The 68,663-nt window shown below is 42.2% G+C and overlaps 2 protein-coding genes and 1 pseudogene across 5 annotated transcripts; 1 reads left to right on the forward strand and 2 right to left on the reverse strand.

The window, feature by feature from the left end:
* Positions 1 to 232: 232 nt before the first annotated feature.
* On the reverse strand, positions 233 to 14,032 carry ARMT1 (acidic residue methyltransferase 1). The gene is made up of 5 exons (XM_008514812.2): positions 13,728 to 14,032; positions 11,527 to 11,632; positions 10,610 to 10,854; positions 5,329 to 5,494; positions 233 to 2,179 (listed from the first exon to the last, which is right to left on the reverse strand). Exons 1-5 carry the CDS (start codon positions 13,766 to 13,768, stop codon positions 1,412 to 1,414), a joined length of 1,326 nt encoding a protein of 441 aa, XP_008513034.2. The 5' UTR covers positions 13,769 to 14,032; the 3' UTR covers positions 233 to 1,411.
* Positions 13,535 to 59,764, forward strand: RMND1 (required for meiotic nuclear division 1 homolog). 4 transcript variants are annotated; one of them, XM_070603161.1, is made up of 13 exons: positions 13,535 to 13,676; positions 13,921 to 14,073; positions 19,383 to 19,897; positions 28,322 to 28,430; positions 30,954 to 31,029; positions 34,110 to 34,149; positions 35,885 to 35,985; positions 37,931 to 38,037; positions 38,976 to 39,040; positions 41,340 to 41,416; positions 43,905 to 44,025; positions 59,056 to 59,172; positions 59,553 to 59,764. In XM_070603161.1, the coding sequence occupies exons 3-13, from the start codon at positions 19,397 to 19,399 to the stop codon at positions 59,592 to 59,594; spliced, it is 1,356 nt and encodes a 451-aa protein (XP_070459262.1). In that variant the 5' UTR covers positions 13,535 to 13,676; positions 13,921 to 14,073; positions 19,383 to 19,396; the 3' UTR covers positions 59,595 to 59,764. The 4 variants fall into 4 exon arrangements, with proteins under 4 accessions (XP_070459262.1, XP_008513036.2, XP_070459263.1 ...); XM_008514814.2 differs by lacking the exon at positions 13,535 to 13,676 and having other exon boundaries at positions 13,993 to 14,300; XM_070603162.1 differs by lacking the exons at positions 13,535 to 13,676; positions 13,921 to 14,073 and adding an exon at positions 14,162 to 14,300 and having other exon boundaries at positions 27,358 to 28,430.
* Positions 39,701 to 41,267, reverse strand: LOC103547561 (histone H3.3A-like; annotated as a pseudogene).
* Positions 59,765 to 68,663: the final 8,899 nt, after the last annotated feature.

Consider the following 68,663-nt stretch of genomic DNA (forward strand, 5'->3'; position numbering starts at 1 on the left):
GAGTAAATTCAAATTATATATATATTTTATATATAAGCATTATATAAACATTTTACAAAAAAATGTTTAAATACTTAGTGAGGGCGTAGACTATGGCTTCTCTGAAGTGATGTAATTTAACAACTGCTTGAGCAACATCTGTCACACACATTCTGAGTCTCCTCATCACACACATCTCATTGTTAATCCTCCCTTCTTGACTTTCCCCAATTGGAAAATAAAACCAACGAGATTTTCAGTACAATTCATTTTATTATTCTAGTGCAAGAAAACATTTCCAGGTTTATTTCCAATTTCAGTTTCAAAACAAACTGACCTGAAACTTACAGTCTTTCATATCTGGTGCTCACCAATAAACATGTAAGAATATAAAAAATGCATTAACTTGTTGGTAGTACCACAAATTCAATGCATAAGAATCTTTTCTATCTAAAGCATTTTTTTAAACTGCAGAGCAATCTAAAAACCTGTTCATCTAAAACACTTATGGGTTAAAACAATACACTTCAATTGATCATAGATACCACAAATCGATTGTAAAAGATATTACAATTCTTCAAATACCATTTGTTTCATTCTGTTCAGTCTGGTGTTTCCTGACAGCCACTCCACAGGTCGATCAAATGCATGTTAATAAAACAGACTATTGAAATGAAATAAAATTCAAGGACAACAAAATCTAGAATTAACTTAGGAGGTAAGTTTTACTTTTGTGTGTTCAAATATCACAGTTGTAAGACATGCCTCTCTTCACAAAACGTATTTAAGATGTATATTCTCATGGAGCCCTTGTTTCTAGAGCCCCAAATAAAGTTAAATAAAATTACATGCTTCCTACAACATTAAATACCATGCAGCATAGTACTAAAAAAAAAAAAAAAACTGTTGGGGTCAGCCCTGTGGCGTAGCAGTTGAGTTTGGCACGTTCCACTTCAGCAGCCTGGGTTTGTTGGTTCGGATCCCGGGCATGGACCTACACCACTCATCAGCCACGCCGAGGCAGCGACCCACACGTCAAGCGGAGGAAGACTTGCACGGATGTTAGCACAAGGCCAACCAAAACAACCCCAAAATGTTAACTTTAAAAGCAGAATTCATTTATATGTTGCTTTGTCTCCAATTAAAAGTAAGTTCATTAAAACCACTGGAAATTATGCATTTAACTTGAATTAAGTTACTAAAGTTTCAACATAAATGTAAATATCTGTAACTAGCTAATCTATCCCCAAAACAATGTAGTGAGGCAAAATGTTCAGAGAAAAAAGCATTCAGAGCATATGCAAGTGAGCCCTGAGAGGCCAGGCTTCCCAGAGCTAAGGCAGAGCTGCCACAGTTCTAAACCCACACCTGCTTTTCTGGGGATGAAAGTGCTGTCAGATCTTTCTACACAACCCAGAGTTCCAAAACCAGGTCAAAGTGGACCATCGAACTGAAATATTCCATATTTCCCACAGGTCAGCCAGCCGGGCTCAGAGGCTGCGAGCCGCTCCCCTTGCCCAGGCTGCAGACCGACCTGAACCTCAGCCTTCAGTGTTCTTATACTGCAGAGAGGCGCGGGGTGGAAGCCACTCAAGGCCTGATGGAACGGAACGGTAAACTCCCACTTTCTGTCGCCTGTCAACTTCCTATAATTCAAATCACCCTTGAATAAAATTAAATGTGCCTTTTGCAGTTCGGCATATAAGTCAGGTGCGACCTGAGACATTGCACAGAACTCATGAGGAAGAGTCCAAAATATATGATCGTGATAAACCCATCTGCCCGTTTTTATATAGTTTTCCCAGTCGGTCCCACACTTGGACATCCACTTATGATCAGACCGTTTTACTTGTTCAATTAACCAGTTAAAATCACGGACAGTAGTATCAGAAACAAACCATGGAATCATTTTTCCATAAAAATGGATCTCGGTCGCCAGTTTAGAGGACAAGAGGAAGTCGGCTAATACTAAATCTGTCACAAGTTCAAACCCAGAATTATCCAGAACAATATCCACTCTAGTAACAGGTACTTTTTCTCTTGTTTTCTTGCATTTGGTAAGCAATGACCAAAGACGTTCCAAGTCATTCACTAAAATGAAAGGTTTTAGGTCTTCCAAAGAATTTATTATATTGGTCTTCTGAGAACTGGTTTCCCCGCCGGATAGAGACAGATCGCATCTATTTCCCCACAGTGAAATCTGAAACAGAAAGAGTACCAAACAGTTACCCTTCTTTTGAATAACCAACAAAAATTTTATTACGTAGGACATGGGGGGAGGGGCTGCTAAAAATATTCATAAAATCAATTTCTACAAAACTCTTTAACATAAAACGTCCATCAAATTTACACCTTCTCTAATAATGCAAAGACTGTTTTACAACGAAACCTTTAATTGGTCAGTATATAACGACCAATTAAAAAAAAACGAGCCTGAAAAATCTTAATGACCCATATTGTTTAATCTGCAGGAAAGTCTTTGTCTCTTACAGATATGAGACCATGTGACCAGAGCCAGGAGACACATGAAAGTTCCCTTCCAGTGCCCCTCACCCGCTGTTTCCTTTACTAGCTGTATAACCCCAGGACCTGGCAACCTCTCTGGGATTTGCTTCTCTCATTGATAAAATAAAGAAATTGGACAGGGAGATGTCTAAAGACCCTCCAACTCTAATAATGTCTTATCCCACTTTAAACTGAAATACTCAAGCTTATTTTCTAGGAAATGGTACGTAGCCCTATTTTTTCTTTTAAAGCTATAACTAAAACTATACGTTTAGGATGGCAGGCTCTGGAATCAGACAGACCTGGGTTCAAGTCCCAGCATCTCCAATTAATGATCCTCAGTGAATTACAGACAATCTCTAAGGCTCAGGTTCAGCAGCTGAAAAAGGAGCTAACGATAGTACTCACCTTGCACAGTGACTTAGGAGAACTAATTGACATACTCTGTAAGCAATGTACCCGACACCTGGCGTACAGAAGTACTCAATAAATATTAGCCAAAATAGACTCTACCCTTCTGTGTCAAAGTGAGAGGAAAATGCATGTTCCAACTAAGAATATTGTTTTTAAAAGATAAACAGAGAGGTTTTTTTTCACGTTTCAGCCTTAAAGAATAACTCAAGTGCACGAGTCTGACGAACAAACACAGGGGTACATGATGGCACCCCCAGCGAGGTCAGGGGCTGGGCTCGCATCCTGCACCTTTGTCACACCATCATCCAGTTTGTAATTCTGTATTTATTTGTGCCATTACTTGATTGTCGATATTCCCTCAAGATTACAAGTTCTAGGACAGGAAAGGTTGGTCTCTTTTTCTCACCATCACATGCCTGGCATCTAGAACAATGCTGGACTGAGTAGGACTAAAATATTTGTGTGGACAGTGGTGGTGCTCTGTGGCTTTTAAAGAGAGATCAATATTGGGGCTGGCCCCATGGTGTAGTGTTTAAGTTCGTGTGCTCCGCTTCAGCAGCCAGGGTTCCAGGGTTCAGATCCCGGGCATGGACCTACACTGCTTGTCAGCCATGCTGTGGCAGCAACCCACTTATAAAATAGAGGAAGACTGGCACGGATGTTAGCTCAGGGCTAATCTTCCTCAGCAAAAAAAAAAAGGAGAGAGAAAGACAAAAAAGAAAACAGATCAATATTCCTTGCAAACTAAAACACCTCAGGCTTCTCATAGCCAGTTAACCTGCTGGTCATCATGAGCACTAATGGGAGGCAACTTTGGCCTCCTTGACTTGGGAGCAGAGTGGCAGTTGGGGTTAGCTGGCTGAATTAGATGACAGAAAACGGACTGGTATTCTTTCTTCTTCACAACTGATTATACTTACGGGACAAAGAGTATATCGAAGAAGACTATTCCTTGAGAGAATGGGCTAGCTAGGGGTCAAGGGGACAAGTGGATCTTCTCTTTCTTTAATTCTAAGCTAAGCACAAAGGACAGCTCACAGGGGCAAAGATAACTAGGTCTGTGAGCTAACAGTACCCTGACAACTTTTCTTCCAAACTCAAAATAAGCCTTTTCCTCTCGGTCATTCAGCTGACTCTGTGGGCCCTTAAAGTTTCATCAAGACCACGTCACATCCCACAACCTGTCAGCACCTTCTGCAGCCTCTACTTTCAAAGTCTATGCAGATCTGGTGACATTCACCACCTCCTATGCTACCACCTTGCCCCAGTCATCCCTCACCTGAGTCACTTCAGTAACAGATCGCCCTGCTGCTACCCTCGGGCCCCTTCAGTCTGTTCTCAGAAGTAATCCTTGAAATAGTCATTTAACGCTACTCCTCTGATCAAAGAGCTTCCCATTTCATTTTCAGTAAAATTCAAAGTCCTGACCTTGGCTTACACGGCCTCCCATGCCTTTCCAGCCGCCCCCCACCTCTCTCATTTTCCTTCTGAGAGAATCCCCGTGCGGTTTCTCACACACACCTGGCAGGCCCCCCTCAGAGCCGCTGCAGAACTTCCACCCCAGCTGGGCACGCTGGCGACCGCCCCTTCACTGGCTTGGGGTCCCGCCCCCTGCTCAGCAGGCCCCTCCCTGACATTGCCTGCCCCCTCCCCCTGCATTCCCAGGCCCACTTCTTCCCTGCTTTATTTCTCTCCTAGCACTTTCTAACATCTCCTTCTGGAAATGTTGCTAACTGTTTCCGGGAAAAGTGAGGGCTAGGGAAATTGCTGTGTCCTGCACGTTCTCAAATAGTTCTAATTCTAATCACGTATTTTAAATTTTAGGATGTTTTGAATGAGAATTAAAAACTAAATACAAGCTAGATGAAGGAATGTAACAAAACCATATTAAACAGGCCAGTGGCCACCAGAGAGCTCCCAGCTGCTGATCCTAACGGCACGCTCTCAGGCCGGGCTCTGCGCTCAACCTCCCATGAACAGACTAGTCTGGTTCAATTCTCACATCGAATCACGAGGTACACATCACCGTCCTCATTTAACAGATGAGGAGACGGAAGCGCAGAGAAACTAAGTAACTTGACTCAGATGCAACGACAAACAATGGACAGGGCCAGCATTCAAGCCCAAGCTGGGCTGGGCCAATGAAATGACTGCGGCGTATTCTCTCAGGATGAGAAGCTATGAAGCCAGACGCCTCGTGCGCCACTAAAATCACCTCCAGTTGGAGCAGAAGAGGTTTCAAAACCCATTTTCAGAGGTTAAATGGATTTGCATTTCTTGAATAATACTATTACTAAAATGATAAAAAATGATCCATTATAACTAAAATGACAATATATACATGATTTGTTGTTAAATGTGTACCAGTTTATTTTCTACCTGTTTAAATAGAAAAAAAAATATACTCAGGATATTAATTATCACATTTACCTGAAGAAGCTTAAAAAACTCATTTTTCAGCTGATTTTCATCTAGGCCTTCAACAGCGCTCGCCAACGCTTGCAGGTGGGTACATAAAGCAATGACAGATTCCTGCGACTCAAAGAAATTCTGGTCTTTTGATTCTTTAAATACATCAAAGTCATCGATTGGGGGACTAAAGTAGGAGAAAAACATCAGTGAAACATTTATACAACTCTGCACCTTTTTCCTTTAACATTCTCATTTCTTTAACTGCAATTCTTTAAAGGAAAAAGAATAGTACTGTCCAGGCGCAATAATTACTGATGACAGACACTGGATATAATACAGATAATCAAATTCCAAAAAAATAAATCCCCAAACTAATTTTAATTAGTTGTCAAAAGTTCCCTAATCAAATATTTTACTGAAAGTATTAAATAATTATAGTGACTACATCCATAATTATTTACCCAATAGAGTGTCCAGAACAATAGAAAAAGAGAAACAAAATATTAAGATAATTGCTTTAGATCAACAAACATTTTTGTGGGTACTCAATGTGGCAGGGTTCCAAGTAACAAACACACATGGATATAAACAGAATATTTGAATGCAATGCAGTGATCACAAATAGAGTGAAACCTAGAGAATTTTGAGAACCCAATGACTACTTGAGATAAATCACACTTAATCATACTGTAAATTTTATTATAGTAAGTTTTGATCATTTATGCGTAGATTTTGGGGGGGCCCACTTTTCCCTCCAAGTTGCCTTTGATCCCAGATGATGTACGTGCCATGGCCACACCTTCATGCTGTCCAATGAGAGATCAAAGAATATTAATCCTGGCCTAGGAAGACCAACACTGAGGTATAAACACTAACATAAGAGCCTTTACAGGAGCAAACATAAAAGACATTCAGATCATCTGAATCACCCATTTTAGGGTAAAAACAGTATGAATGATGTAATGGGATTGATTAAAAAAACCCAAAAACATACCAGAATGTATACATCCAAATGACTGCCGGCTCCCTCCAGTCAGTCCGTCCCTCGGGAAGTACACTCTTATTCCAAGGATGCTGCCATTGCTCAAAGCACTTTTGGAACCCTCCTCTGGAACCTCCTTCAGAACCTGCGGCACTTTGCTAACTGTCCTCTCAGCGGTGGCAGATCTCATCCTTTGGAGTTAATTGCTTTTTGGAAACAGCCAAAAGTCACTCCCAGCAACTTCAGCAGAGTGAAGTGTGCAAATCAAATGGAATAAAAACATTTTTTAGTCGAAATGAGTGACTGAAAAATAATGAGACTAATTTTCTTTTTGAGGCTTGCAAATACGGCTCTGAAAGAAGTTCCGAAGAATTAAAAGATGTTTTTAGCAATGGCAGCATTGCTGAAATAAACCAGTCTCTTAGGGTGACTGAAAAGGATAAAAATTATTTGGACGCACAGGTTCCAGTGCAAGGGTCAGCAAACAGCAGCAGCCCCATCTGGTCCGCCACCTGTCTTTCACGACCTGTAAGCTAAGGATGGCTTCTACGTTCTCAAATGGTTGCAAATAAATCAAAAGAAGGATACTACGTTATGACACATGAAATTGCCATCTCAGTGTCCATAAAAGAGGCTTCACTGGAATACAGCCACGCCCGTCCACTGACCTCCGGTCCACGGCTGCTTCCACGCTGCAAAGACAGGGCTGAGGAGCTGCAGCAAAGACCACGTGGCCCCACAGCCTCAAATACTCACTCTTCACAGAAAAAGTTTGCTCACTCTCATTCTAGTGTTTTAACAAATCATTCTTTGCTTTAAAGTCGCACTTCAGATTAAGAACGAGCCTTATTTCTTATATTTAAGAGAGTAAACTCACATAACTATATATGATGTCTGATTTTAAAATGTTTGCTGTTTTAGAACCTACTGAAGCTGACTATGTGCACACACTATGCCCCGGTGGTTCACTCTGAGGTGTACACCCAGCAGAAATAGACACACGTCCCCAGAAACATGTGTTTGAATGCTCGTGGCAGCACTCTTCATGATAACCCCAAACTGGAAACTCTTCAAATATCCATCAACAATAGAATAAGTAAACAGATTGCAATATATTCATACAATGCAGTGCTATACAGCAATGAAAACGAATGACTTACAAGTATAAGCAACAATACAGATGACTCTCACCAACATAACGCTGACTGAAAGAAGCCAGGTACAAAACTACATCCCACACAATTTCATTTAAATAAAGTTTAAAAATGCGCAAAACCAACATAGGTCAGGATAATGGTTATCTTTGAGGGGTGGTGATGGTAGCAACTGTACGGGGACCCAAGGGGCCTTCTGGGGTCCTGGTCCTGCTCTTTACCTGGGCAGTGGGGACACGTGTGTTCTGGTAAAGATCGCTGAATACCTAAGACGTGCACTGTTCTGTACATATATCACACACTAATAAAAGCTAAAAAATGTCTGCCATTTTCTCTACACTTTCATTTTTCAATATCTGAAGTATATTTACTTAATATATTTAAATTTCACATATGGCTAAAACCTTGAACCTTAATTTGGAATTGCAGACTATTCAACTATTTAACGGTAATAAAAACCAAAACATGTATCTCAACAAAAAAATTAGAAGCACATTTCAGTATAAGAGGCAAAATCAACGTAAATATGTCTTAAAGCTAATGTGTGCTTTGGGATCCTACAAAAGTTAAGAAAACCCTTCTTTGGTCACTTGGGGCTGTCACTGACCCAGGCTGTCACTGACCCAGGTTCTTTCTTTTTTTCTTCTTTTTTTTGGTTTTGTTTTGTTTTGTTTTGTTTTTGGTGAGGAGCTAACATCTGTGCCAATCTTTCTCCATTTTATATGTGGGTTGCCACCACAGCATGGCTTGACAAGTGGTATAGGTCCACACGGGGGATCCGAATCCACAAACCTGGGCCGCAGAAGCAGAGTGCGCCAGACTTAACCACTATGCCACAGGGCCGGCCTCCTAACCCAGATTCCTATAGGTGGAATTCTTCCTACAAGAACCCTGACAAGTTGGACATTTAAAAACGACCTCAAGGGCCGGCCCCATAGCCGAGTGATTAAGATCACATGCTCTGCTTCAGCGGCCCAGGGTTTCGTGGGTTCAAATCCTGGGCACGGACATGGCACCGCTCATCAAGCCATGCCAAGGCAGCGTCCCACATGCCACAACTAGAAGGACCCACAACTAAAAATATACAACTATGTAGCGGGGGGCTTTGGGGAGAAAAAGGAAAAATAAAATCTTAAAAAAAAAAGGCCTCAGAGCTAGTTCCACTGTAGGACGGTTGCTGGTCACACTGAACGGGAACCTGAGGTCTGGTACAATATAAGACAAATCCCCGCTGCAGAGGTCACCTTAGGAGAGTTCCACACCCAAAGCTGATCAATATTCTTGTTTCTGGAACTTAAAGATAAACTTTGCCTCTACTCAAACCAGTGGATCTCACCCCAGGACGCACAATACATTCTCCCTGAGGCATGGAAAGAAAAAAACTGATGCCCAGGCTTCATCTCAGACAAATTAAATCACCAGTATCTATTTTAACATAACAATTTAGAAATCTGTAAGTTAAAAAAAAAAAACAAAAACCCCTCCTCAACTGGGTTATAAATGTGCAGCCAGGTTTAGGAACTTCTGCCCTGGATTTTTAATTCTCTGAACCTGATCCACCTCTAAAATCAAACTCGGAAACAGAATTCCTTTGGTCTTTCTACCTTCCAAACTCTGTGCAGGGTGCTATCCAGACTTTCAACACCTCAGCAGCTTTGGCTAATAGCACAGATATTTTCCAGAATTATGAAACTGTCACCAAGAATGTCAGACTCACGTTAGTCCTCGACAGATATCCAGACCTACTAGTCAGAAAAGCACAGATTGATGAGAGCTCCAAGCTGATCTACACAGACCAGGCCCAAATATTGCTTCTGCCATTTACTAGCATGTCACCCTGGGCATGTTATTACCCTTTTTTTTTTTTTGAGGAAGATTAGCCCTGAGTTAACTGTTGCCAGTCCTCCTCATTTTGCCGAGACTGGCCCCGAGCTAACACCCGTGCCCATCTTCTGCTACTTTATACGTGGGACGCCTACCACAGCATGGCTTGCCAAGCGGTGCCATGTCCACACCCAGGATCAGAACCGGGGAACCCCGGGCTGCTGAAGCAGAATGTGTGAACTTAACCGCTGTGCCACCAGGCAGGCCCCTGTTATTAACCTCTTTGACCCTTAGTTTCTTCAACTGTAAAATGGAAACCATAATAACACCTACGTTTCACTGGGTTGCAAAGTAACTGAACCATAGCTGGTTTTCAATCTATGGCAGCTCCTGCGATTAGCAGTAGTCTTTTGCTTGGTGCCTTCTGTGTGCCACAGTGTGTTAGATTTTTATCAGTGTTATTTTGCTTCTAGAGCATAAGTCCTAAAACATACTTACTCCGCAAAAACAACAAATTGTGATTTTTAAAAAATAATTTATAAAGATTAAGACAGAAAGAGCTAATGTATACTCAAATTTATGCATGTGTCCCGAAATAATTTTTTCATTTTACTATTAGTGCTGGTTTAGCTGATTGCTTTAAATTATCCTATGCTATGCTTAGGATCAGATGCCACTGGATTCCTCTTATTCGGCAAACCTGTATTTCTGTAACCTGTCAGCTAAAAGAATGATCCACATTGCATTTTCTTCTGCTCTATAAATGAGTTCTATTATCAGAATTTTCCTAGGAAAAATTAAATTAGTAAAAATAAGCCTATAAAAAGTTATTTTGGACATCTATTTCGCTGTTAGAGCCTTTCTAATCTAGCCATTAAAAAAAAGCAGAGCTAAAGAGTAAGATAGTGGATTAAACAATGTGGATTCACTGTTGACTCCTTATCCCAGATCACTTCTGACACATTATCCAATTTTATAAACAAAACAGATGTTTGCTTTGTCCCATCTTGATATTTTTATATAAGTAATTATTTCAAATTAACATTTTTTGCTCAGTAAATATAACGTTTTACTCTAGAAGAAAAGTAACTCTTCCAAAGAATTTTTAATTAGTTCCTACTCCAGATATTCAATCTTATATCTATTCCAGGCAAGTGGATTATAATTACCAAGAACCTATTGTATCAACAACATTTGCATAAATGTCCAACAACGCCATTAATATTTGCTGCACTGAATTCAGGCTTCCACTGGGTTTTATTTTTAAACTTATCATTTTCTAATTTTCAGAAAAGCATAAATTATCTAAGCATTTATCACCTGACGGTTCTGTACGTACCTTTGGATGATGGCTTCATGAAGTCTACGATACATGTAGCATTCTACAAACAACCACGGTGAGTAAAACCACCTTGGTTTCCCATCACTTTCATTTAAAAGACTTTGCTGATAATCGAGGTACTGATTCCATATGTCAGTATCAACAAACTTCTCAACTAAGGGGACAATTGGTTTATCTGTCTGCAGTTCATTCCGTAATTTAGAAAGAAGAGAAATAGCTTTCTTTTCAGCTTCCACACCTCTCTGCAGAAATACGAAAAAAATTATAAATATAAATCTGTACAAACATATACGAATAATCTATATAGAAATAAAATATATATACACACATACATATATATAAAATTCCTCTAGGGTAGTATATTTTTATGGGCCTAAACTTAAGAAGGAAAAAATACTACATTTCAACGCTATATTTTATGTCCTTCGCAAACTATTATAAAAATTTAAATAGCAGTTAAATGATGGCCTAGCAGTTAAAGTTTGGCGCCCTCCACTCTGGCAGCCTGGGTTGGGTTCCCGGTGCAGAACCACACCACTCATCCATCAGTAGCCATGCTGTGGTGGCAGCTCACATAGAAGAACCAGAAGGACTTACAACTAGGATACACAACTATGTACTGGGGCTTCAGGGAGGAAAAAAAGAGAGAGAGAGAGGAAGATAAAAATAAATAAATAAATAAATAAAAATAAAGATAAAAAACACAAATTTGGAATTCTTAAGTTGAAAATCAAAGAATACACACAGATCTATCAACACTATCCTGCCTAATCTGTTTTGTTTTTCTTTTTTAAGTTTCATTTTATAAGCTAGAGTTCTTTATCTTTAGGTGGAATGACCATTACCCCAGATGGAAAATTGTTTATTGTGTTTCTGTTAATGAGTTAATAATAAAGTTAAAACACAATTCTTACCTCTCCATGTTTCTCAAAAAATTCACTTTTATGTCGATGCAATGTATCAATAGCCTTGGTTAAGATCTGCGGTGTTCTGTCTTTAATTGTTATATACGCAAATGATCTAGAAAGAGAGTCAGACACTTTACTTAGTAGCATTAATACTAAAGATTGGCCATCTTTCAGTTTCTGGAACACTTCATTTAAAATTCTTTTTCATACAACCATTACAAGGTAAACAATACAATACAAGGTAAACCAGTATTGTCCAGCTACTATATTAAGACATAGGAAAATCTGAAAATGTCTTTGGAGTGTCCTGAAAGCTAAGCGGTCTTCGTGCCTCTCATGCCAGATTCTCCCCGGGGGTCTGTTTAATCACTCTTACCTTTCCCATTCTATCCCTTGTGTTTTCTGTAATCAGAAACCAGTTTAACAATGCGACAGGACAGAAAAAGAATGAGTCTAAAAATCACACAGGCTCTCCTCCCAGGTCTATTACTCAGTAAGCGGCTTCACCTACTTAGAAAGATGAATGAGGCGAAGGATGTAAAACTGCCTGGGAGACCATACAGTGCCAGAACACAAAATGAAAGATAGAAAGAACGGAAGAGACTTATGAACCTGCTTCTCTCTTTTCTCTATATATTCAGTCTATATTCTGAACCAATTTTAATTTTTTTCAAAAATTTTTCCTGCTGCCCTCCCCACCTCACAATGACCCCTTCCAAGCTGTTCTGCCCCCAAACAAAATTAAGGCGTGTTACCATCTCACTCTCCCAACCAAGAAATCAGAGATTCTCTAGAAGTATCAAAGAATGAAGAAAGCTGGGATGAGGAAAAAGGAGTACACATCCATCAAAAAATTTAAAATAGTCTTGATTTCAGACATATAAAAACCAAGATTTACAAATTATCATTTTATATATAATTAGTTTGTTAAGGAAATACATGATTCAGTTAGAAAAAGCAGATGTTAGTAAGGGATGAATTTCTGTGCACTTGTCAAATAGAGAGCACAGAACTTAACTGATCAGTTCAATGATATCTTCAGATCATCAGAGAGAAGAACAAAGAAAGTTGATAATTTTGAAAATACCTCTGCCCAAATTACCTCTTCTAACTTTAATTTGACTTCACCACACTTCTAAAAACTCAAGTACCTTATATGCATAGTAACTACTATGATCAGAATTGAACTTTAAAAATCATTACTAGTTCCTTGCAGGAAGACACAAATTTCAAGGCAGCAGACACAAAAAAGAAGTGACAGTCCTTTGAGATTTTATTCAACTGGAAAGTATTACTATTTTTCCAGCTACTAAAGTTCCTCAGAGGCTTGCGTCTCCAGGGTAAGGTCCCACCCAGGTCAGGACTAGGGTGAGGCCAGAGGCGCCCACCGCTCAAAAATTAAGGATGCAAACACCCTTTATTATCTGCACGACCCCGAGGGAGCGTCTGCTTAAATTTGGGGCCATTCGTACCTCTCTGGCCTCAATCTACTCCTGATAAAGTCACTGTTTTCTAGATATTCCTGTGTTTTGCAATATTTTGGAGTAAGGACACATCTCAACGATAAATCTGGCCATTCAATTTATACAAATGGATATACAAACTGTTTTACGATCGTCCACAGTTTCACCTAGAATCTGTGACATGACGCCTAAAACGCAAAAAGCCACAGGCATTTTTAACAGTGGCATTATAAATTAACCTGAGCCTAGGAAGAAATACGTTTCTGAATACATCTGAGATTCTTAACTTGTACAGAGAATCTGAGGCCCCCAAAAGTGCGTTTATTAAAGTAACTGAAGATGATTACAGCCATGAGCTGCAATACTCTGAAAGGGGGAAGAGGGGATACAAAGTCTCGAGACAGACAAGCGGGAGTGAAAAAACAGAGCGTCAAACCACTTTAGAGACAAGTTAACGGCTCGATACACATTAACAGGAGCCTAGTAAAACGCCCGACGGATCCCCGCCGAGAGAGGGGGGGTCACCGGAGATTTCCGCCGGGGGTCGCAGTCCGTTCGCTGCGGTCCGGGACCGGCTGCACCGAGGAGGCGCCCGGGGAGCGGCGCCCGACGGCGGGACGGAGCCCTGCGGCCGCCGCGGCGTCCCGGCGGGGAACCCAGAGGCTCCCAGCGGGGCCTGGCTTCCCGCAAACAGTGAGGAGGAGGGAAAGGAGCGGGGGCCTGGGCGAGGAGCGCGACACGAACCCTTCTTCCCGTGCCGACAGCGACGCCGGCCGCCCCGCCATCCCCCGCCGCGCTGCCGGCACCGCCACTGGGGCCGCACCCGCCGCAGGACGAGAGGCGGGGCGAGCGCGGAGGCGGGGCTCAGAGAGGGAGGGACGCGCGTTAAAAAAAAAAACGTGCTTTTGAATGACGAAACTTTATTTGGCACCCGCAGAAGAGACAAGCAACGGTCGGCTCGAGGACGCGGAGATCTTCCGGGGACGAAGGCGGGGACAGCGGCGGGCGACGAGAGGAGCGGAATCAGGAAGCGGCTGGAAGGCGGAAGCAAGCAGCGACCGGGAGGGCCAGCGCCAGGGGCGCGGAAAAGGTCGCGGCGGCGCGGGTCACGTGGTCGGGCGGTCACGTGGCGAGGGCGGCTCGCGCCTCGCCGGGCTCGGAGCTCAGTGCGCCTGCGCAGTGCGGCGCGCTGGGAGGGGCGCCCGGGCTGGGCTGGCTGCGGGGAGCGGGAGGGAGCCCTGCTGATCTGTCAGTGCTGTCGTGGGGGCCGCGGAAACTTGCGTCCCTGGCGCGTCCCTCTTCTTTTCCGGCGGAGAGGTTAGTGCCCTGCCTTTCCCTAGCGGCTTGTACGGTCCCGCCTTTGCTCTCGTTCGCCTTGATCCTCCGGTGTCACAGGTGTCACCGGCACCGCCATGGCCCCCTGCCTCTTGCAGTGATCTTTGGTCGACTTAGCCGGCAGCAGAAAGCACTCAGTCTACAAACACTTCCTGAAGCCCTTTTGGCCAGTGCACAGCGGTAACTGCAAAGATAAAATAAGGTTGAGCCTAAGGAATTGGAAGGCATGCTCCCAAAGATTAGCGCCGCATCCATTGAATCGGAGCCCAGCTGATCTGGTTTGCTTAGTAGATAATGTGCCCGAGAACTGATTAGTGCCTCGTATTTCATTCAGAAAATATGAGCTGTATTATCAACTGTTTCTGGGCGCTGTGGTCACGGAAGACACAGCATGAACAAAAAATCTCTGTCCTCAAGAAGCCTGCATTCTACGGGAAGAGAGCGACAAAAATCTCCTATCCGTTCCTCTCCTATTTTTTCCCCTTAGCATTGTCGCTATTTAATATATATTTTGCTGATTTACCACTTTTACTGTCTGTCACCCTCAGTGTGATCTAAGGTTTAAAAGATAAGGTTTTTTGTCTATTTTCACCTGTAGGACAAGGTCTGTCACATGGTAGGAACTTAGTTCATATTTGTTTTGTGAATTAATAAATTAAAAGTAAAGGTATGCAAGGAATGTTAAATGCAACGGAGAAATATAAAGTGGAGGGAGACAGAATGGGTGCTGGTGGTGCATTTTAAACGAAGCAGTTGGGGAAGACTTCACTGGGTAGGAGATATTTGAGCAAAGGTCTGAAGGAGGGGAGGGAATGAGGCTAACAGATACCTGAAAGAGCATAAGGAACAGTAAGTGCACAGATCCAGAGGCCAGAGTGACAGGAACAAAACGAGCAGGGGAAAGAAGTTTAGGAGATGTTAGAGTGGTGATAAAGGGTGGAGAATGGAGAGCCATGCAAGCCATTTGAAAGGCTTTGCCTTTTATTTCAACTGAACTGTGAAGCCATCATCAAATTTTGTGCAGAGGAAAGACGTGATCCAACTTCAGTTTTCAAAGGATCACTTTGGTTGCCGTGTTGATAAGAATCTGCAGGAGGGCCAAGAACAAAAGGAAGGAGACCAGTTAGGAAGCCATTACAATATAATCTCTGGGAAAGATGGCAGCTTGGACCAGGGTGCTAGCAGGTTGGTGGTAAGAACTGGTCTGAGTAAAGTTAGTGGGATTTGCTGACAGACTGGGCATGGAGAATGAAGAGACAAGGCGGACTCTAGGCTTTTCGCTTTAGCAAAGATAAGGATGTAGTTGCTATTTCATGAATGTGGGATACTGTGGGAAGAATAGGATTTGCAGCAAGATTCCAGAAGCTTGGTTTTGAGCCTGTTACTATTTTTTATGCGTATGAGAGTGATTTAGATAAATATTTGATCTTGATTAATGTATAGATGTTACATAAAACTGTGAGATCACCAAGAGCTGAGAATACAGAAATGGCCCAAATACTGAGGCTTGGCTTTTTCCATTCTTGAGGGGATGGGAAATCAGAAAAGAGATGGAAGGTACAACCAATGAAAACAGCCAGTGTGGTATCCTAGAAGCCAAGTGCTTCAAGGAGAGTAGAATGTACAGCTGTATCAGATGTTGCTGATACGTCAGGTAAAATGACGACTGAGAAGTGACCATTGGACTTAGAAGTGTGGAGGTCATTGGTGGCCTTGGCAAGTGGGTTTTGGCAAAGTGGTGGGGATGAAAGCCTGATTGGAATGGGTTCAAAAAAAATCAGAGAAGAGGAGTTGGAGACAGTGAATGAAACACCTCTAAAAGGAAAGGAGCTCAGAGAAAAGGTGCAGTCTATGGAAAGGAGGATGGAGTCAGGGGAGAGTTGTTTCTATAAAGATGGGAGAAATTAAAGCACAGTTGTATGCTAATAGGAATGTGCCAGTAAAGAGAGAAAAATAAATGGCCTGGAAGAGGAGGGGAGAAGGGCTTACTCAGTCCATCTGGAGGCAGGAAGGGATGAGATTCAGTGTGCAGATGGAAGAGCTAGCTCTGGATGGGACCACGAGCAACTCTTCTGTAGCAACAGAAGGGAAGACAAAGTATAAGGGCACAGAAGCAATAGGCGGGTAGATGGATGATAGCAGAGAGCTTGTAGAAGTTCTCTTCTGATTGTTTCTGTTTTGTCAACAAAAGGTAAGCCAGGTAATTACTGAGAGAGAAGAGGAGGAACATTGAAGGTGTGAGGAGAGAGTGGAGAGTAGAATACAATAGGAAAACACGGTTAAGATCGTTGAGCAGTGTGAAAAGCTCACCTGAAGCGAGTGGTCGTGATTTTAAAGTGAGACAGTGTGGTTGGTTGGTTGGTTGGGTAGTTGGTTGCCTGTAGCTACTGTCAGCTGCAGGAGTACAGGCACAAATTAGGTGAATTATGCTTAATTCAGGTAGGGGGTATGTCACGTGGGTATGTGGAAGTGAGAGGGGTGCAAGAGATTTGAGATGTGTGGAAGAGAGAGATTATAATGGTAGTCCAAAGAATATCAACTGGGTGTGGAGGAAGTGAAGTGGGGACTGGGGGGCAGTGAAAAGGTGGTTGGATAATTGCATCGCAGGTCCTATTGGGTTGAAGAATTATTGGAATTGGGTGATAGAAGTGATCTTGAAAGATCAGAGGTGGTGTTTGGAGAGCAGAATGCTTGAAATTGAGAATATGAGGTTGTAGTTATTGGTAATACGGTCTAGAGTACTGCTGTCCGAGAGAAATAAAATCCAAGCACAAACAGAATAACTTTTCTAGAATCTTTAAAAATAAATGGGTGAAGTTACTTTTTAATTTACTTTAGCCCAGTATATCTAAAAATATTTCAGCAAGCAATCATCATAAAACTTATTGAGATATTTTACTTTTCTTGTTTTAAGTATAAATTACAAAATTTTCTTTAAATTTTATTGAGCCACATTTCAAGTACTCAGTAGCCACATGTGCCTAATGGCTGTTGTAGAGCTTGGAGTGAGTGGCTGAGGAAGGAAGGAAGACCACGATGATAGGTCAGGGAACTTGGGGGCCAGGAGATGGGAAGAACCATGCCCTCGGCCAATCTGCCTGGGTGTAGAAACCATGAAGAATTACAAGGATGATGTGGAGGAGCATGTGAATTCAATGCCAACAGTGTTACACAGAACTCTTAGGGTAATTAAAAACCTAGTGTACTTTTTATCCTTAGTTTGTAACAAAATTTCACTTTACTGAGATGTGTTTCCGTTTTTAACAAAGACTAAATATTTTTGTGTGTGTGTTGGACACCTTAAATGCTTCACCTGTGTCTTTCTCTGCAAAGAGAGGAAGCACACCTGTTGTTTGTCCTGTAGCTCTTGCCTTCTTTGTCCTAGGCTTCACGGAGCCTCTGTGGGAAGGCAGTCTTTAGAGTGTGCAGCTGAGAGTTTCCTAGAAGAGGATGGAAGAAGCCCAGTCTGTGTATACACATTTATGAAATTTTTTATAATTTGTTTTTTCAGAATCCCCTAGTTCAACTGGAAGGGCATAGTACCATTAAAGGTGAACTAAAATAGCTAGTTGGACTAGAAGTAAACACAGAATGCCCACTTTTGAAGGTATTTTGAAAGCAGCAGGTGCTACCTCCTAACTACGGCGGTGACGACTCCTTGTCATCTTCCTTCTAGAGGGAATAAGATGGCGCAGTGGTCGCAGTGTTGTGTTTGGAATTGGAAAAGCCGGGGACTTAATTACATCTCTGAAATGTGCTAACTGTGAGCAGTTGGCCTCTCTAAGCCTCAGTTTCCTTCTCTGTAAAATGCCTCACGGGGTGATTATGAGGTGAGGCAGAGTACTCGGTGGGTGGAAAGTACTCAGTAAGTAACGTCTTGGTCTCTCTCAGTTCCTCCTCTACGTCATTACAAAGTATATGTTTCTTGAACATACATTTGACCATGTGAGTCTCAGATTTAAAAGCTCTGGCTTCCCTCTACCCGTAGAAACTCTTTAGGATCAGTTATGATCCGGCCACTGGCTCCTTTTCAGTCCTGGTCTCCTGCAACTGACACCTCCCTCCCCTGAAGCCGATCCCTGGGTGTTTCATTTGCTGATCCCTCTGCCCTTTAGAGACCCAGTTCAAATGTCACCTCTGTGCATACGTCCCACTCACCCCTCACCCCCCATGCTCCCTTCTCTGCACCCCACGGCATTTGGTACATAGGTCTGTTTTAGTGTTTATCACATTATTCTGTCTGTTTCCCCTGCAAGACTGTGAATTCTGAGATCCTTGATTCATACCTGTATCTCCGGCATCTAACATGTTATTTTGTGAAAGAATTATTGATTGTCTCCTATAGACTTGCTTTTAAAGAACAAATAGTTTATACTGTAATAAGGGGGGAACTTACCCTGTACCCCCATTGCCATGGCCACCCCCAACCTGAAAAGTGCCTTCCCCGTGGAGAAGCAGCTGAAATCTTTCTGGGAGCCTTTCTGAGTCTTCATGTAGAGTTAGGCAACCTCCCCGTGTGTTTCCTCAGCACCTTGTATGGTAGTTCTTTTTAGGGCGTAGGGCCTATTCCTCTAAGTTAGAAGGAGCCCCTGAAAATGCCTGTCTCCTCGGGGAGACCATTGGCCCCAGGATGGGAGAGAGCCTGTCCTTTCATGGAAGCGTCCCCGGCACTAGCTCATTGCTTATCTCAATGTAAAGGCTCAATAAATTTTGCGTAAAGGAATTTATAAGTACAGATTTTCATGTGCTTATGAAGTAAATGAAGAGAGCCCATTGCTCTGTTTTTCTTTTTTAAGGTCCTTGTCATGTCAAAAGCTTTATAATCCTGTAATCTTCCAGAAAGAAGGCCAAAGGTCAACTAAAGGAAAAGTGATGGAAATACTTATATTTATTTTTTTTAACCTTGTTGTTGTTTTTTTTTTGCTAGACTTAGGTTAAGAAGTATCCATTTTGCAATTTCTTTTTTTACAGAAGTAAGCTTGTTACCTAGGAAAATATTATGTAAGTTTTAAAACCTTTTTGAAAAAACTTGAGCTTTAAATTCTTCACTTCTTTTTCTTATAGCTTGGGATGTGGTAATGTCAACCAGACTTCTCAGAGCCCTGGCTGGATCTCACTGTATTTTATCAAAAGCACGTCAGTGCCAAAGATTTGTTCCTCGAACGGTAAAACCACTCAAGGAATTTGAGACTGCGTGTGGCACCCTGACAAGAAGTCAGAACTTGGATTTGTTCTTTCCTGGTACAGCAGCTGATGGTTTGAACCAGTCCCAGATCCTGGAAATGAACCAGAAAACATCAAGTACAAGCGTACACTGTCCATTAAACGCTGTGCATCGCCGGCATGGAAAAGCACACCTTCCAACCAGCAAGTCTTTTGGTACTCACAGGAAAGTGACTCACAAACCAAACCTCTTAGGTTCTAAGTGGTTTATAAAAATATTAGAGAGGCATTACTCATCTGTATCAACGGAAACACTTGTTCCTAAACAAGATTTTCCGCAAATCAAGAGACCACTAAAAGCATCGCGGACCAGGCAGCCCTCCAGGACGAACCTCCCAGTTCTCTCTGTGAACGAGGTAAAAACATGTGGTGGTTGCACCTCTGTTTCGTAATGATCGTTCACTCTCTACACTATGCGTATTGCACCACAACCGTACTGCCAGTGTAAGAGAACTGGCAAACAGCTCAGCATGTTTTCATCAAGATCTTTGAAGCCTGATAGTAAAACCTTTATAGCCAAAGGGAACTAAAAATCTTAATTAATTAATTAATTTATTTTGGTGAGGAGGACTGGCCCTGAGCTAACATCTGTTGCCAACCTTCCTCTTTTTGCTTGAGGAAGATTGTCGCTGAGCTAACATCTGTGCCAGCCTTCCTCTTATTTTATATGTGGGATGCCACCACAGCGTGGCTTGACAAGCAGTGTGTAGGTCTGTGCCCAGGATCCAAACCCGTGAACCCTGGGCTGCTGAAGCAGAGCGCATGAACCCAACCACTACACCGCGAGGCCAGCCCCCCCCAAATCTTGATTTTAAGAATTAGTAATACATATAAGGACAGAATCTAGGCAATGAAGTATGAATTTATGGTTTATGAAAGGTTTAGTTGTTGGTCTAAGGAAACTTTGAAAGAGGAGACTAGTGTTAAGGGCAGTCCAGGAATGGTAATGTAAAAAACACCCATTTAAGAAGAATCAAACAGTAGAAATTCTTCATTAAATTAAAAAAATTTTTTTAGTAACTATGCAGACGGGTAAGCTCGTGTTAGCCGCTGGTGACTGCCTGGGATGGGGTGGTGAATGACGCGGCGAGGCACGATCAAAAAGCAATGAGAAGGGGGGCTGGCCCCGTGGCCGAGTGGTTAAGTTTGCGCGCTCCGCTGCAGGCGGCCCAGTGTTTCGTTGGTTCGAATCCTGGGCGCGGACATGGCACTGCTCATCAAACCACGCTGAGGCAGCGTCCCACATGCCACAGCTAGAAGAACCCACAACGAAGAATATACAACTATGTACCGGGGGCTTTGGGGAGAAAAAGGAAAAAATTAAAAAAAAAAATCTTTAAAAAAAAAAAAAAGCAATGAGAAGGTTTTTGCTTTTTCATCCTTTGAAGATTGAAAGGGGTATTTTTATTCACTAAAAGGTTTACAGGAATTTCTTAGGTACAATCGCATTTCTCTTTTAAATGATAAATATTTAAGGTCAGGGTCAAGCCCGTTGTTAACCTTTCTATCTTGCATAATACCTAGAACTGAGCCTTATGCCTAATGCATGTTTGTTAAGTTGGAAAGAATGGAAAAGACGCAAAGGCATCTTTGATGTCAGTAGTCATCAACATCAAAAACAGGGATGGAAAATATTTAAAACTTGATCAGGCCTGCTGAATCTATTAGAAAACAGGCTAGAATGTCTGTCTTAAAATCTGGATTCTGAGAACTAGGCCCTGAGTATGTTTAATTGGTTGTGGTTTTTTCTCCTGCCCAGTTGAATTCCTTTGAACAAGTATACAGATTCTCAGGTTATGAAGTTAGGCGTCAATTAATGATTTTTATTTTGGATTCTAGTTTTGTTTAAATTGTATGGTTTCTCTGAACCCCAGGTAGAAAGGATGGGAGAGTTACCCATGTATTGCTCTCACGCCTTCTTCCTAGTTCCTGATGGGGTTTTTTGGTCTTTTTTTCTTTTTTGAGGAAGACTGGCCCTGTACTAACATCCATGCCCATCTTCCTCTATTTTGTTTTTTTTTTAAAGATTTTATTTTTCTCCTTTTTCTCCCCAAAGCTCCCCGGTACATAGTTGTATATTTTGTTGTGGGTCCTTCTAGTTGTGGCATGTGGGATGCCGCCTCAGCGTGGTCTGATGAGCAGTGCCATGTCTGCGCCCAGGATTCGAACCAACGAAACACTGGGCCGCCTGCAGCAGAGCGCGCGAACTTAACCACTCGGCCACAGGGCTGGCCCCCATCTTCCTCTATTTTATATGTGGGACACCTGCCACCAGCGTGGCCTGACAAGCAGTGCATAGGTCTGCACTCGCGATCCAAACCCGCAAATCCTGGGCCACCAAAGCAGAACGTGTGAACTTAACCACTGCACCACTGGGCCAGCCCTGCTCCTGATGTTTCAATGACATTACTTAATTGTGTGATAACCCAGGAAATCCGGTATTTAAGTGACTGAGATGAAATTAAGTGTAAAAACCTGAATTCATGGCAGATCCGAAAAGGAGAAAGATCACCTCCGTTTTTCCTTTTGTTACGTCTACAGCACAGAGCATAATCAGGTTTCCTGCAAAGAAGCTTGTAAGGTCAGAGATGTCGCTTTTGTTGTGGTTATTGGTTGAAAACTATCAAAGAGGCATTATTTCTTTGGGCTGTCCTTAGACTTGGAAGCAATTTTCCTGAATTCATTTTTTTATTTTTCTTTAGGATCTTTTTTCTGCTTCCAGGAAAGGATTTGAAGTAGATTTTCAAAACTTAATGCCGTTTCAAGTGAGATAATAAAAGCATTACATTTAAGATAGAGCAAAAATTGATACGAACAGAGAAATAACTGTTACCAAGTACCTGGTAGGAATAGCTAATCTAGTTGAACAGTTCTGAGAAGCCCAACAATTAGAGAAAGGACGGAATCCTCCTGGGTGGTATGTTTCTTGTTTTCTGATGGGGGAAAAAAGAAAACCATGAAAATGTCTTACAAAAAATAATTTTTTCTATCACCAAATTGGAGTCATATAGTTCCTGGGTCCTTATTATAGGAGATATAATATCATATAATAGACATGACATTAGTTGGAGTTTTGCAAAAACGAAAACAGGATGTTGTCTCTCTGAAAGCACAGGGAAATAATAGAAAATCTTACGTTTCTGAAAGCATTTTTTTTTTAATCTTTTAAAATTTTGTGTGTGTGTGAGGAAGATTGGCCCTGAGCTAACATCTATTGCCAATCCTCCTCTTTCCTTTTCTCTCCCCAAAGCCTCTGTACATAGTTGTATATTCTAGTTGTAGGTCATTCTCGTTCTTCTATGTGGGACGCTGCCACAGCACGGCCTGATGAGCAGTGTGTAGGTCTGCGCCCAGGATTCAAACCGGTGAACCCTGGGCCGCCAAAGCAGAGTGCGTGAACCTAACTACTTGGCCATGGGGCCAGCCCCTCTGAAAGCATTTCTGTGATCAGAGGTAATATAGTTTTGGAAGTTTATTTGCTGATGATCTTGCTTTTCGTAGGCGAACACAGTCTTGAGGTGTGACAAGGTGCTGTGTCCCTGGGGCTGAAGACTGGCTTCTCTCTGACCCCTCCTTCCCCATGTGGGCGTCACGAGGCTGGCAAATCCTTTGTTGGGGCAGAGCCCTTTCTGCCCCTCTCGACTGAGACGGGAAAGGACTCTACTTTGTACCAGAAAGCAGACGTGCTTTGTGTCGTTCACCCCACGTGCTCCTGTCTCGTCCTCTTAGCCCTGCCACACAGCATTCCCTCGGAGTTGACTGCATGGAGTTACTCACCCACCCTCCATACTGGAATCCACTCTTTACCTGGTCTCCCTTGCTGAGATCGTAGCCTGCTGAGATAGTCAACCCACACCCCTTGGTTCATCATTTCTCATGGCAACGACTGTGCTTCTGCTGGGTGTGTCCTCTCTTCCAGGAGGAGGACACTGCAGCCCTGAGCATCATGGAGCCTGGAGGGGAGGAGATGCCAGGGTGCCCACAGCGGTTTTCAGGCTCACCCCGCAGTCTGTTGTGAAATTAACTAGTGGGTGGTTAATAGCCGTTTGTATTTTAATAGAACAGAAAATAGCAGAATGCATTTCTCCTGGTAACAGTAGATACCTTCTGTGAAGCTTTGTGTCAGTTATTAGCGTATGTGCACATATGTGTGTGATATGTGTACTGTGTGTAGGAAAGGATTTATCACCACAGGTTGTAGTCAAAAAGCTTAAAAGCTAAAGCATACTAGTAATGTAAAATCTATATGTGTTTTATAGCTTTCGTCTGTAATCTGTACGTAACAGGAAAAACATGCACTTTTCCCGCAGTAGTATAGAAGCAACATGGCTGTAATGCACTAATTCTCTTCAGTAATAGAACGTGAGTAAAAATAAACTTTCTTTTTTAAGGTAGGGTTCCATCAGAGTGTGTGATGCTCTAAAACAGGAATCATCTGTAGATTTCTAGCCCCATCTGCTGGAACATGTTTTCTGTGGCCAGAAAAATGAAACACATACTGAAACGTGGTTTTCTTGGCTTTGGGTGTATTTTTTTAACATTTTAAAATGGAAAGACTTAAATTTAGGTCTGAAATGCAATAACTATTTTAGGTTGGTTTGGCACGTTTATTTAAGAACAAGGTGTTGATCCCCATCCTAAAACCTGAGATTTGCTATCTCTATATATATTTAATGGTTAATAAGTAATGATTTATTATAAAAATCCAGAAAAAGACAAGTATGAAAATGAAACCTTATCACAGAGTAACAACACCTTCAGTTAATAGTGATGGGGCCGGCCTCGTGCCCGAGTGGGTACGTTCGCACGCTCTGCTTTGGTGGCCCAGGGTTTCACAGGTTCGGTTCCTGGGCACAGACCTAGCACCGTTCATCAAGCTGTGCTGAGGTGGCGTCCCACATCCCACAACTAGAAGGACCCACAACTAAAAATATACAACTATGGACTGGGGGGGCTCTGGGGAGAAGAAGGGAAAATAAAATGTTAAAAAAAAAAAACGCTTTTAATAGTGAAAAAAGTGCAAAAACAGGACACTCCATAGTCCTCTTTCCCTTTACTGGATAGATTTAAATACAGTCTTGAAATTTAAAAGCAAGGGAAATAAAAACCAAAACAAGATGTGTAACAAGTCAAACTGAAAAACTTTGTGAGTCGTTTATTAATAGAAGAAGCCATGACTTAAACAGAGACTCAGATCAGGATGTTTAAGGATACAGAAAGTGGTGTGGCAAGCCATATAAGCTGTGTGACATTGGCCAGAACTTTGAGCCAAACTTAGTAGGATATGATGAGAGAAGAAAGGTGACAATCTTCAGAAAATCTGCAAACGTCCTTAGAATGGCTAAGTAAAAACCAATTGTGGGGGCCAGCCAGTGGTGTAGTGGTTAAGTTCATGTGCTCCGCTTCAGCGGCCTGGGGCTCGCTGGATCCCAGGCATGGACCTATGCACCACTCATCAAGCCACGCTGTGGCGGTTTCCCACATACAAAATAGAGGAAGATTGGCACAGATGTTAGTTCCGGGCAGTCTTCCTCAGCAAAAAAAGAAAAACAACAAAACAGTGGTGTTTAAAAATTTATTTATAATCTGACTATTTGGATACCAGAATATCTTTTCTCATGGAAGTCATGATTGAATGCTTTGTCTTGTCCCATTTTTGAGAGTGCACAAAAGTATGAGTTTTTAGCCAGATGGGCCTGGTTGATAGCATAAATGATGGTGAAGCAGACGTGAGACAGTGGGGAGTGGTAGGGACTGTGTGAGCTGCAGAATTGGGCCCCTCCTCAGCCCTAGTCCAGATCTTCCACTTGGTCCAGAGATGGTGGAAATCTGGATTTTGCGTGAAATCACAATTTATTGTTGATAGTTCATTCAAATCTTGAAAACCCTATGTGGGTCCAGTCTTGAGTTGGATAATCCTCTCGGCTGCCAGTTTACAATTCTGATTCTAGAGGCAGTCGGCCTTTGCCATTTCTAGTGCAGTTATGGGAAGATCCTCTGCTGGACTGGGTCTTGACCTTCTTATCTCCTCTTCTTTGTACCTCCTGCTCTTCCCACTCTGGCCCAAACTAAGCATGTCAGCTGTAATACTCCCAGAGGTCATTCTGACATGCAGCCTCATGTCCTGCGATTTTGCTTAGCAAGCTTCAGTAAATTTGCTGGGTCTCGCAGAGGGGACCCTGCCTATTATGGCTTTACCTGATGCCTCATCACAGGTTTCCCTTCTTTCGGCAAGCTTGTTCTCATCTCCTGTCAGCTCTTTGTAACTGTGTGGAGCCTTAAAGGAACAGATGGTGCCAGCAGCTCTCCACCTTAAGCACATGACTGATTCCTGTGATCCAATAACTATACTTTGGCCATTTGGACCCGTATGTTTTCGTTTATTGATGTGTTCCCACCTTCATATGTGACAGTGGGAATCAGCGTATCAGGTGCCTGCCAAAGGAGGGGACTGCATCCATTCTGCCTCACGCTCAGCAGTTTCAGCTTTGTGTGACTTTTGTTTTCTAACTGAATTAAAATGGTTTTGCTTATGAGCAGATACTGTATTGCTTTTAAGTTTTTCCGTTTGTGTTGTGACCTCAAGTCTTCTGTTTATTGCTCTGCTACTTTTCCAATCACGTGTTAGACTGTGTAACAAACTGAGGAAAAGGCAAAGCAAGGTTAGGCCGTTTCTGGAGAAAGGGCCAGGAGTTAGGAAACAGAAGTGGGAGGAAGGAAGGAGTCAATATACTGCTTTTCTTGAGTTTCATACTAGGAGTGGAACAGACAGGGAAAGAATTTAGGAGGTGAGAGGAGTAAATCCTAGGAATAAACTTTGATTTAGTGATCCATAAATATCTTTGACCAGTGTTGGGCCAAGGTGCCGTATGTATCAAAAGACAATAGAGTCACTAAAATTCGGATCAACAGATATTAAAATATAAAATTATGAACATATCAAAATATAAAATTATGAAAACTCAGATGTGCATTACTTGATAAACTTTTTTCTTTTAAAGATTTTATTTTTCCTTTTTCTCACCAAAGCCCCCTGGTACATAATTGTATATTTTTAGTTATGGGTCCTTCTAGTTGTCACATGTGGGACACCACCTCAGCATGGCTTGATGAGCAGTGCCTTGTCCGTGCCCAGGATCGAACCAGCGAAACCCTGGGCCGCCAAAGCGGAGCATGCGAACTTAACCACTCGGCCATGGGGCCGGCCCCTTGATAAACTTTTTAACCTCTCAGAAGTTTTTTGTTTTTGTTTTTGTTTTTGTTTTTATATTTTTTTTATTGAGTTATTGATAGGTTACAATCTTGTGAAATTTCAGTTGTACATTAATGTTTGTCAGTCATGTTGTAGGTGCACCACTTCACCCTTTGTGCCCACCCCCCACCCCACCTTTCCCCTGGTATCCACTAAACTGTTCTTGGTCCATAGTTGTAAATTCCTCATATGTAACCTCTCAGCAGTTTTGATGGTTTAAACATATCTGTATGTGCAATGATAGTAACTATAGCAGATGTTGAACTTGTGTGCCAGTCCTGGTTCCAAGCAGTCGACATTCATCAACGTCTTTACACTTCACAACAGCCGTATAAAGTAGGCATTATTGTTATTCTGATTTTTTTTAAGTTATTCAGATTCTGTGCCTGAACTCTTAATGCCTATGCCAATAGTTTTCAAACTTTATTGACCACATCCCATAGCAACTCAGTATACGTGCATAGGCATATATAAGTGATACAAAACTTCATAAAATAAAATTTACCCTTACTGTAAATAATGCGCTGTAATATTTTCTGTTTTATTCTATTTAATTTTTTTTAGGAAGCTGATTTGGGCCAACTGAATTGATACCAGGACTCACTAATGGCTTGTGACGTACATTTTGACAAAAACATTGCACTATGCCATATTGCTTACCGTATGTATACTGTCCAGACACACACAACACAAGTGTATACGTGTAGACACAGATGAGCCTCATGGTGCAGGAGCCAAGGCACTAACCACACTTGGACACATGCTCAAATTTACAGAACTTTTTGTTTAATATTAACCAGAGTTGGCCAGCCCTGTGGCCGAGTGGTTAAGTTCACGCTCTGCTTCTGTGGCCCAGGGTTTCGCTGGTTCAGATCCCGACCATGGACCTAGTGCTACTCATCAAGCCATGCGGAGGTGGCGTCCCACGTAGCACAACCAGAAGGACTCACAACTGGAATATATACAACTATAGACTGAGGGGCTTTGGTGAGAAGAAGAAAAAAGGAAGAAAGAAGATTGGCAACAGATGTTAGCTCAGGTGCCCATCTTTGCAAAAAAGATAGTTAACCAGAGTCAAAAATGTGTAATTCCTTTGTAGATTTAAGGAAACCTCTGCCAGTACAAGGCTAGCAACAAATGATCAAATGACATCAAATACAATGTTGCTGTGAAAAAGAGCCACGGGGACTCAAAGTTGGAGGGACTAACTATCCGGGTGCCCATATGACTCGCTATTTTGATCATTCTGTGCTTGAGAGAGCTGGGGAGTGGCTCCCCTTTCAGGATAGCCCGTCCCACTTTTTTGGCTAGCAGGAGAAAGTTCTTTCATGGATTGAGCTGAAATCTGTCTTCCTATACGTATAACTTCTTTCTCTACATGCTTATCATGTCCCTTGTGTGAACCTTTGAGTCGTTTGAAGGAAACTTTCGAGTGCTGGCTTTGCAAAGTGGAGTTTTGCAAGCTGACAGCCCTCACAGATGCTTCAGCCTCTTGGTAACCCATGTCACGCTCCTCTCGCTGGAACAGGACCTGATGCACTGCACAGCATTTGCAACAGCGGATGAGTATCATCTTGGAAATCTCTCTCAAGACCTGGCCTCCCATGGATATGTTGAAGTGACAAGCTTGCCTAGAGGTACATCTTCTTGAGCCTGGGGCTAAGTATGTGAAAATGTGTTAGAAAATAATTTTCCTACGATACTGTCTTAAATATGCATTTGTTTATGTTTCATTTTCTGTTGAAACAAGGATTGTAGCATAAAAGTGGTGTAGAATCTCTGTACAAATGACATACAAAGATAAAAAAAAACATTTAGTTTTTTTTAACTTAGTTCCAGATTAAAAGCAATATAATTTATTGAGCTTTATTTATAGGATCACTGTTACTTGGGATGATGAAAGACCATGATACTTCATTTCTCTCACATTAAAAAGTTATTTTAGGGGCCAGCCCAATGGTGTAGTAGTTAAGTTTGCACGCTCTGCTGCAGGGGTCTGTGGTTTGCCGGTTTGGATCCTGGGCACAGACCTACACGCCGCTTCTCAAGTCATGCCGTGGCAAGTGTCCCACATGTGAAATAGAGGAAGATGGGCACAGATGTTAGCTCAGGGCTAATCTTCCTCCAAAAAAAAAAAACTTATTTTGGTATTACCGAAGAACTATGAAATTGATAGAAATGTTGGGAAGACATTTCTTTAAAGAACAATTTAACAGTACAATCCAGTACTTTGAAACTAACAAAATTAGTTGAAAGATAAACACAATGAATATTAAAAATGAGAATCAAAATAAACTTAAGATGGGGGGCCGGCCTGGTGACGCAGTGGTTACGTGCACACGTTCCGCTTCGGTGGCCCGAGGTGTGGCCCAAGGTTTGCCGGTTCGGACCCCGGGTGCGGACGTGGCACTGCTTGGCACGCCATGCTGTGGTAGGCATCCCACATATAAAGTAGAGGAAGATGGGCATGGATGTTAGCTCAGGGCCAGTTTTCCTTAGCGAAAAAAGGAGGATTGGCAGCAGTTAGCTCAGGGCTAATCTTCCTAAAAATAAAATAAAATAAAGATGGTAGGATAGTATCAGAAAGGATCCTTGAGAAAATACCCTGCTTTACATTAAAAAATAAGTAACTTGGAACCTTTTGATGGAAATTCACAAATTTACTGCGGAGGAGCAAAAATAGCAAGTTAAAAACCTCCCTGCTAGATAGAAAATTCTAGAGTCATTGACCCCGGAAGAAACAGTGGAAATGTCATTGTGCTTTCTCAGCCTTGGTTATCTGAACAATTTGTGCTATTTGATGGCAAAACCAGACATAATTGACTTATGAAAACAGAGCTATGTCCAGGGTGCTAAGATAAAACAGTGCCCAGGGTGTCCTTGGCTGATTCCAAAGGCTGTCAGCAGGGCGATTACATTACAGGTGCATTACGGGCATGAAGCCTGCTCGTTCCATTCTCACTGCCCTGGGTCTTGTCCATTTCATTCGTGTTGCTCTCGGCTGCATAGGTGAACTTTGCCCTCCGTGGGCTGTAGGACTTAGGGAAGTTAGAGTTTACTCAGAAAAGGTAGTTTAGGATTTGGTGCCTACCTGAATCCCCCATTTCTGAACCTCCTACCAGGAACTCTGAAGCTTTGAGGATCCTAATTTTGGGTTAAGAAATTATATATAACTTTTTACATGTAAATATTAGTGTTTTTATTCATTGATATATTAACATATTTATAATTTATGTTATACAATATATACTTATGATAAATATTAAACTAATACATAAAGAAACTACTTATTTTTTTTTTAAAGGTTTCCTTTTTTTCCTTTTTCTCCCCAAAGCCCCCTGGTATATACTTGTACATTCTTAGTTGTGGGTCCTTCTAGTTGTGGCATGTGGGACGCCACCTCAGCGTGGCTTGATGAGCAGTGCCATGTCCGTGCCCAGGATTCGAACTGACGAGACACTGGGTCGCCTGCAGCGGAGCGCACGAACTTAACCACTGGGCCACGGGGCCAGCCCCAGCAACTACTTATTGATGAATATTTGTGTATTTATGTATTTAATGCTATTTAAAAGGTTAAAATATTTAAATAGTTGCAGATGACTCCCGTGGTAGTTCTCATGATTAACTTTGAAATCAGATATGTTTTCAAATGGTCAGTATCTTTGTTTCTGTGTATGTTCTATTCTCCCACAATTTCAAATTCAGCAGAATGAGTAGTTTGAGAATATTCAAATTATGTTATTAATAAAATAGTATTTAAAGGAAGAGAATATATTAATGGTTCTTCAAATTTTATTGGAAATTAATTTTGTAGAAAGAAGTTTAATTCTTAAACCTTAGTTGTATTAGAACTAAGACTTTGGTAATTATTAACTGGACTAGTTATTACTGAATCAAAATGGGTACGAGTGAGTAGTTTAAAATAACACTAATAATAGTATCACAGGTTGTTCCATATTTTGTGAAAGTAATTTCTTGTGGTCTTTTCATTTTGTATGTTAACTACTTTCAGAAACTATAGTAAAAGATGGACGCCTTACAGAGCACTTGATGGCATAGGAAGAAATGACCATAAGGACTTCATTAAAGTTTTGTAGGTCACTCTTAAACCTTGTGTTACCTTGGGACATAGCTTTTTGCTCATTTATTTTAAATCACAGATGCAGCAAATATTTTGGTGATGGGTGTGGAAAATTCTGCCAAAGAAGGTGATCCTGGAACCATATTCTTCTTCAGGTAAGAGAAGAAAGCAACTCCACTGGGAGATGGCCTTGTGCTCAGGTGATGGTGCTCTTTAAAGGGGCTCTTGACAGTCAGTGAGTTCGTCACGTGTTTGTGGTTTAAATCACTTTATCATTGATTCTTATTTGATCTAGGAGAGTTGGTCAGTTTTAGGAATCTTTACTAAATCCTCTTAGAAAATAAAGAATTTCTAAAAGCAGTAAATATTCTTCCCCTGGCTTGTCTTTATTAGTAAATCTGGATTTTCAGTCACTAAAAATACGTGAAGCCTTCTATTTCCTTTCGTCTTCAGTGCCACATAGCAGACTCATGCTACCTGTGCTGTCTTTTCTTTGTTCTCCTTCTGGAGCTCTTTAGCGAAAGTTTTAGTCCATTTTACATTTCCAGAGACTTCAGACCTGGGAACCTGACTCACAGAAAGTTATTCCTTTTATTTAAAGGTTTTTTTAATAGCAAATACTCCAGAGTAGCTGAGTGGGAATGCTAATGATAATAGAAACCATTTAAAATAATCTCATATAGGCTGCCAGCCCCATGGCCCAGTAGTTAAAGTTCTGCGCACTTCGCTTTGGCGGCCTGGTTCTCAGGATCGGATCCCGGGTGCGGACCCACTCCACTCATCAGCCCTGCTGTGGAGGCATCCCACATGTAAAATAGAGGAAGATTCCATGGAATGTTAGCTCAGGGTTAATCTTCCTCAAGCAAAAAATAATAATAATAATAATCTCCTGGTATCCTCATAACACTTGAAGAAGATCTGTTATTCCCATTTTGCGGCTGTGGAAACTGAGGGTCAGAGAGATTAAGTGAGTTACCCACAGTCGTGGGACTGATAAGTGGCACAACAGAAGCACATGGAACGTCCGTCAGAATCCAAACTTGAAGAAAGATTTTGTGGACTTAGTCATAGTGGTTGATGATAATTGGAAGCCCTGGCTTTGTTCCTGTCGATGCCTCACCTTCGTGTTGGTGTTACTTTGGAGATAATCAAGAGTTCAACGTTTTGTCCAAGTAGAATAGCGTCCCGTTTGACCCAGGTGAGCAATTTGGATTTCTGAGGCCCTCTAGGTCAGCTCTGTATCCAGTACAAATACAGCAAACCTCATATGTAATGATACGTTTTCTAATAGCCACATTTTTAAAAGTTAAAAAGATGAATTTAATTTTGAACACACTAATAATATGATCTATTGCCTGAAATTAATCTTAATAGTATATTTTATATATATTTTAAGTGTATTTTATTTAACCCATTATATATTAATTAAATATTAGTAATTGAATTAAATACTTAATCAGTAATTAATGAGATTTTACATTTTTCTTTTCACACTAAGTCTTTGAAACCTGGGTGTGTGTTTTACGCTTGCATCGCCTCTCACTTTGGGCCAGGCGTATTTCAGATGCTCAGTGGCCACACGTGGCTTCTGAGCGCCATATTAATAGCACAGCACAGCTCTAGACGGAGCACGGTGCCCAAGACCTGTCCTCTGCCCGTAAGTGATTCTCTGAACTAAAACTCTGGCTGTGGCTTTAAATACCTCTCAAATCCGTATCCTGAGACTTATGCTGGCCTAGCGCTACAGCTTACTGCCTGGGCTGCCTGTCTGTCCCCCAACGCCACCACCAGTCTGTTCATCTGTTGTAGGCAGGATAATTTTTCAATAGGTGGTTCTGATCACTACACTCTCTTTTATAAAATTCTGTGGAATTTGACCAAACTCCTTGTCACAACACAGAGTTCCTTCAGGGGTCGGCTCCCTCCTACCTCTCTAACTGACTGGCCACTACTTGCCAACATCCACAGCCATTCAGACAAGTAGCTGTGTATTCTGAGATGTTTCCCTGCTCCCTCAGGCTTCTCCCTGAGCCCAGGGTCTTCCCTCTGCTGTCGCCTCCTCTCGTTTTTTCATTTGGGTGGCTCTGCTCCTCCTTTAGGAACTGTGTCCCTCTGATGTACATCGAGTGTCTTCTTCATAACACTGTTACAGCGCTGGTAACGCTCTGTGGTAATTGGTGTCTGTCTATCAGTCTTTTCTAGATTGAGAGTTCCTCGAGGACGGGATCTAGACCATACTCATCTTTGCATCCAGACGCTAAGCACAGACCCACACACATACTAAGCACTTTGCTTAAGAAGTGTTTGCAGAATGATACGGGCCATCACATTTCTACCTTTCTCTCCTTTCCACCTTTCCTTCCTCTGGTGCAATAACCAGAGCCATAACTCCTTTTTTTATTTACTCCCTAAAACAGCTCAATACGTCAGACTGCAGAAATCAAAACAAGTTCATTTATAGTTTTTAGACCTTAACTTCTAGCGAAGCCAGAGTTGGATTCGAGGGTCTGCTGGGCTTCATTGTAATTCTGCTCTGAGCGTTGTGGGGATGGGGTGTTATTCCCAGGGGCCTTCCGCCGTCTGAGGCTTTCGTCTGTCTCAGTCTCGGTTCCACAGCTATTAAAAGCATGAGCCTTTGTTCTTTTCCTTTAGCAGAATCTGCCTAATGAGAGCTAAGACAGGTCTCAAAAATTTCCTTATTCTGATTTCTGTACATCAGAACTGAACCAAGTATGAAACAGTCTGGATACATGAAGTTAGATGGTATTAGATTCAGGCGTCGCTTAACGACACGGATACGTTCTGAGAGATGTGCTGTGAGGTGATTTCCTCGTGCGAACATCACAGAGTGGACGTCCACAGACCTAGATGGTAGAGCTACTACACACCCGGCTCTAGGGTCCTCATTTTGTGGGGCCACCATCGTGTATGTGGTCCATCATTGACCAAAATGTTGTTATACAGCGCATGACTGAACAAGAATAGTTATTTATTCTGCAAACCTTGTGCGAAATCATGCATTTTTGAGAGGTCAGGTTTTATGAAGAGTTCAAAAAGTAGCTTTTGTTTTACCAAATCTATCTAGGAACCGTAATGTCAAATCAATAATAAAGTATCTATTTTTTAATTGCATTCTGGATATGTTCTAGAAGTTACCTAAGCATGGCTTTATGTATGGTCCTCAAGAATGTATTTTACCTTTAACTTAGTTGATTCTTTTATTCTTTCAAATCAGAGAAGGAGCTGCTGTGTTTTGGAACGTGAAAGACAAAACTGTAAGTATTAATAAAGTATGAAAGTATAAAAATTTAGTTTTCTGAGAATAAATTGTTAATTAGCTCTCAATAATCTGAGCCATTGGAAGATAAATTAACAGATAATCCTTAACTTATTTGCTCTGCATCGTGTGATATTTATCCTAGCAGTTTCACCTTCTAAAATGTATTGTATTTTGGCTTGTAAGTTTCCTACATTTTTCCATTCTCTGGGCACACGCTGATTTGCGGAGAATCAGGACAATTCTAGCTACACTGCAGACAGAAGGGATTATATTTCGTACGTGATAATCTACAAAGTGAATAATGTACACCCAGTTCACTGGAAGCCGGCTGCACAGAGTCTTAGTTTTGATCCAGTTTTGCAGAACTTTATCACTCACAGGGAGTAATTTTTTCAGTGTCCCAGTCAGGATTTGTTTCAAACAACCTTTTTAGAAGCAGTTTGGTAATACACATGAAACCTTTGTATTTAACTCAGCAATTTCACATCTAGAAAGTCATCCAAAGGATAGAATCGCAGTTCTGCACAATGAACGACCTACAGAAATGGTCATCAACGCATTATTTACAACAGCAAAAGTGAGAAATAACCAGAATGCCTAATAGTAGGAAGTTTGGTAAATACATGCATAAGCTAGAGTATACTATGGCTCTTAACAATCATGGAAAAAGACCTATTCCTGGGAAATTGCTTGTGTGTATGATACAGTTAACTTAAAGAACAGGGTACAAAATATAACCAATGTAATCCTGGAGCTGGTTAAAAAATATGCCTCCTACAATCCCAGTTTTACTAAAAGGAAATACCTGCCACACACACACACACACACACACACACCCACACACACATGGAGGGGTGGGGGGGTTCCTGAGGAAAAGGAAATATAAATGACCAATAAGTATAAGAAAAATGTAACACAAATTGTCAGTTTGAGATGGTGAACATGTAGAAGGCTGATGATACCCAGTGTTTTTAAGCATGCTCTCACAGATGTTTGGGTTCCAAAGCTGGAAAAACTGTTTTGAAGGGTGGTTTAGCACTATTTATCGAAGTTATAAGTGTGTGTGTCTTTTGCTCTAGCAATTCCTAAAGAAATATTCCCACAAGCCTACACAGACGCACACCTAGGCTGGCGCATTGCGACTTTGTAGCAGTGGCGAGTAGAAGCGATCGCCCGTGGGTGGCATTTGGGATGGTTAAACAAACCGCGGCTGCTCCATTGAGGAGAACAGCACTGAAAATGTCCATATGCACAGTATGCTCCCATTTCATGTAAAAAAGAAAATAAATGTATATGCACATGTTAAAAAGTCTGGAAGGCTATGCGCCGTGTTGAATGGTTCCCTTTGGGGATAAGGAATTGAGGAGAGCAGAGAGAGAAGGTCACTTTACCTCCGTGTTGCTTAAACTTTTACAAGTATGTTGCTTAGACAGTTTTTAAAAAGATGTGAAGGATACAAGCCACAATGTTACTAATGGTTTTTTGGTTTGTGGGATAATGATAATTTTTATTTTCTTCTTTATTCTCATCTGCGTTTTCCAAATGTAAAAACGAATATGTCATCCTGATGAGTTTAATATCACAATGAATTTGCCTTTTCCTTAAAAACTAAACAACAGAAGAGATATCGTGAAATGTAGTGACGTATTATAAGCAGTAACACTGTTGTAACATCCTTCTTTACTGAGGGAGTCAGGTAGAATTTCCGATTAGTCTTCCTTTTATTCCAGATGAAGCATGTGATGCAAGTTCTAGAAAAACATGAAATTCAGCCATATGAAATCGCCCTGGTACACTGGGAGAACGAAGAGCTTAACTACATAAAAACAGAGTAAGCCACTTTTTATCAAATTTACAAAAAGGGCGGCTGGAATAACTGGGTAAAGCAGTAGAAGAGGTAAATGATTTATGATTGTGGAGACTAATTTTAAGAAAAAAGTTATTGGTACAAATACAAAGCCTGAACAATATAATAAATATTAGTAGATGAACATTATTTTTTTAACTTCTTAGGCTACCCATAAATTAAAACAAGTAGATAGTATAACCCCAAAATGGTAAATTTCCTCAGCAGCCTGAATCAGTAAAATTGTATGCCTTCATCAGAATGAACCTATCAAATCATTCTAGTAATGTTTTCTCTGAAATAAATCCATTTTTTCCCTACTGATTTTGGGTGTAAATGGGATGTGTAGTGAGGGTCTGATCTAAGAGAACCCCTTGTAGAAATGGGGGTGCCTGCAAAAAGTGGGGGCCTGACATACTGTTCTCAGGTAAGAAATAGGTAAGCAACATACCAGCTGATTTTCCTGTGTCAGCAGAGGGAGAAAGTGAAGAAGGATGTTAGGGCGGAGAGAGAAGGCCGTGCGACCTTTCCTCCTGGAGTTACCCGTCTAGTGGGATACGATAAAAAGAGAAAGTCTTTGTCGTAAGAAAGGAAGCGATGAAGCAGGGCTTTAGGGAAACTTGGAAGAGACTCCAGCTGTGGAAAGACCAGATGGGAGAAGAGCTAAGCGACAGTGGCCAGCAAGGGTTACCTGCACACACCGTGCCAGGCGCCCTTCTTAGTGCTTTCCGTGCATCGTCCCATTCAGTCCCGACGAAACCCTGTAATGCCATGAGCTGGCTCTCAGGTGAGGTGCGGAGAGGCTGTGTCTTGCCCAGCGGCTCCTGGCTAGTCAGTGAGGGCCCGGGCCCATCGCGCTTGCCCTCAAAAGTGAGAATGTGAACCTGAGCGACACAACAAACAGCTAACGGAAGTTACTAATTTTCTTATGAAGCACTCAGCCTTTGGTTAAGGTTCCATGGATTTCCCTGCTGTGCTCTGCCTCCAGATCAAACTGTTCCTTACTAGGCACTCTCCCCGGCCCACCACAGACACACACACACACACTCACACTCACACACACTCACACACTCTCACACACTCACACATTGCAGTCTGTGGAGGAGTAAAGTCCTCGGCTCCTTGGATCCCAGCATCAGTGATTTATTTTCGTCCAAAGACCCGCATGGCCGCTACCAGCGTGTGGTTACCTGAGTCCTGCCCGTGGTTCAGGGCCTCTGCTGCCCCCCTCAGTTCTGTGCAGGCCCGAGCTCCTTCGTAAAGCATCTTGTCCACTCTGCTCCTTCCCATCGTCTCTTTCTCCCTCCACCCGAGGGTGTCAGCCGATTCTGCCTCTCCACCCTCTCGTTCGGCCTCCTGTCCACCCCGTTTTCCATCTCTTGTCATCTCACGTCTTTTGTGAAGGTTTACCCTGTACTTTTCCTCTTTGCTTGTGACATTTGCCTTCTCGAATCCCCTCCCTTTCCACAGCTCCCCCGTCTCCCACCGCATCCCTACCACGTCGGTGTGATTTTAGATTACACTGTGTATATAGTTGTTAGTCAGCAATTTTTCACTTAGCAATTTATTGTGATCATTTTCCCTTTCTATTAAATATCCTTTCAAAACATGCTGCTTAATTTTTGTTGTGAGAAATTCCCATAAATGAACTTTTCTCTTATTGAACATTTAGTTTCTTTCCTCATTTTTTACTATTAAACATTTGACCATAAAATTTTTTTGTACACCAGTCTTTGCATCTTTGATGATTTCCTTAGGATCAGCTCCTAGAAGTGGAATTACCTGGATCAAGAGTATAAGAACTTCTATAAGACACTTGATTCAAATTGCCAAAATGACCTCTAGAAAAGATTGTAAGGTGACTTTTTCGAAAGGAAAAATTAAAGTGCTCTTGAAGATTTAGAAGATCATTTTTTTTTCCTTTTCACAGGGGGCAGTCCAAACTCCACCGAGGGGAGATCAGGCTAAATTCAGAGCTAGACTTAGACGACGCCATTCTAGAGAAATTTGCTTTCTCAAACGCTCTCTGCCTTTCAGGTGAGTTACTGCTACTTAGCAGACAAAGTACTGCCTCGTTTTCTTTTCATTGAGGGAAGTTCAAGTATTTGGTAAAGATTTTGGCGTGTTTTCACAGAATACGGAGCAAAGCCTTAGCATTCCTTTCCTTTTTTTTTTTCCTCCAAAAGAAAAATATTCATAGTATAAAGTATAAAATATAGTATCTGTGCTGCCTTACTCATTCTTTATTAATTGTATTGATAAAGTTGACCCTCTCCAAAAATATTTTTTATATCCTTATTATTACCACCTTTGATTTCTCTCCCTTCTCTCTGCGTGATTGCCAGTCTCAGGTTGTCTCTAATCCAGGCAGAGAAAGCCCAACCCCGTGGCTGGGCCCAGGCCTCCGTGTAGAAAAACACTCTCAAGTTTTTCACGGGAATGGGCCAGAGAGTTACAGCAGCTCTAAGTTTTTTCCGAAAGATTCGTGCACCTGAGTAAAACTGTAGAAGTTGTCTAAGAAAAGTTTTCACCCCTGGTCTACACTAGGCTGCTGCGTGGCTTGTCCGTACTGCTCTAGGAGGCTTCAGGGCCTTCCGAGCCCAGCTCACAGCCCTGGGGGTGGAAGGGGAGGCCGGGAAAGCCTAAGTCCGCCCCGTCTGCAGAGCCGCCCTGCTTCCGGGGTGAGCCTGAGACTTGGGTTTCTGAGGTGCAATATTAGAAAATCGAGTTCTACCAAATGTCGCTTTGGTCTGGAGCAGGGCGTGAAAGTGTCCTCGGTTTCTTCTGTCTTTTTCCACTTCATGCTGGCCTTTATAATACTAAATAACTCTTCTTAAATTTCACTTTCAAATTTTTGGCACATTTGTTTCTTAAACTATTGTTGAAATGGTGGTGAAGGTACTGCGTAATTATGCATTTTTATAAACATGAAGATGATGATAAAGAAATGTTCCATTGTTCATTTTTTCCCCCAGTGAAACTGGCTATTTGGGAAGCATCACTGGATAAATTTGTGGAATCTATTCAGTCGATTCCAGAGGTAATTATACCAATTTTATGCTTATTTTCAAGTATAGATTTCTATTTGGGAAAAACACAAATTTCCCACTATAACAGTATAGTTAGGAGTACAATAAAGTGTTAATAAACACTAGGAAAGCTACACTGAATTTAAGCAAAAAAAGAAACCCCAATTACATATAAAATGTTGAAATAAGAAACTTCATATTGATTTTTTTTTTACTTTTTAAAACTTAAAATTCAAATTACGTTCCTCTGATGGTGCAGTATTTTTTAGAGTGTTTTTAGGGTTTTTAATTTTTTTTAGTTTAATGTCTTTTAATAGCAAACATACAGGAAGAGCACAAAAGACAGACAACATTAAAAACATGCACGTAGGACAACTCAGAAAAGTATAGTGAATGGATGGAATCTACTGTATGACAGAAATGCTACAAACACCATTGAGTTGCCGTCAATAAGAAATTTGCTTGTTTTAAAAAAAAATCCAAATGTGCACATTGTGCAGAAAAATTTAACAGGTCTGTTTATAATTGATAGAAAGTTGAACTGCTGAAAGTTGTTCTCTGAAACATTTTGACTTGCCATTGATGCTTCATGTCCCCGTATTTATATTAAAAATTCACACACAAATGAAAATGGAAAAACAGCCAATACCTGGTTTCTGCCCCCTATTTTTCCACTTGCAGTCATATACTTAGGTACTTTTTGACCCCATGGAAAAAAAATATTTAACATTCAGAACTACGAATAACAGGAAGGAGAGAATTTTTTTTTAAAGAATGAAATGTTTCCCATCGTAGTGGGTTCTTAAGCACGTTCTCCACGTATGCGCGTGCTAGCTGGATGTCTTTTGGCATAATCATTACACGTTTGACACAAATAGCACACAGGTTGGTGTCTTTGAAAAGGCCAACCAGGTAGGCCTCACTCGGCTCCTGCAAACCACCAGTAGCTGCGCTCTGAAAGCACAGATCTGTTTTGAAGTCCTGAGCAATTTCCCGCACCAGACGCTGGAAGGGAAGTTTGCGAATCAGGAGTTCAGCGGGCTTGACGTCTCGTTTCACGGAGTGCCACAGTACCAGGCCTGTGACGATGAGGCTTCGTCACCCCTCCAGTAGAGGGCGCACTCCTGCGAGCGGCTTCTGTAACCAGTTGCTTCCTCCGTGCTTTACCACCGGTACAAAGCTGGCAGTCATCTTTGTACGAGCCGTGGTATAGGGACCTCCTCACTTACCCCACTTCTCCTTCGGCTGGAGCTCCGTGAGCTGGAGGCAGCACCAGTGGTGGAGAGCAACAGTGCTGATAGTGCGGTTTGTTTTTTTTTTTTTTTTTTTGAGGAAGATTAGCCCTGAGCTAACTGCTGCCAGTCCTTCTCTTTTTTCTGAGGAAGACTGGCCCTGAGCTAACATCCATGCCCGTCTTCCTCTACTTTATATGTGGGATGCCTGCCACAGCTTGGCTTTTGCCAAGCGGTGCCATGTCCGCACCCGGGATCCAAACCGGCGAACCCCAGGCCCCTGAAGCGGAACGTGCGAACCAAACCTCTGCACCACCAGGCCGGCCCCGTGCAGTATGTTTTTTTTTAAGATTTTATTTTTTCCTTTTTCTCCCCAAAGCCCCCCGGTACATAGTTGTATATTCTTAGTTGTGGGTCCTTCTAGTTGTGGCATGTGGGACGCCGCCTCAGGGTGGCTTGATGAGCAGTGCCATGTCCGAGCCCGGGATTCGAACCAACGAAACACTGGGCCGCCTGCAGCGGAGCACGCGAACTTAACCACTCCGCCACGGGGCCGGGGCCCCCCGGTGCAGTATTTTTAATGTAACTGAATTAAAGAAAAAAGTGAACTGTTTCTTGAGGAAGGAGATTATGACCACTTTTCTTGATTAAGCAGTCTTTTGATAAATTATGAGAAAAATTCTGGCTTGAAAAATGCATATAATGTTATATCAAAATTTCACGGGCATTAAAAATCATGTTTACTGTAGTTGATTTTGTTTTTACTGTAAAAGAATAATCTGATATATTCAGGCCCTGCTTTTTCAATAAAAGATTAGGGATGCTAGTGGGAAATGCTAAATAATAGAAATAGAAAATGCTAGTGGGAAGGGAGATGGAAAAAGGGAATATGAAATTTGTACCTAATAAGATTTTGAAGTCTCAGAGTGAGGTGACTGGGAGATGCTCATTCCAGAGATAGACGTTACATAGGATCAAAATTATGCTGCTTCAGGATTTGCATCATGGTCCTGTTACTTATTGGATATATGTGCGTATGTGTGTATGTACGTATGCATCGTTTTTCCCTCCCAAATAGGCTTTAAAAGCTGGGAAGAAAGTGAAACTCTCTCATGAAGAAGTTATGCAGAAAATGGGTGAACTCTTTGCCCTCAGGTAAAATTTCCTCTGTAAATAAAATATTTCATATATTTAACAAACCCAAGAAAACATTCTTATAATTCTGTACTAAAGAGCAAACGTTTGTACCTTTCTGGGAATTGCAACTATTTTCATTTCATTCACTATAAGCATGGAGAACTCATCTATTAGAAGCAACTGGACTATGAAGGAATGTACTGGAAGAAATTCTGCATGGGCAAACGAGATCGTAATTAACCTACAGTAAACCTACTTCAGGGAGCGTAGTAGGTGTTCTTTGAAGGTAGAAAGGTATATTCTAGAATTTGGATAATGGGAATTCTCAGTAAAAATATATCACTGCTTTATAACGTTCAATAGACCTAATTGCTGCTGGAAAGTTATGTACCATATTTCATTGACTCTGAGACACCGTAAGATGCCACGGGAGAGTAAAAATGCTGCCAACTACACTCTGATACAGTGCTTTTTTATCACAGAATTTTAATTTTGCACTTACTGAAATAGCTCTCTTAGTCTTACTTGGATGTCATTTCTCTCACATTCCCTCTTGGGCAGACGTGGAAAGGAAAGCATAAGGGAAATCAGTGGTTTAAGGCAGTGACAGCTAAGTCACGACTGCCACCTGTGAGACAGCATCAATTTTCAAGATGCCTCCCGTCTTCAGAGTTGTTCGAATGGGGGGAACTGTGACTTCAGTGATGAAGTACAATAATGCATCATTTTGAATAAGCATCTGAAAAGGTTTTCAGTTCATTTTATTCCTGTGATTTTCCCAGGATTTATGGAATGGCGCATCCTGAATCTCGGCGTTATTTTCAGTGGGCATCACCATTCAGTGTTTCATTCCTTGTGGTGAATGGGATGCGTTACTTGAATCCATCGTAAATAGTTTACCTGAGAGCTGTTTTTCCACATCCTCCTTAGGGACTTGGCCTGGAGAGAAGTGGTCCAGTGTTTCATCATCCATGCCTTTCTCATGGCTCAGGGACCCTAACTCAGGGTACCAACAAAAATGAAAAACCCATTCATGACGAGCATCCCCCAGCACATCTAAGGTCTTGAGTGCTCTAAGAAGTGGGGTAGACAGATTCTTCTTTCCTCTTCTCGTGGTAACGCAAGTTTGATACAGTGAATTATAATGTCAAAACTCAGAAGTTAGGACTAAACATACTTATTTCGTTTGTGAATAGTTTGTGAACAGTTTTGTGAAAAACGTTTGTGAATAGTTTCTATAGAGTCTTACTGTTCTTATCCTGTTTTCTCTGTGAAATAAAAGTGCTTATATGTTATTAAAAGGAATGTGGTAAACCTATGAATAGAAATTGAAATAGAAATATGGCAGGTTATATTAGGTGAAAAATTGTCACAAATTACATATGGTATGATCTCATTTGTGTAAATAAACAATAAATATTCATATTTATCTTCATATGTGTACATACTACAAATACATGTACACGTGCATACATGCGTGTGAGTGCACGCACACATATGGACAGAAAAAGACCTAGAAGGACACAGCAAAGTGTCTGCAGGGCCTGAAGGATTTGAGCTGTGTGTTAGGATAAGAGGGCCTACCACTGTTTTCTGAATTCTTCCTGAGGATTTTTCTTTTTTATATATAATGAACAGCTACTTATGTGTTACTTTTATAACTTAAATTTTCATTTAAAAGTAAGCTCAGAAAGGGCTAGTGCCATGGCATAGTGGTTGAGTTTGGTGTGCTCCGCTTCGGCAGCCCAGGTTCACAGGTTTGGATCCTGGGTGTAGACCTATACCACTCATCAGCCATGCTGTGGCAGCGTCCCACATACAAAATAGAGCAAGATAGGCACAGATGTTAACTCAAGGCTAATCTGCCTCAAGCAAAAAGATGAGGAAGATTGGCACAGATGTTAGCTCAGGGCAAATCTTCCTCAGCAGAAAAAAAAAGGAAGCTCAGGCCTCTTATGTAAAAAAGGTAGAAATTAAGTGAGAGAGAGAGAGAATGTGTGTGTGTGTGTGTGTGTGTGTGTGTGTGTGTAGTTGTTTGTCCAGTGTTTGCACAAATACTAGGAGGCTACAGAGGAAATTAACAGTGGTGACCTATCGGGGGTGGGAGAGAGGGAAATATGGGGATAACACTAGGAGTAAGAGTGATCAATTTTTACCTTTTTTCATCTTTTTTATTTTTGAGCCATGTGATTACCTATCTATAAAATATATGTGCATGTATATTGTAAAAAACTTTAATGAAAACAGAAACAAGCTTAGAAATGGAAAACAAAATGAGTTTTTTTCTATCTACTTCATAAATATTAATATAAAGATTGAATTAATTTGGTTGCAAATTTCGAAACTCTTTTATAGATTTTTTTATTTGTATGTTTCTTAGAAGTATTACAAAAATCAGCATTCAAAAATATTTTCATAAAGCACCATATAGATAAGAAATAAAATAGAGACCATGATTTTTAATTCAAGATGAAAAATAAGAAGCTCTAATTTTCTTTTATTTAAGACACCGTATAAACTTGAGTTCAGACTTCTTGATCACGCCTGATTTCTACTGGGACAGAGAAAACCTGGAAGAGCTTTATGATAAGACTTGTCAGTTCCTTAGCATTGCTCGTAGAGTTAAGGTAAGTATTTTGCCCTTTTACAGAGAGAGAAAGACACAACGTTGCCTATAATTTCTATGACCGTGCTAAGAGAAATTTTAAATTAAGTAAATGTGTTAAACTGCTTTTGGAGCAATATCTTACTTGAATTCTATCCAGATCTCTAGATTTCCTCTTCTACTTCTCCTGTGTACAGACAATTTCAACTTACTGCATCAAAGGATATTCTAATATTTGCTCCACAGGCTAGATGGGATTGGCGAGAGGTTGGAGGCCTAGTGGTCGATTGGGAAGTTCTCATCAAGTTTCAAGCAAGAGTTCATGGGGTCCAGAATGTGATGGTGACAATGAGAATAGAAGTGAGTTTGAGAGAGACTCCTCTAAGACGAATCAAGTGCTTGGTGATGGGAGGCCAGGGAGAGGGGAGAGTAAGGATGACTGATGTTTGCCTGTGGGTGGCGGGCAGAAGGATGGCAAAACATAGAGAGTGGGGACGGGAGGAGGTGAGGAGCCAAATTTAAGATATGTTGAGAGTAGAGAAGCAAGAAGACATCCAGTTAGAACTATCACACAGGCCTTCGGCAGTGTGGAAGCTCAAGTTGGGAAGAGAGACATCAGTATCAAGATAATGATGAAAGTGGGTGGAGGTGGTCATGATGAGGTAAACCACGTGGGGAAAGAGTAGAAAACAAAAAGGACGTTAGTACGATGTGTGCACATAGTTCTGTGACGTTTTATCATATGTAGTTCCATGTAACCACGCAATCGAGATACAGAACATTCCTGTCACCACAAAGACCTCCTTTGTGCTGCCCTTTTATAGTCGCACCATCCCCCCGTCGCCCACCATCCCTAACCCCTGGTGATGAGTAATCTGTTCTCCATCTCTACAATTTTGTCATTTTGAGAATGTTATATAAATAGAATTGTACAGTATGTCACTTAACATTGGCTCTTTACATGAGCATAATGCCCTTAAAATTCATCCAAGCTGTTGCCTGTATCAATCTCTGTCTTCCTGTGAGTTACTTAAACATTTTTTGGAATTCCATTTTGACTTACTGATATTGGGGCTTTTTCTGAGTGTATCTCTGCATAGACACTTAGTGGCTGCTCTAGGTATTACATTATACATACATAACATCATATTTCCAACTCTCCTGGTTTCGACGTTTTACCAGATTAAATCAAATGTAGAAACCTTACTACCCTTTCCCTCCATTTACCCTCCAGCATGTACAATATAATTGTCATAACCATTCTGTAGACATTGAGAACTTCGTCAGTGCTATAACGTTTGCTTCAACCATCAAACATAATTTAGAAAACTCAAGAGGAGAAGGCAATTCTATTGTATGTATCCATATTTTTATTCTTTCTGTTGTTCTTTTTTCTTTCATGATGTTCCAAGATTTCTTCTTTATCCTTTCCTTTCTGTTTCAAAAACCTTCCTCAGCCGTTCTTTTAGGGTAAGTCTGTGGAAACATGTTCTGTTAGTTTTCTTTCACGTGAGGATGTCTAGAGCTCCCCCTCCTTCCTGAAGGATATTTTCACTAGATATTGGACTCTGCGTTGATAGTTCTTTTTTTTCAGCACCTAAAAATTGCTGGGCCACTGTCTTCTGGGCTCTGTGGTTCTGATGAGAAATCTGCTATCGTTCTGTGACATGGATGTCAGATCTTTTCTCGTCCTCCCACAAGTCTTTGAGGCTCTGTTCACTTTTGTTCTAGTCTGTTTTCTCTCCATTGTTCATAATAGGTAATTTCCCTTGTTCTTCAAGTCTTCGAGTTCACTGACTCTTTCCTCTATTACCTTCCTTCTCCTGTTGAGCCCATCACTGAGTTTTTAAATTTTGGTTATTGTATTTTTCACTTCTAAAATTTCCATTTAGTTCTTCTTTATGTTTTGTATTTCTTTGCTGAGGCTTTCTGTTTTTTCATTTGTTTCAAGTGTGTTCATGATTGCTTATTGAAGCATTTTTATGATGGATTAAAATCCTTGTCAGATAACTCCAACATCTGATTCATCTTGATGTTAGTGTCTGTTGGTTGTCTTTTCTCTTTCCCTACAACTAATTTTAATACCTCCAATTTTCCACATTGCCTAAAGTGTTATGTTTATGATCAGTGATGCTGTAAGAATCAAATTTCAGTGGACTCCATCAACAGTTTCAGATACTAAATGTCTCACTAGATACAAATTTGACAATCCAGTTGTCTGGTTAGACATGAAAAGCCTTGGCCTTTTATGGTTGTGGACAGTGTACACAGGCTGAGGATCCAGGGGATGAAGAAGGGGGAGACACTAAAAGTTTTATACAGATGAGCCATCTCCTGTGGTCGTCTCAGTTAACTATTACTGTGAAACAAATTGCTCCAAAACTTAGTGACTGAAAACAGCACTTACCATCGTACAGTGTTTATTGGTCAGGAGTCTAGGAGCATCTTACGGGGTCCTCTGGCTCTCTCACAAGGCTTCAATCATATCCAGGATTGGCCGGGAACAATTCCCTTCCTATTCCTAGTTCACACATGTGGTTGTTGGCTAGATTCAATTCCTCTCAAGCTGTTGGGCTGAAGACTCAGTTTCTCTTGAGCTCTTGGCCAGATGCCTCCCTCCGTTCCTTGCCACATAGGCTTCTCCATAGAGCCTGTCACAACATGGCAGCTTGCTTTGTCAGGGTGAGCAAGTGAGAGAACGAGAGAGGGCGAGAGAATGTTAGCAAGACGAGTCACAGTCTCTCCCGTCGCTTTTGCTGTATTCTCTTTATTAGCAACACGTTAGTGGGCCCAGTCCACAGTCTAGGGGAGCGAATGACACCAGAGTGTGAACACCAGGAGGTGGGGATCTTTGCATGGCGTCTTAGAAGTCTGCTTACCACAGCCTCTGAAAAAGTCTGAAGGCTTTTTGACAAAGGTTTTGAAAAAGGCGGCAAAATTTTAGAAGCCTACTTCATAGGCTCTGTGACCGACATCATCCTCACACTACTGTTATTTTAAAGATTCCCAGCTTCAGGCCACCAAGGCACTTCCACCACTGCTGATCTCCTTGTGTTCAGAATCATCAGTGAACCAACTGCCACTGCCACTGCCACTTGACCTGTGCGAGGTTGAGGTCAAAAGAAATGTTCTGGTCTTTGACCTGGGAGGTGGCCTTTTTTATGTGTCTGTCCCCACTATGCAAGACGAAATTGTTGATGACAAGTCTACATCTTGAGGACACCTCCTTGAGTGAAGAATACCTTGACAACCAGTCAGCCAGCTAATTCATGGCTAAGGTCAAGTGCAAGCATAAGAAGGATATTCACGAACCAAGAAGGCCGTCTAAGCCTGTCCCTCTGCTACTTGTAGTGTGCTGGGTGTGTTTTTTCTTCCAGGATCAAGGCCAGTGTGAGGTCAAGTCCCTGCACGAAGAGACTGACATCTGTCCCTCTGTTACACACTCATAGTTGGAAGAATCGGATGCTCACCCACTCTCTGGCACCCTAGACCTTGGAGAAAGCCCTGTGTATTGCCACCTAGACAAGTCACCAATCCCTTGTGGGTGGCTCTATCTGTAGCCACAAGATTTAAAATCTCCTATGAGAAGAAATAAGACTGAATTTATTCACAGACAACATGATCTTGTATGTAGAATATCCTATAGCATATACAAAAAAGCTACTGGAACTAACCAGTGAGTTTATCAAGGTTTCAAGATACTAGGTCAATACATAAAAAATAATTATTTTTCTGCATACTACAGTGAAGAATTGGAAAATGAATTTTTAAAATACCATTTACAATAGCATTGAAAACTTGGAATTACTTAGGAATAAATTTTTTTTTTACGTTCCGTTATGTGTCACTAAACAACAGGGATATGTTCTGAGAAATGCGCCTTTTGGCAATTTTGTTGTGTGAACATCATAGAGTACACAAACTTAGATGGTCTAGCCTACTACACACCTCGGCTCTATGGTACTAATCTCACAGGACCACCATCGTATATGCAATTCATCGTTGACCAAAAGGTCATTATGCGGTACATGACTCTGTAAGTCAGGCTTGTACCCTGAAAACTAAAAACCATGTCTGAGAAAATAAATAAAGGCATATGCCATGTTTGTAGAGTAGAAGACTCAGTATGATTAGGATGTTATTTCTCCCACAGATTGACCTGTAGATTCAACTCAATCCCAATCAAAATCCTAAAGGCTTTTTTATTTGAGAACAAACAGCTGATTTTAAAATGGAAATGCAAGGGGCCAGCCCGGTGGCTGAGTTGTTGGGTTCGCTCCATTTTGGCGGTCCGGGGTTTCGCCAGTTTGGATCCTGGGGGCAGACATGGCACCACTCATCAGGCCATGCTGAGGCAGCATCCCACATAACACAACCAGGGGGACCTACAACCAGAATATACAAGTATGCACTGGGGGCCTTTGGGGAAAAGAAGAAAAAAGATAAAAAAATAATAATAAATGGAAATGCAAGAAGCCTAGACTAGCCAAAGCAATTTTGAAAAAAGGACAAAGCTGGAGGACTTTTATCTGATTTTAAGACTTACAGTAGATCAAGCTACAGTAATCGAGATAGTTGAATGTTGGTATAAAAATAGACATAGATTAATGGAACAGAATACAGAGTCCAGAAATAAGACCTGCACACATTTGGGCAATTGATTTTTGACAAATGTAAATTAATTCAATAACAAAGGGACACTCTTGTCAACAAGTGGTGCTGGAACACCTGGCTAGCCATATGTAGAGGAATGAGCCCTACCCTTTACTTTACACCATTTCTAAATGAATCAGAGACCTAAAGATAAAAGATAAAATTATAAAACTTCAGGAGAAAAATATAGGAGAAAAGCTTTGTGACCTTGGGGCAGGCAAAGATTTCTTAGGACAAAAAAAATGAACTTTGGGGGAGAAACTTTGACAACTTGAACTTCATCAAAACTAAAAAGACACCATTAAGAATATGAAAAGACAAGCCACAGGCTGGGAGGAAACATTTTCTCAATATATATACCTGAAAAAGGACGTGTCCAGAATATGCAAAGAACTCTCTTTATTCAGTAATAAAAATACAACCCTGTTTGTATAGTGGGCAAAAGGTTTGGAAAGACACCTCACAAAAGAAAATATGTGAATGGCCAAATGGACATGAAAAGATGTTCAACATCATTGTTTATCAGAGAAGTGCAAATTAAAACTACAATGCAGGGGCTGACCCCATGACTGAGTGGTTAAGTTCGTGCACTCTGCTTCGGTGGCCCGGCATTCACCAGTTCGGATCCTGGGTGTGGACCCACACACTGCTCATCAAGCCATGCTTTGGCAGTGTCCCACACAGAAGAACTAGAGTGACTTACAATTAGGATATACAACTACGTGCTGGGGCTTTGGGGAGGAAAAAAACCCTACAATGTGATATCACTATACACCCATTAGAATAGCTCCAATTAAACAGACTGATAATACTAAGTGTTAGTAAGGATGTGGAGCAACTGGAACTTTCGTATGTTACTTGTGGGAATATAAAGTGGTACAACCCACTTCACAAAAACAGCCTGGCAATTTCTCATAAACTTAATCATTGTGTTACTATATAACCCAACAGTTCCACTCCTAAGTATTTACCCATGAGAAATGAAAACATATGCCCTCACACTGATTTGTACATGAATGTACATAGCAGCTTTATTCTTAATAGCCAAAAACTAGAAGCAGTCAAATGTCTATCAATAGGTAAATGGATAAACAAACTGTGGGGTGCCCCTGCAGTGGAATACCACTCAGCAATAAAAACAATGAATTACTGATCCATGGATGAATATCAGAGTCATTATGCTAGTAAAAATGTCTAGACACAGAAGCTTACATGCTGTACTATTTATAGGAAATTCTAGAAGAGAAAATCTAATCATTAGTTACAGAAAGTAGATCAGGGGCCAGCCCCGTGGCCAAGTGGTTAAGTTCCACTTCGGCGTCCCAGGGTTTTGCCAGTTCGAATTCTGGGCATGGACATGGCACCACTCATCAGGCCACACTGAGGTGTCCCACATGCCACAACTAGAAGGACCCACAACTAAAATTATACAACTGTGTACTGGGGAGATTTGGGGAGAAAAAGCAGAAGAAAGAAAAAAGAAGATTGGCAACAGTTGTTAGCTCAGGTGCCAATCTTTGGGGAAAAAAATTTTTTGTAAAAAAGACAGTAGATCAGTGATTCCCCAGGGCTTGGGGGTAGGGTGGGTGGGTAGGACAGTAGATTCCCACAGGGGCAACAAGGGAACTTTTGGGGATGATGGAAATGTGGTGGTGATACTTCCATGGGTATATATTTGTCGAAAGTCTTCAAATTGTATACTTAGAATGGGTGCATTTTATTGTATGTAAATTATGCCTCAATAACGCTAATTTGAAAATAAAGTCTCTTGTGAGAATTCTTTTCTTTTTTAGGTATCCTTTTATTGGTGAGGAAGATTAGCCCTGAGCTAACATCTGTTGCCAGTCATCCTCTTTTTTGTTTGTTTGTTTTCTCCCCAAAGCCCCAGTACGTAGTTGTATATCCTAGTGTATGTCCTTCTAGTTCTTCTGTGTGGGATGCCACCACAGCATGGCTTGATGAGCAGTGTGTAGGTCTGCACCCAGGATCCGAACCCGTGAGGCCCAGGCTGCCAAAGCAGAGTGTGCAAACTTAACCACTACTCCACTAGCCAGCCCCTGAGAATGCTTTAATGACGTTAAACAAAAGCGTCAGCCTTGATGAGGCAGCCATGTTTACTAGCGACAAATTTGAAAATGCTCAGAGTCACTGCTCTTGAGAGTCTCTCCCTTTTCTCTTGGAATGAAGACTTCTAGTGGACTCGTGATTGTTGTGATGGGGTGTAAGATCGTTGCCACCAAGCAGATGCAGACCGTTTCTGATAACCAGCCTGTTGTGCTTAATTAAGTCAATAGAAGTGGCTGAGCAATAAGCAAGATGAACCAGCTTCTGGGCAAGTTTGAGCTCCGGCACCCCTCCCCCACTTCCTATGTCCTTGCTCAAATCACAGTATTCTTTGATATTTATGTCCGTGGTGTCCTTCACATGTCCATCTGGGACAAGAGTGCAGGAAAAGAGAAGAAGAGTACGGTCACCAACGATGAAGGTGGTTTCAGGGACGCACTCCTTGAGTGTATGGTCCAGAGGACGAGAAGTATAAAGATAAGAGTGTTTTTCAAGAGCTTAATGTGAACACTACATTCAACAGGAAAGCCACAGTTGAAGATGAGAAATGTCAGAGCAGGATCCGTGATGCAAATAGACATGCGCTGAAATAATCAGCCAGCTGGAGGAGAATCAAAGTGCTAAGAAGGAAGGGGCGACCTGGAGAAATGCCGCTAACCCAGAGGGAGGGGACATGCCGATGGGCCCTTGGGACTTGTCTGGGGCCAGAGCTCCTCCCAGTGGAGAGGCTTCTTCTGTGCCCACCGCTGGAAAGTTGTGCAGCCCAGAGAGCAGGTCCACTCAGCCTGGAAACTAGAAGAGTCCTGGAACAAGTCAGTTCTGTGGCTTTTTTTTTTTTTCATATGAACTCTATGTAGCTATAGTACTACTGGCTTCAGAATCCTTAAGCGAGTGCACAGGGAGGAGGTGTACATTGCACTTAATCAGTTCTGTACGCAAGTGGGAAATTCAGGTAGTGTCTTGAAGGATAAAAACAAAGGTCTCTTTAAATCTGGCACCATTAAATGTGTGTGTATGTGTGTATGTGTATGTGTGTATAAAGTCTTCTTTCCAGTTGATGTGATCTGATTTGTTCTGTACCTCTGGGCCAGGACCATCCCTGACTGCATTTTTGCCTGATGAGCCCAAACATCCCCTCCCAGGAAAGATTTCCCCGTCTTTCTCCCAGAGGCGGAGCCGGTCTCTGCCCCGGTGCTTCTGGAGTGCTTTGCACGTGTTCCTCAGGAGCGGCACTTCACACGCTGCATCGCCGTGATTACACGTGCAGCTTCGCTTCGTGTGAGAGCCCGCTTCCTGGCCTTCCACAGCATCCTTACATGGCTGGGAGAAGGCACGCGCTCCAGCGTCTCTTCCTCTTCGGAGAAGGACACTAATGCCATCAGAGGGGCTCTACCCGCATGACCTCTTCTAAACTGAGTCACCTCCCAAGGGCCCTGCCTCCCAATAGCATTGCACTGCGGCTTAGGGCTTCAAGATAGGGATTTTGGGGGGATACAAACGTTCATTCCATGACACCAACAGTCCCTGAAAATCCGCTTTAATTTTACTTTAGGAACTAAAATTCAAGATTCGTTTAAATTATCTTTATAAATTACATATTTCTACCACATCCTTATTGGATTCTATGTTAGGAACTGGGGCAAGATAGCTAAAAGTGGAAGCAGCACTGTATTAGGGGAAAAGGGACTGACAGGAAATTGGAGCTACACTCGTGGGATCCCTCCTCTCCTTCCTTGAAACACGTCAGCGAAAGTGATGGGAGCTGCTTTCCCCCTAAAGATACTATGAGTCCACTGGAGACAGAGGGCTGATTCGGCTCCAGGGCCCAGCGGGCGAGGGATGTGGATCCGGACCTGTAGTTGGTAAATGCCTGCCAGTGTGATGGCCGTGGGGGTTTGAATTATGTTTCATTCTGTGTGATGGATTTGGACACTTTGTTCCTGAAAATTCATTGTATAACAACTAGAACTTTTGCTTGTCAAAATTCCTTTGGCCACTGACAGTTTTCATGGGACTCTCCTCGCGTTCCATTGAATCTGTCTTCCAAGTATCAGAGGTGTCCTATGACTCTACCATTGTCATCCGCCCAGCTTGGTTCAGTCACTACAACTAGTCGTTCTCTGTTCCATTCCCCAGTCTCATCCTGAGTTCTCTCTCTGGTGTTAGAGCTTCCGCATGAGTTATGAAGCGTGCCCACAAGTTCCCCAGCTGCATTTCTCAGAGCATCTTCTTTGCACCCCGAGGGCAGTTAGAACTAGTTGGATTATGTGAAGATTATTTAGAATGAAGTAGAAGAATTTAGCCTCCCTTCCTGTGCTCCACACAATGCCGGCACTATAGATGATACAAAAGAAGAGTAGAGCTGGTCCTGACCTTCCACAAGCATTACGGTCTCACAAGAAGGCACACAGAACAGGGAGAGGAGTGGTAGTGCCAGGAGAAAGTTGTGCATATTTTTTGTTTGTTTTTTCCCCAGAGGAAGGAATCCTGAGAAAAATAGGGGTGATGAGGCATGAGATGGGCTGAGCAGCAGTCCAAAAAGTTGGGGACGGAGGTAAAGTCATTTCATTTGGTAATGAAGAGATCACTGAAAAAGATCAGAGAGTGGTCACGGAAGTGTAGGAAGGACAGAAACGAGTTGGCAGTGGGTTCTTCGCTCCGTTTTCTCAAATCGATGTCCTCTGAGCTTCTGGCATTGCTTCTCCTCTCCTCACGCTGCCTGCTCCTTGAACGCTCTCGTTCATCTCCATGACTTCTACTCCCACCTCTTCCTGATGGTTCTCATGTGTGTATCTCGAATCTCACGCTCTCGTTTGCCTTGCGGATGTTTCCAGTCACCTAGTAAATTCACAGATCTTCCACGTTGACATATCTTGTAGCATCCTTTTTAGAATTAATTACGTGTCACTCCCCACTAGAATGTAGGCTCCACGCGATCAGAGACTATGATTCTTTTCTTTGCTGTGAGATTTCCAGTTCTTGCTAAGGCCCCACATAGAGTATGTGCTCAATAAATATTTGTAGACTTAATCAGTGATTACGATTTCAAGGTGAAACTCACTGTATTCTCCCAGAAAATGTTGAAGCTTCTCTCTTCTCTATTCTGGCTAACAGCAGGACCAGCTGACCTCAGCCAACCTGTTGGTCAGCCCCAAACTTGAAACTCATCATGTTTCCTCTTTCTGCTTCATCCTCCACATCCAGTTAGACAATCCTTTCACTTTCTCCTAAGTGTCATTCCTTCATGGGCAAATGTTTATCGAAAGTCTATATGATAGACGCTGGGCTGGTGAGACAGGGCGGGTTACCACACTGAGCCTTCCTCCAGCCCCCAGTTACTAACACGCATCCCCACTGCCATCCACCCTCTTCCCTCACCCTCTTCGCTGTCTCTCAGCCTCGAGTCTGGACCCTTTAGCCAGAAGACACGTCTGTCTTATTCACATTCCACCTCCTCTGCCCAGTCCGGAAGAGTAAATATTAAACAAATATTTGAGGACTGAACAAAGGACTCCTCCCCACTGCCTGCAGAATAAAGCTCCAGTGTTACAGTAGGGTATTTGTTTCCTACTGCTGCTGTAACTAATTACCACAAACTGGCTTAACACGGCACGTCCTCATATAACTCTGTCGGTCAGACGTCTGACCTGGGAGTCAGCGAGCTAAAATCAAGGTATGAGCAGGGCTGCATTGGTTTCTGGAGGCTCCAGGTAGGGTCCTTTTCCCTGCCTTTTCCAGCTCCTAGACGCCACCCACATTCCTTGGATTTTCCCATCTAGCAAAGGCAAGTGGAGTCCTCTTCACGTTGCATCACTCTGGACTCTTCCGCCTGCCATTTCCACTTCGAAGGACCCTTGTGGTGACACTGGGTCCACCCAGAGAAGCCAGGATCATCTCCCTGTCTTAAGGTCAGCTGATGTGCAACCTTAACTCCATATGCAATCTTAATTCTCCTTTGCCGTGTCATCTTCACAGGTCCCAGCGATTAGGGTGTGAATGGCTTTCAGGGGACGGTTACTTGCCTACCGCATGTGGTCTACGTTACTTTTCACAATTTGGTGCTAACTTACCCAACCTCACTTCCAAGCCCTTCCCTGCAAGTTTTCCGCTGTCTGGCTATACTTGCCTCTGAGCTGCTTCCTCTGCTGGAAATGCTCTGCCCTCGGCGCCCCACCTTATCTTCCTGGCACCTGCCTATTTAGAGCCTGCTCACGTTTACCGCCTCTGTGACACCGTCCCTGTTGTGTCCTGCTTCCCCATCAGTGTGCGTGTAACGTGCATGACTCTGTAGCCAAATGAAATAGGAGGCATGCATTAGCGGGGACTCTCTCGCTTGCACAAGACAGAAAAACAATTTGAATGCTGCTACTTGTTTATCACCACATACTGACTCACATGACGGAGCGAACAGGGCAGAGCGTGGGAATAGGGAATGTCTATTGCACAGGCCCAAACAGGTCATCAGTGCTGTCTCTCCTCAGCATCCTCTGTGCCAGCCTGGCCTCCTTTCTTCTCAGTGGCATCCTCTGTGAGATGGGGAGAAAGGGCTGTTTTCAGAAAGAGGGATATCCAAGCTGCATTTCACTCTGCCTGGCAACTTCAGAGGATTAGGCCATGTGTCCAAGCCTTGGGTAGCCACGTGCTAAGGGAACTGGGCATTGTGTTTGGCGAAGCCTGGGTCTTGTACCGACCCCACCTACCCTCGGGCTTTTCAGGGGAGGGGCGTGGTCAGGCAGGTGTTGCTGCCATGATTGGCAGCATCGCGTGGTTGGAAATAGTGGGAGAGTCACTCCCCAGAAGAGGGGCAGGAGGGAAGGGTGCTGGGCAGACCCCAGATAACAGTGGGGCAGAATGAACTCAGTAGGGAATCAAAGCGCCGTGGGAGCACTGAGGAAGGAGCAGAGGTCGGGAGGGTCTCACAGCCTGCGCCTTCCCCCTGGAAGAGGGAAGATGCCACCATGTACAGAGCGATTGGACTGAGTGAGCTGGGATTGTTTTGTGTTATAGAGAAGGCAATGGTAAGATGTTTAAAGCTTTTGAGCAGGGCAGTGCCGTGGTCCAACCTGGTGAGGATGGGAACTCTGATGCCAGTGCAGAAAAATGGAAACCCCCATCCACCCAAAAAAAAAAAAAAAGTTTTTGGGAGGTAGTGAATAGTTGATGAAGGCCCACCAGGTGGTATTAAGAAATGAGAAGCAGGGGGCCAGCCTGGTGGCGTGGTGATGAAGTTCGCGCACTCCACTTCGGTGGCCCAGGGTTCACCAGTTCAGATCCCAGGCACAGACCTAGCACAGCGCTTATCAAGCCATGCTGTGGCAGGTGTCCAACATGTAAAGTAGAGGAAGATAGCTCAGGGCTAATCTTCCTCAGCAAAAAGAGGAGGATTGGCAGATGTTAGCTCAGGGCTAATCTCCTCAAAAAAAAAGAAAGAAAGAAATGATAAGCAGGGGCCAGATTCAAGACTCTTCAGAGCAAAGAAGAAGTGTCAGGAGTGGGGATTAGAGAGCACAGGTTCCTGTCCTGAGTGACTGAGAGGTAATGTGACCTGAGTTGAGATAGGAACCCAAGAGGAGGGACAGCCTTGAACAGGATGTCAGTTTTAGTTTGAGAAATGCTAAATTTGAGGTGCTGGCAGGAAGCCCATAAGAAAATGTCTCACAGGCAGTTAGAAGTTCAGGTAGGGGAGAAGTCAGGATTAAGCACTGATATTTGGGACTTATCAGAAAACAGATGGTGGTGTAAATCATTCTTTCCCAAAATGTGGGATATGTACACTTGTACAAGAGATGAACTTAGGTGACGCATGGACCCCGCAATAACATTTCAGCCTTGCAGCAGGTCGCATTTCTGTTTCTGTCGAGAAGAAATGCTTCGTTTGGTTTTAGTGCATCTCGATGGGTCCTCTGAGGTGCGCTACTCTCCCACTCCATGGGTGTCAGGCTCAGCTTCGTGTAGCAACAGTTTCACATCATACTGGATTTCCTTTTATGGCAATGATAGTTTCCTTTTAAAATAAACATTTCTAAGTTAAGTCTTTTGGAATGTGAATAATAGTACAGCTGGCACCATATATCACAGAAATAGTGACGGTGGCATGGAAATGACTGAAGTTTAGGAAGCATCTGCACAAACCAGCATGGGTGAGATCGTGCGAGGAGAGTGCAGAGCTAGAGGACACGGAGGACAGGGTCAGGACTTGGGGAAGTGTCATCTAAAGGCAAGAGGAGGTAAAGAAGAAACAGGAAATAATGATGGTCAGAGGCAAACTTAGCTCTTAGGGCAGAAAAAGCCAAAGGAACTGTGCATTTCAAGGTGTCATCACATGCTTGAGTTAACAGAGGTCTAGAAAAGTTGTTAGGTTTACTAATTAGGAACATTTATAAGTTTCAGGGGAGTTGTGGTGATATATTCAACTTCCAATGGTTAAGGAATAAGTTGGGTGATGAGGAAATGGAGGAAGAAAACGTTATCTGTTCTTTAGTCAAAGTTGAAAGAAAATGGAAGAGGGCTGGGTCTGTATTTTGAAGAGAGGCTTAAGGATGAGCATGTTTATAGACCAAGATCAAGCAGCCAACAGAAATAGGAAGAGGAAGAGAGGGAGGGAGGAAGGAAGAGGCAGGAGGAAGGAAGGAAGGCAGGCAGGAAGGAAGGAAGGCAGGCAGGAAGGAAGGCAGGCAGGAAGGAAGGAGTGTTTTAAACATCTATACAGATTAGAAACTACAGGATGGCCATAAAGTCTGGAAACATGCACGAATATATGCTTATTGGTGTGGGCCCACGCGTCCTCTCATTAGTAAGGCAGTGTAATGCTCTGCACTGTCACAGTGAACATGGTGCACTAACACATTTTGACCAGTCCTCAAGCATGCATCTGTGACTTGTCTCCAATTTCCACTGACCAAACCTGCACCCTCAGCATACCCGGTAAGTAATCAATGGGAATCAAACTATTTTTAAAAATTGTTTCCAGACTTTCCAGTCTACAAAAGAAAGTGAGATACAGAGAGGTTAGGAGGTATAGCTTGCTGTGGTCACATCCAAGTCTTAAATTCAAAGACTGTTTTCTGGGAACGGCCTCAGCGACCTCGTTGGAGGCTTCAGAAGGGAAGCTCTGCATTTCAGCGCTGGAAGCAGCGCCGTCTAGTGGCGCGTCGCAGCAGGTCAAGAGTTAACGTTCTGGGCTTTTTTAACAGTGGGACTTGCGGTTTTAGTAGAAGGTGAACATTGTCTCTGTCATCTTAACGCCGTGCTAAAAGAATCATATTTCAAGTTTGCCATTCTTAACTGCTAAAAATCCAAGGGCAGCTACCAAAAACTAGGACTCAAAAACTTAATTTTTAGATCTCCCATCAAAATCTTAGAAATGTAAGAGCTTCGGTATGTAAAATCGTCTCTTGCAGTTAAATCTGTGCGTTACAAGATGTCTCTAGATGGATTCACAAGAGACAGGTGACATTGGCAGGTTGCCTTTGGGAGAGGACTGGGGAGGAAGAATTGAAGGGGTGATTTTTCACCATTTACCTATTTCAGACGTTTAGAATTTTGAAGCATGTGACCGTGTTACTTATTTTCCTAATTAAAGTTGTTTATAAATTTATAATACAGGATGCTTTTTTAAATTGCGGTCACATTGGTTTATAACATTATATAAATTTCCGGTGTACATTATTGTATTTCGAATTCTGTGTAGATTACATGAGTTCACCACCCAAAGACTAATTACAGTTCCCTCACCACACACACACACACACACACACACACACACACACACACACACACACACACACACACACACACACGCCTAGTCACTGCTCTCACCCTCCTCCCTCCCCGCTCCCCCTCTGGCAACCACCAGTCCAATCTGTCTCTATGTGATTGTTGGTTGTTTTTATCTTCTACTTATGAATGAGATCATACAGTATTTGACTTTCTCCCTCTGACTTATTTCACTTAACATAATACCCTCACGGTCACAAATGGCCGGATTTCATCATTTCTTATGGCTGAGTAGTATTCCATTGTGTATATATACCACATCTTCTTCATGCATTCGTCCCTTGATGGGCACCTAGGTTGCTTCCAAGTATTGGCTGTTGTGTATACTGCTGCGATGAACATAGGGGTGCAAGTATCTTTATGCCTTTGTGTTTTCAAGTTCTTTGGATAAATACCCACCAGTGGAATAGCTGGATCATATGGTAGATCTAGTCTTAATTTGTTGAGGAATCTGTACTGTTCTCCACAGTGGCTGCACCAGTTTGCACTCCCACCAGCAGTGTATGAAGGTCCCCTTTTCTCCACATGCAGGATGCTTTCTAAGACTTTTCTAATGCAGGTCATGAATGAAAAACTCCAGCACTGCATGGAGCTGACGGATCTGATGCGCAATCACCTGACTGAGAAGAGGGCGCTCCGCTTGGAGTGGATGATCGTCATCCTCATCACCATCGAGGTAGATGGCTTTCTTACAGAATAAAGGTAACTTGAGAGAGAGAGAAAATGATAGCGGGAAAGAGCATGACTTTGTCCTAATCCTTAAGTCTATTTGGAAGTGAGGTAAGTGTCAAGTGAATACAGTAGTATTTTGCAAATGCATTGTGACTTTTGGAAAAGTTCCACATTTTTAAAGATATCATTTAGAGAAAGTTCTAGCTGTAAATTCATAATGTGAAGGCCAATAGCAAGTACTTCTGCCTCAGATCTGCAGCCTGCCATGGGGGAAAGACACTTATGTCAAGAGCATTTATCATTAATTACAACCTTGGAAGTCATTTTAGGCTGTGCCAGTGATTTGCCACGAAATTACTAATTGTCACTTTTTATCACTCTAAGGTAATGTTTGAGCTGGGACGAGTATTTTTTCTGATCAAGTGACCAAAGAAAAAGTACCACTGCGAGACAGAATCACGTTCTACAATCAAAATAAATGCCCACTGTTGGGGGATCGCTTATTTAATAGGTATTTAATTTTTTAAAATCAAGTTGTTATAACAATCTTTTTCAGCTCCTAAATGTATTGCTGCTTGAATAAAAATTATGAACAACCTGGTGTTTGGGTCTATTAAAACTGACAATTTGAAAGGAAAATGTTCATTTTATTTTAAAGAACTTTGGCTAAGTTTACCATCTAGGAAATCTAGGCAAGATACTCACTAAAGCCAAAAGGCTTAAGGTTTGGACACTCTTCCAAGCCTGTCCCCAGGGAGTCCCAGGCACGGCTCTGGCTAAGAGAACCATAGAGGAACTCAGGAGTGTTGAAATAAAGATCGAAAACAAGACAGGCCTTTTGATGCCAGAAATGAATTTTATATACCTATTTTAGGTGCCATAATTTGAGTATGACTGCTCACTGGCACTTTGCCTTTTATTAATAAATACTTTCCATCCTTTCACTACCAAGTTAGTCAAAATATTCTTCCCACAAACTTTTTTTTTTGAGGAAGATTAGCCCTGAGCTAACATCCGCCAGCCAATCCTCGTTTTGCTGAGGAAGACTGGCCCTGAGCTCACATCTGTGCCCATCTTTCTATACTTTATATGTGGGACGCCTACCACAGCATGGCTTGCAAAGCGGTGGGTAGGTCTGCAGCCGGGATTTGAACTGGCAAACCCAGGGCTGCCAACATGGAACATGTGAACTTAACCACTGGGCCAGCCCCGAAACATTTTTTTTAGTTTTGCACATACCTTGGGTTTGGGGAAATTTAAAAATATCAAGTATAAAGAATTTAACATTACATGCTTAACATCTTGAATTGATAACATTTTTCTTAAAGTCCTTTTTATCTTTGTTATTTTTATAAATCATAACTCCCCTTGCCCCATTACCATCCCTACCACAATGAATTTAAACATTTTTTTCATGCATTCTATATATATCCATTAACAGTTTTACTGTTTTAAACTCGGGCACTGTCATTTTGCAACTTAACTGCTACATAGTATCCCACCAAGAGAGCACACACTCGCGCCCCTCACTGATGACATTCAGACATTTATTTGCTCTAAGGGTGCGAAGGTAAACATCCTGGTGTCTTTTTCAGCATGTGCCTAGAGTTCCTCTTGAGTAGCAGTCTTCTGAGGTGCCTACACCCCAAGGGTAGCAAAGACTTTCCAAGGAGAATGTAGGCATGGATAGTTCAAAAACTGCTTTCTGTGCCCAAGGCCCACAAGTGCACTTCCATAGACTTGCTGGGCCTGTGCGCACCCCTGCAGTGTGTGCAGCCTGTCCTCCTTTCCGTCTTCCCTCCGCACTGTACAGAAGGCATCTCTCAGGCACCTCGGATCTTAGTTTGGCGCACGTTATTTAAAAACCTTTAAATATATTTAACCTATGTTTAATCATCTTTGGGAAGCCAAACAGGAGCACAGTTTGAGATACTGGTAAACAAAGCCTCCTTTAATGGAGACCATATTATCCCCCATCTATTAACGGGCATTTCCAATAGAATTTTACGCCAAGTATCAATGTGTACAATTTGCTGTTTGGGTCAACTGTGTACTAATTATAATAATTTTAATAGCCAAAAAAAAGAACATGAACATTGGGGGCCTTATGGTCATGGCAAATTACAATTTAACATTTCAACTTGTATACAAATATGTTGCAAAGAACAAAAAGACGACTTTCAAGCACGGAAATTTATTAGGATAACGTTCTGTGGGGAACGTAACACAGTTTTCCAAGGAGAAAAAGGAATAACGTTAAATTGAACCATTTACTTAGGTTTAAATGGATCATAGTGGACATCAACTCATTATGGTATTACATGCCACTAGATACATTAAAGACAGATATAATAATTCTATTTTTAAATAATATTTATGATACATTAGAGGTTACATCTTTTTCAGCTATTTAAATTTATGATAAAAAGCTTCGACTTAAGTTAGAGAAAAGTTTCAAAAATTATTCTAGGTATAACACAAAAAAAGTTTTTCAAGATCACAACTTTTCTAACAAAATGACCAAGAAATTATACCAGAATATTGAGGAAGGCCTAAAATGTTAAGTACATTCACCAGCGGCTCCAGAAGCAGTCCTCAAAGTGGTATCAAATTTCTCTCTCTCAGTAGAGTACAGAGCTTAAGACCAACCTGGATTTGAATTCTTGCTCCACAGCCACTCGCTGAAGCTCTCTGGGCCTCAGTTTCCTCATCTGTAAAATGGGCTCAATAGAGCACTCCCTCACAGAGCTGCAGTGAGGATTAATGGAATTAATGTACATGAAGCTAGGAGAGTTAACTCCTGCTCCAGTCCATCTGGGTGGAAACCCATGTATGATTCTGAGATTAAGTGGAGGCTGAGTCGCATCCCCAGGACGCCCCTTTGAATCCACAGTTAAGACACGTCGTGAGTAGGACTTACACCAGGTGTTGGTGAATCCTGCGCCGGGAGGGACAGTTCATTTCGATATGAAGCAGTATTTCCCTGTTTAACGTGAGCTGGCTCTTCAGTGCAGGCCCAGAAAGGCTGTCCAACCTCCGTGGACCTGGCCTATACCAGGAGCTGCCACACGCCTTCAGGGAGCCTTCTTAGACCGCCGCGGCAGTCGGAGGCAGAGACGTTTTCATTTATAAAATCAATATTTTCTAGTATTATTTTTTGACAAAACTTAGCCTATTTTTAGTTCTTGTCCTGTCTCGCAACCACTTAGTTTTCCCAAAGTATGGGCCTCAGACAACTGCATCAAAGCCCTGGGCGCCCGCGATTATTACTGACTCCTGTGTCCACCACGAGAAGCTGAGGCGGCAGCTGGAAATGTGCTGCTTACAGCTCTCCAAGCTCCTTAGGCTCACTCACTCTTGAAAACCACAGACTTAGAACCTATTTATTGGTCTGCACTCAGTGTATAGATGGACTTTGAATAACTCATTAGCACTCTCTTGCTCCATTTAAAGTGCTAAGCACTACACCTCACGGCTGATTCAATTCTTTCTAGCCCTAACCCACCTCATACTCTCCCCTCCCTGCCTTTACAAATTCTGAGTCGCGTGCGTGTTGGGAGAAGGTAAGGAGGTTAAGTAGAGGAAATTTTCCTGAATACCTCCACTCCAAATCTATTTCCTTTTGACTCCCTCCATTGGTTCTGATTTGCCATTTGGAAGGAAGATTTCAGGTCACTATACCAAATTCCCTTTCAAGGGAGCTTTCCTCAGAGGCAAACAGGATTTTGCAAAGGCCACATTTTCACTCCTTCTGCACAATTTGAAACAAAATGTAGATTTAAATGTTTCTTCAAAAACAGACAGAATGTTTCAACATCCCATAGCCTGTTATAATAAAATAGCCTGGAAAGTATGCAGGATTATAAAACCTACTCACAGAGACAGTCATTTTCTCATGCAATTCAACAAAAACTTATCCAGAAGGTACGATGTGTGACTCTAGGCTCCAAGACAGTGGTGAAGCAGACAGAGAGGGCCCCACTCCCATGAAGCTTCCACTCTAATGAAGGCAGCGGGAAACAAGTCACAACTGACTGAGTAACCTGCTTCGAGAGAGAGACGCTCTACAAGGAAATCTACAGAAGAGGTGCAGAGGTGGTATGAAAAGTCAGGAAAGGGGAATACAATAGTTAAAGAACTTAACATTTACTTTCGGTTTAGACATCACTATTTGACTTGAAACTCAAAACACACGAGATCCTGTATAAGCTTGACTTTTAATTGAGCTTCTACACGAGACTTGAAAATTTGCTTACCATAACAATTTTTTTAAATATTGCTAAAACAAAAATATGGCGTGCTTCTTAAATTCATCAAATGAAGACTTACAGAAGGCGACAAACGAACAAAAGAGGATGTAATTCCAGTCAAGTCTAAACCACTAGACACCAGTCCTTAAATTCAAGGTTTTTGATCTTAATCAAAAAAGCCTCATGTGGTTTGGGTTCTGCTTATCTGAGAGATTTTGACTCGGAGCACCCTGATGGCAAGTAAAAGGTTAGCTGGGATCCTTGTCCAATGCTTCACTAACGGAATCTGGAACTAGAGTCCTCGAAGTTTATGTGGCCCCTTGAGATCCTGGGTTTCCTGAAGCAGCCAGACTTGCAGTGGTAAGCTGGGAAAGGCCTGGGCGAGGTAGCCACCTGCTTATCCTCCCTTCAGACCACATTGTAGGAAGTAATGAAACAGCCAGCTTTTTAAAATCAGGACTCTGCTGCAACTCTACAGACCTTTAACACGGATAAATTACTAGAACCAGGAAACTCGCCTACCAATGAGCAACCATCGTCATAAAGAAAAACAAGTTAATATACACACCCAGTTTTTTATCAATCGGGGGAAGCAGTTTTTCTCCACAAATTTCATCATTTATTTCACTTTCAAATATAAGAATCTCAAGTCAAACACAACTCCATAAGCAAAAATTCAGATTCGTATTTTGTTTTTTAAGAAATATTTCAAAACTAAAATAAGTGTCTTTAAAAACCAGTTTTGACTCTTGATACAACTTGGATCCATCTTCGCTCCACTTGGCTGAGTGAAAGCAGCCAGTCTCAAAAGGCTACATATTTTAGGATTCCATTTATATAACGTGCTAGAAAAGACAAAACTGGCGATGGGGAACAAATCAGTAGCTGCCAGGGGGTCAGGGTGAGAGGACGGTAAGTACATAAAAGGCCAGCATGAGGGAGTTCTCTGAAGTGACAGAATGTCCTGTATCCTGATTGTGGTGTGGTTACACAAACGTACACCTCTGTCAGAGTGCAGAGAACTGTACACCAAGAGGAGGAAAGTCAATTTTACTGTATAATTCTACAAATTTCTTTAAATCAGTGATTATTTCAAAAATATATTAAAGATCCTATCATTTACTGAGGTATCGTGCTAAACCCCCTGACGTACACTCTATTTTATACTCACACGACCCTATGAGATAAACATTATCCCTATTGGAGTAAAACAACACACTGAGGCTCAGAGGTCAAGTAACATGCCCAAAGTCAAACAGCTCAAGGGAGGGAGCACAGGATGCCAACCCAGCTCTGCCTCCAAAGCCTCTAGGCTATTTTTTTTTTAAAGACTGGCCCTGAGCTAACATCTGGTGCCAATCTTTTTTTCTTCTTCTTCTTCTTCTCCCCAAAGCCCCCCAGTACATAGTTGTATATTCCAGTTGTGGGTCCTTCTGGCTGTGCTACGTGGGACACCACCTCAGCATGGCCTGGTGAGCAGTGCTAGGTCCACGCCCAGGATCTGAACCTGTGAAACCCTGGGCCACCAAAGCGGAGCACGCAAACTTGGCCACAGGGCTGGTCCCTCAAAGCCTCTCTTCTAAACCACTGGGATAGCTATACTGTCCACGCTCTATTCAGCTGCCACTCCCAAAGATGTCAGGAGGCTATGAAGTCTCCTACTTAACACACTACAGATAATGTGACGATGCGCAGAGGAACAAAACATGATTCTAGGGCAGCACTGTCCAACGGCACTTTCTGTGACAGGGATGTTTGACATCATCTGCGTTGTCCAATATGGTAGGCTCTAGCCACACGTGCCTACTGAAAGCACATGTGGCTAGTGTGACGTTACTTTACACAGCCACAAATGGCTAGCAGCTACTGACCTGGACAGCACAGTTGTAGAGAAACAATCCAACAAGAAAGTGCATGCCAGAGAAAGAACCAACATATCAAAATGTGATGGCAACTCACCAACAATAAATCAATGCAAGGTAGATGTATAACGAAGGAGTAAACTGAGACACGCACAACCCTCAAATATGTCACAAAACTATCTTTCAAACATCTACTCACCCTTCAAAATTCAGTTTAAACATCAACTTCATTTATACTACCACAGCTCTTTGCACATGTCTAATGTAGAGCAAACTGTATATTAAGTATATGGTTGTGCTCTTCTCTCCCACCGGACTGTGAGCATCTTACAAGAGACAGTTATTAACATGTATTCCACCAGCACCTACTACATATACCCAGAGGCTTTCTACAACAAACATTTTTTCATTCGGTTCTAGGGGGGGAAATTATCATTTTAGGTCCTTCAACTACAAATTCAATTCAATTCTGCAAGCATCTGAGTACCAGCGGTATACATAAAAGGCAGTCCCTGGAAGGAGCTTACAGTGGGGATGGGGGCTATAGGTAGACAGACAACAAGTGAGAAGAGTCATCACCCAAGTACTACGACCAGGGCTTGAGGGCAGAAAAGGAACCATCAGGTGTCCCAGTGGTAAGAGAAACTTGAACAAAGCAGCCATTATCCAATTCTCTAAGAGAAAAAGACTAAGACAATTTACTCTAGCCCCACCTATTACTCACAAAAGCCTATCACAAAAGCCTAATGGATTTAAAAGAAAAAAAAATCAAGGAAGGCCTTAGAAATTTATCCTAGCTTCCCCACACTACCAAGGGCCGGGACTCATCCTGCTCCTTGTGCCAGTATGCCACAACCAGTCTTAGAACAAACCCTTCTAAATCAAAAGTTTCCATGAAAATGGCACAGCAGAGACAAGTGGTATACTTTTCTTTACACTTATCCCCTGATTATCTTTCAGTTATAACATCTTTTAGGGCCTGGAAATGTGCTAACTAGAATAGTTTCACAGTACAATCTCATGGTAATAGGCAGCATCTAGAACTAACAGTAAGTAAAATAGTTTGAATTCATTTAATAAATACATTTTCTGTTTCCTCTAAAAATCAACAGCGGGTACTGGTTAGAGGAGTCTGCAAATTCTAAAGACCCCAAGCATTATCCGTAGGGCACGGAAGGGGAAAGTATAACTGCTGTCATGTAGAAGCTTGCGAACTGGAAGACTAGAGAACGAGAGTTTACACTGTAACTTCCCTAGAAAAGATTCCAAAAAAATCACCAGCCAATTTGCTCACCTTTATCAGCACACAGATTATTCATGACAAAAGTCAGAGAAAATGTTTAGTTTTCCTAGACTGAATGGCCTCGGGCCAGTTAATTGCTTAACTTCTTTGAGCCCGCTTTCTCAAATTTAAGATTGAGGAGGGACTGAGACTAGAGCCCCCAGAGAAAAGTGACTTAATTAACTAAGATAATTACTTACCGACTGACTTCAGCAAGGCTTCTGATTCAACCCTAATTCACCCATAAATAGCAAAAATACAGAGCTGCAATGATTAAAATATGACAGAAATTCCTTAATACTCCTCCCTTTAAGACTTGGAGCTTAATTTCTCTGCCCTTGGCTGTAAGCTGGACTCAGTGACTTGCTTTTAACCAACGGCATGTGGCAGTGATGGTGTGGCTTCCTCTCTGCTCTCGCCTGGATCCCTCACTCTGGGGGAAGCCAACCCCCCCACGCTGTGAAGACACTGAGCAGTCCAGTGGAGAAGGACTGAGACCTGCGAAGTGCGAGCACTGGCACCGGAGGCTGAGCCACCTGGGGAGCAGGTCCTGCAGCCCCGACAACAGCCTGACTGCAACCTCACGAAAGACCCCGACCCAGAACCACCTAGCGAAGCTCCTCGCGGACTCCTGACCCACAGAAACTGAAGCAGATAAACAAATGCTGGTGTTAAGCCATTAAGTTTTGGGGTAATTTATGACAGCAAGAAAACTAATATACCAGTGTTTTTTCAAACTGGGGACCCTGATCCATTTGTGATTGAGGAAATCAATTTAAGTCACCACTATCAGCTTTAAAAAAAAAAGAATCAAATAGTCAGAAAAGATAGAATATATAACTCATTATAATAAGTACTATTTCCTGGAAACTGTTTCACTTTTACACATGTGAGTACTGGGTAGAATTTCATAAAATGTATTTCTTAGAAACACAACCGAAAAAGTTTGAAACCTAACAGCCTGCCCTAACAGGTTTGAAACTAAATTCCCTAATATAAAGGGAATCCTTGAGGGAATATGGTCTCAATAACAACCAACTATAAAATAAGCATTTTCTATGAACTTTATAACCAAACCAATGAAATGTAAGACACTCTCAAAATACATCTTTTCTGGTTTATACGTTAAGCTTGATAAAAGCACAGAAAGTGTGGGGGCTGGCCCAGTGGTCAAGAGCGCATGTTCCGCTTTGGCGGCCCAGGGTTCGCCAGTTCGGATCCCAGGTGCGGACCTACACACTGCTTGGCAAGCCATGCTGTGGTAGGCGCCCCACATATAAAGTAGAGGAAGATGGGCACGGGTGTTAGCTCAGGGCCAGTCTTCCTCAGCAAAAAGAGGAGGATTGGTGGCAGACATTAGCTCAGGGCTAATCTTCCTCAAAAAAAATAAAACCCACAAAAAGTCTGTTAACTGCCCTAGACTTGTAACTCAAGCATATAAAAAGCATGTCGGGGGGCTGGCCCCGGCTCGCGTGCTCCGCTGTGGCGGCCCGGGGTTTCGCCGGTTCGGATCCTGGGTGCGGACACGGCACTGCTCATCAGGCCATGCTGAGGTGGCCTCCCACATGCCACAACTAGAAGGAGTCACAACTAAAACATACAACTATGTACTTCGGGGATTTGGGAAGAAAAAGCAGAAAGAAAAAAGATTGGCAACAGTTGTTAGCTCAGGTGCCAATCTTTAAAAAAAAAAAAAAGAAAAGCATGCCATTTTCCTAATTTAAGAGACGACCCAACAGGACATCCTTCACATATGCAGTGAAAAAAGCTGCTTTGGGATCTACCCACATTCATTTCCTCTTACTATTACTTTTATCATCAATGTTCAAGGATACATCTTCAACCTGAGCACACACAAATTTTCACCAAAAGAGTCAACTACAGTACTATGGAACGGCTTTCTGCCCAGTGTCCGAGGCTCACTGGAAGTACCCTCTTCAGGACACAAGCAAGCACGTCGTCTTCTGGGTGTACCCCAGCATAACACATCTCAAAACTTTCAGCAGCACAAGACTCTGCAGAATGTTTATGACTTAACTTTTGATGACTCGACTCAGATCATTTGCTTGCACTGTGATTTTCTCTGAAGTAAAATGTGTGA

The sequence above is a fragment of the Equus przewalskii genome, chromosome 32, assembly GCF_037783145.1.
Source record: "Equus przewalskii isolate Varuska chromosome 32, EquPr2, whole genome shotgun sequence".
Classification (NCBI taxonomy): Eukaryota; Metazoa; Chordata; class Mammalia; order Perissodactyla; family Equidae; genus Equus; species Equus przewalskii.

Excerpts from the sequence above, each read along its gene's own strand:
- ARMT1 (XM_008514812.2), bottom strand. The coding sequence starts at position 13,768 with ATGGCGGGGCGGCCGGCGTCGCTGTCGGCACGGGAAGAAGG. Across the intron at positions 10,855-11,526 it reads TTTTTGAGAAACATGGAGAG|AGAGGTGTGGAAGCTGAAAA; the intron begins GTAAGAATTGTG and ends GTATTTCTGCAG. Across the intron at positions 2,180-5,328 it reads AGTTTTTTAAGCTTCTTCAG|ATTTCACTGTGGGGAAATAG; the intron begins GTAAATGTGATA and ends TTTCTGTTTCAG.
- RMND1 (XM_070603161.1), top strand. The coding sequence starts at position 19,397 with ATGTCAACCAGACTTCTCAGAGCCCTGGCTGGATCTCACTGTATTTTA. Across the intron at positions 34,150-35,884 it reads GGAACGTGAAAGACAAAACT|ATGAAGCATGTGATGCAAGT; the intron begins GTAAGTATTAAT and ends CTTTTATTCCAG. Across the intron at positions 38,038-38,975 it reads AAACGCTCTCTGCCTTTCAG|TGAAACTGGCTATTTGGGAA; the intron begins GTGAGTTACTGC and ends TTTTTCCCCCAG.